Source organism: Nicotiana tabacum, chromosome 19 (assembly GCF_000715075.1).
Source record: "Nicotiana tabacum cultivar K326 chromosome 19, ASM71507v2, whole genome shotgun sequence".
In the NCBI taxonomy this organism is placed as follows: domain Eukaryota; kingdom Viridiplantae; phylum Streptophyta; class Magnoliopsida; order Solanales; family Solanaceae; genus Nicotiana; species Nicotiana tabacum.
Genome location: NC_134098.1, coordinates 118,937,159 through 119,009,247, shown reverse-complemented (window position 1 = coordinate 119,009,247; position 72,089 = coordinate 118,937,159). Strand labels below are relative to the sequence as shown.

At 37.5% G+C, this 72,089-nt stretch overlaps 4 protein-coding genes and 1 long non-coding RNA gene across 6 annotated transcripts; 1 reads left to right on the top strand and 4 right to left on the bottom strand.

Annotated features, from left to right (window-relative positions):
• Positions 1-18,289: 18,289 nt before the first annotated feature.
• LOC107829824 (uncharacterized) lies at positions 18,290-19,956 on the bottom strand. The gene is made up of 2 exons (XR_012702923.1): positions 19,796-19,956; positions 18,290-18,871 (listed from the first exon to the last, which is right to left on the bottom strand). It is a non-coding gene; the product is annotated as an uncharacterized LOC107829824 (long non-coding RNA).
• A 7,399-nt stretch (positions 19,957-27,355) lies between these two features.
• Positions 27,356-29,198, top strand: LOC107829823 (NADPH-dependent aldehyde reductase 1, chloroplastic). The gene is made up of 4 exons (XM_016657287.2): positions 27,356-27,685; positions 28,014-28,390; positions 28,572-28,930; positions 29,029-29,198. The coding sequence occupies exons 1-4, from the start codon at positions 27,563-27,565 to the stop codon at positions 29,049-29,051; spliced, it is 882 nt and encodes a 293-aa protein (XP_016512773.1). The 5' UTR covers positions 27,356-27,562; the 3' UTR covers positions 29,052-29,198.
• Positions 29,199-29,400: 202 nt separating this feature from the next.
• LOC107829822 (mevalonate kinase) lies at positions 29,401-36,225 on the bottom strand. Its single transcript, XM_016657286.2, has 5 exons — positions 35,818-36,225; positions 34,724-34,961; positions 34,377-34,630; positions 30,560-30,973; positions 29,401-29,747 (listed from the first exon to the last, which is right to left on the bottom strand). The coding sequence occupies exons 1-5, from the start codon at positions 35,948-35,950 to the stop codon at positions 29,629-29,631; spliced, it is 1,158 nt and encodes a 385-aa protein (XP_016512772.1). The 5' UTR covers positions 35,951-36,225; the 3' UTR covers positions 29,401-29,628.
• An 876-nt stretch (positions 36,226-37,101) lies between these two features.
• LOC107829821 (uncharacterized) lies at positions 37,102-42,073 on the bottom strand. The gene is made up of 7 exons (XM_016657285.2): positions 41,844-42,073; positions 40,652-40,746; positions 39,562-39,641; positions 39,411-39,466; positions 39,194-39,306; positions 37,726-37,784; positions 37,102-37,505 (listed from the first exon to the last, which is right to left on the bottom strand). The coding sequence occupies exons 1-7, from the start codon at positions 41,950-41,952 to the stop codon at positions 37,208-37,210; spliced, it is 810 nt and encodes a 269-aa protein (XP_016512771.1). The 5' UTR covers positions 41,953-42,073; the 3' UTR covers positions 37,102-37,207.
• A 533-nt stretch (positions 42,074-42,606) lies between these two features.
• Positions 42,607-44,075, bottom strand: LOC107829820 (putative BTB/POZ domain-containing protein At3g08660). Of its 2 annotated transcripts, none has more exons than XM_016657283.2 (3): positions 43,870-44,075; positions 43,190-43,776; positions 42,607-43,087 (listed from the first exon to the last, which is right to left on the bottom strand). In XM_016657283.2, the coding sequence occupies exons 2-3, from the start codon at positions 43,523-43,525 to the stop codon at positions 42,713-42,715; spliced, it is 711 nt and encodes a 236-aa protein (XP_016512769.1). In that variant the 5' UTR covers positions 43,526-43,776; positions 43,870-44,075; the 3' UTR covers positions 42,607-42,712. The 2 variants fall into 2 exon arrangements, with proteins under 2 accessions (XP_016512769.1, XP_016512770.1); XM_016657284.2 differs by having other exon boundaries at positions 43,707-43,776.
• Positions 44,076-72,089: the final 28,014 nt, after the last annotated feature.

Sequence of the window (72,089 nt, the reverse complement as noted above, 5' to 3'; positions counted from 1 at the left end):
ATCCCTAGGCTTTTTAATTATTTGGAAAAACACCAAAAACACTAATTCGCTTCTAGTTTCTTTTCTTAGCTTATAATTGCTAGAGTAAAATTAGAATTAGAAATCAAAACCTTTTGTGAAAGTGAAATTTAGTTTTTTCTTTCGCTTTCGTCAAGTGTATACTCCTAACACCCCTTGTAACTCCTTGTGAAAATCAACCCCGACTCTTGTTGGGTACTATTCTTCCAACGACTGTTTCCACTCACTATTGAGTGTGGATTGGACTAGGTCCCTCTTTCTCAAGTAGAGACTAAGTCAAAAAGGCATGAATCAATGTCTGTAACCATTAATTCTAAAATTGAAGCATAAACTAAGCTAAATAATCAACACCCAATCATAAACACGCATTAAATTAAGTACCCATAAGGTTTACACACTAGGATTGGTTCACAACCCTAGTAAAAATCTAGCTACTCATAGTGGAAATTGAAGAAAATAAAAAAGAAATGCTAATTAAACTTATAATCTAAGATTAAAATGATAAAATATAATATCTAAACACTAAAATAATCAAAAACTTCCTAAAATGGCAAAATGTAACGGCTACAACGTCTCAAACTTCGAAACTTGACCTAAAAATATGAAACTCGTCTATTTATAATGGCCCAAGATTCGCTGACAAAAATGCCCCTTCGGGAGGTTCTGCGGCCGGACAGTTCCATGTGCGGTCTGCAAATTTCTTCAGTTGGCAGGAGCTTGGATTCTACAGCCAAACATTTCTGGATTGTGGTTGCGAAGCATCTTCTGCGACCACACAATTCTTGTGCGGTCCGCGCTTCAGCAAGGCTTCATGACTTGGTCTTTTGCACATTATCTGAGCTTTGAATTATTTGTCAGTTCAAACCTTGTTCTACGGCCGCACATTGGCCAAAGTCCTACTGGGTTCTTTCACTTGTTCAGCGGCCGCAGATGGAATTCTGCGGACCGCACTTCTTTGATTATGTCCCCTTTATTGCCTTGTGATTCAGATCACTCCTTTGTAGTCGGATTTTATCGCGGGAGACCAAACTTTCAACATTAATGCAATTTGCACACTTTCATTAGTTTCGGGAACATAAATCAATACTTTCAGACTAAAACAAATGCGAAAAGGTGCTACTAAGTAGTAAAAATCCCCACTTATTAACTCCCCCAAACTTAAGTCTTTGCTTGTCCTCAAGCAAATAAATTAGTTCCCACCTCCTAGAGTTAAGGGCCATTTAAAAAAGTCAAAGGTGAGTCATTCACATATCAATTGGGACCAATAATTACCCACACTACTCATGCATTTATCAACAAGGTGACAAGTCAAATATTTATGCACACATAGTTCTAATGTGACATTTGAGCTTCAAAAATTGGCCTTACTCATCAAGGACTCTTGTTCTATCATGTAGGTCATGGTGGACTCCAAACTCTTCCTCCTCTACTTTCTATTTGCCAAGCTCACTTAAGAAATTAGCACTCAATCTTCGAATTCATGAAAGGTTCACTCGTCTCTCACGAGAGAATGTCACAAGTACGACTTCAAGTACCATAGGCTTGCCCCTCATGTGGATCGCCACTAATATAAGATCACTCGGCTTGAAATCAAGTAGGACTTCTTTCAGGTTGTAATGAAGGATTTTGGATTAGGGTAGTATACCATATGGGTAAGTGGTTACACCTTTTCTTAAGCACTTCACACTTTCATTTCTCGGCTCACAATTGCCAATTCTTAGAGGCATTTTCTTTTCATTGGGGATTAGAGAGACTTGACATCACTCTTTTTTGTTCATTTCATTCTTTTTGTCCCTTTTTTGATTTCTCATGCTAGGGATCATTACCTCTTTTTGAGACCATCAACCCTTCCATTTATTCACGTTTTGTATTTTTCTTTTTGTTCTTTTTTTTCTTGCCTTCGCTTTTCATAGAAATCATTTCTTTTCTCTTTTTGTGCCTTGATACCTTTTTCAATTTTCTCATATCTCGCCCAAACTTATGTTTTAAGCCACTTGTTTCACAAGAGTGTTAAGGAAAGTCCGGGGTGCCAAGAGAGGTTCACAACAAAACGGGTAAAGGCTTATAAATGGTTATCAAATGAGAAAGGCTAGAGGCTCAAAGGGGTTGACTAGGGATAATAACATTGGTTGGCAATAGAAAGCACAAACGGGCCAAGGAAAGCCTACAATCATTTCTCAAACCAAGCAAAACTTAGGATTTCGCCTTGAAACACATTCGGGGCAAGTTCTAGATCCTTTGCACGGATACTTGGACTAGCAATAATTCTTCTCACCCCTCACGCACTAGATTGGAAAAGAGGATAGAGTCGAGGGCCTACAACGAACACATTCAAGTTTAAAGATCACTATGGTCCAATTAAACCACTCGATGATTGCCAAAGTCAACTCAAGAGTTACAAAGTCACTAACTAGAGCTATTTGTTTTAAAAACCTTGTCTCTAACCATAAGGAAGTAGTTAAATATGTTGGTACCAATTGAAGCATGGTTGACTCTTCGAACATGACTTGATTAGGTCTTTTTATTCATTACTACTACTATTATTACCTAAACACAAAAACGAACTCATTCCCTTAAGAAGGTTGTCACGCCATCCATCGTTGGGACGAGTCACCCGATTCACACAATAACTACCTTTGAAAAGTACCGTGGCTTTAATAAAACCAAAGGCTTATTATCTACTAAAGTATAAAAAGAAGCTACTTAACAAAACAAGAGCTAATATAGAAAAAATAAAGAAGCTAATAAGCAAAACTACTAAAGAGAGATAAATACACATAAGAGAAGAGAGAGAAGCTAGATAAGTACAAATAAAAAGAGAAAGAGAATCATCAAATTATTACAGACCAAATGTATCAAAGTGTACCAATGTGTCAAATCCCCCCGAATTAAAGTAAGCATTGTCCCCAATGCTTAGCAAAATAAGAGTACAAGAGGAGAGGGTGAAGAAAGCTCCCTATGGATCCTTGAACATATCAGTGTCCCCAGTAATATCATCTCTCTCAGGATCAGCCAACTGAATCTCATCATCATCAAATCTAGATGTGGTTGGGTTGGCGAACATCTCACGCACTACCTCAGTAGTGTCGACAGCAAGGTCTGGCTCGTCAGACTGGCCAGCTGGTTCTACCTGTGTAGATGGTGCTGAAGGATCTAGGAAGGACTGGTGTGGGTCAAGCAGCATGTCAAAAGGAAGGTCGCCAATTGTAACAAGTCTAGTCACCTCCCTCCGAAGCTTGTCCACTAATTTCTTGCTCACTTGGGACTTCCTCATCTTCTTTACTTCCTTTCCCAGCTCCTCAATCACTGACCCGTGTTGTACCAAGGTATCCATGATCCTCTTATGGTTCTCCAATATCTTCTTCATTGTCTCATCAATGTCAGAAGGAGCCCGTGGTGCATGAGAAGTGGATTGCGCTGCAACAGTACTAGACAGGTCAGACAACTTAGAAGTAGTTGTCTGCATCCAGTTGTTAAGACTCGCCAATGTCTGAAGACTCATAGAACAGATAGGGGAATTATGGGCACGAGCACTGACTTTAGAGAAACTCTAGGGGATGTGGTATGAGTTGAAGATGATGGTGGAGGTTTAGCAGTGGCACTGATGGAAGGATCAACAGAAGTGGAAGGAGATCAGCTGCTTCAGAAACTACCACTGTTGGCTCATCAGACTGGCCTGTGGTGGTAGAAGGCTGAACTTTCTTCTTTGGGTTGCTCGCATCCATCAGAGAATACCAATCGAAGGCCTTCTTTGCCTTCACCTTGGTGTCAAAATCCCTCGGCTCTACCTTTATATCGGTGAGGTACTCTGTGATAGTGTTGGGATATGGGTAGGTCGAGCTGTCCTGCCGTGCAAACACTAAAATGTTAGCTGACATAACGACACCCACATTGATTGGGTATGGCGCCCATAATGGATGCCAAGATTACTGCCCGAGGGATATGAAGGTAAGTCTCGTTCTAGCTTGGATCCAGTCTGCTGCAGACAAAGATTTTCCACCACTTTACCTCAAAATCAGAGTGTTTCGGTGGATGGGAACCCCTGCAGTGATCCATGGTGGTAGTGGCCCTGGTGGTGTTAGAATCTCAGCCAACCAAGGTCGGACTTCATCCTTCAGTACGTATATATCCAGATATTCTTTCGACTCAACATCCTCAAAGCCCAAATACACATTTAGTGTAAGCTGATCAAACCTCACCTTGAGGTTGCGCACTTTGGTCACCTTCATCCCTTTCTTGATATGAGCAACATTGGCATAAAATTCACGGACGATGTATTCTTTGGCATCCTCTACCCTCTCGTAGAACCACATCTACCCTTTTTATGCCCTGAACTATCTCAATATAGCTGGGTTATATTTCTCCAAGTCCTTCTACAGAAATTGTCACTCAAGAGTTAGCGACCTCACTAGCCACTACATACGGAAACTGTTGAAGGCGGCCAAGCTGACAAAGTGATCCTCTCAAACCTATTTCTCCTTTGATCATTCAAGGCTTGAAGCTGTAGCATCACCCCCTCTGCCATCATCGGGGATTTCATAAATAACAGGAGCCTCAGGGACTGGTGCAACTGATGGCTCAGAAGCTTGGCTAGCACTCTCCAACCCCTCAGAGGTGTTGTGAGATGAAGATGGCTCGTCCCTAAGCTGGTATCTCCCCTGCGGCCTTGACTGTGTGGCCGTCTGCTCCTTCTGAACAGAGGCTGAGTTGCCCTCTGACACTTCCCTAGACGGGATGTAGGAGCTAGACTCGGACAGGTCTGAACCTCTCCCTCTGCTGGTTATTGTCTTCTTTCTTATTGTCTTGGGCTAGCCAAGGGGCAAGGCACTTTTCCCTCTCCCTTTTGAAGTGTTTCCTCGTTCTCTTGATCGAACCATTGTCTGTATCAAGCAGAGGAGATGGTTAGTTGCAATTCGATGTTCATACACATACAAGAGACATGTAAGTAAAGAAGAAACCATAGGATACAGTGAGGGTTGTACAGTTTGTCATGCTTGCAGGATAAGTGGTCTGCGGTCCGCACAATTTAACCTGCGGCCGCAGATGGGGAATCGTGGTCCGCATATTTTTGTTGTGCGACCGCAAAAGGGAAGTGCGGTTCGCACAATTTGACTTGCGGCCGCGCCTCTGAGTCACAAAAATGTTAACACTCTGATGGCAGAGAAATGGGAAATCTGCGGCCCACACAATTTGACTTGCGACCGTAGATTACCACCTCACTGATTTGCCAAAAATCCGAATCTACGGACCATACAATTTCATGTGCGGCCGCATATTTCAAAAAATTACTAGCAGACAATATTTTCAACTTAGATTTTTCAATTTCTTGCACAAATAGACATGGCAAGATACTCTTTATCTCCCGGTTGGAGACTTCCACTTGCCCACTAGCTTGTGGGTGATAGGGAGTCGTGATTTTGTGAGTAATACCATACTTGCTGAGTAAAGTGTCGAAAGCCTTGTTGCAAAAAAATGTGCCCCCCATCGCTTATAAATGCATGTGGAGTACTAGAACTTGTGAAAATATTCTTCTTCAAGAAAGCCACCACACTTCTCGCCTCATTGTTGGGTAAAGCAACGGCCTCAACCCATTTGGACACATAATCCACCGCGACCAAGATGTAGGTGTTTTCACAAAAACTCACAAAAGGCTCCATGAAGTCAATACCCCACACATCAAAAATATCAATCTCCAAAATGGTTGTAAGAGATATTTTATTTTTCTTTGAGAATCCACCGGCCCGTTGACATTCATCACATCTTTTCACTAACTCACTAGCATCTTTGTAAAGAGTAGGCCACTAGAAACCACAACTAAGCACTGTGGTCGCCGTTCTTGCTCCACCATAATGACCACCATATGGCGAAGAATGACAAGCCCCAATGATTTCACCTTGCACTTCTTCCGGTACACATCTTCTAATCACCCCATCTGTACAAATTCGGAAAATGTATTATTCATCCCAATAATAATCTTGACAATTCAGTTTGAGCTTCTTCCTTTGGCTTGAAGAGAATTCATCCGGAATGATTTCACACATAAGAAAATTTGCTGAATCTACGAACCAAGGCACCTCTTTCATTGAAATTGCCAAGAGTTGCTCATCGGGGAGGGAGTCACTGATTTCAAGACCATCTGCAGCCTCCCCTCCTCCTCTAAACGAGACAAGTGGTTCGCCACTTGGTTTTCACTACCTTTCCTATATTGAATGTCAATATCAAATTCTTGTAACAAGAGCACCCATCTCATCAACCGAGCTTTGGAGTCCTTTTTGCTTATAAGGTAATGAAGTGCCGCATGATCTGTGTGGACAATGACTTTTGCACCTATCAAGTACGAGCGTAACTTATCAATTGCAAACACAATAGCAATGAGCTCTTTCTCCATAATAGTATAGTTGACTTGGGCACTATTCATGGTATTACTAGCATAGTATACTGTATGAAATATTTTGTTGAAGCGTTGCCCCAAAACATCCCCAACCGCTACGTCACTTGCATCACACATGAGTTCAAAAGGCGCACTCCAATTTGGAGCAGTTATGATGGGAGTAGTTGTCAACTTGAGCTTCAATAATTCAAAAGCTCTCATCAATCATCATTGAAGTTAAACTTAGCATCCTTCTCAAGAAGCTTGCACAACGGGTTCATCACCTTAGAGAAGTCTTTGATGAAGCGCCGGTAAAAACCCGCGTGGCCTAAGAAACTCCGCATACCCTTCACCGAAGTTGGGAGTGGAATCTTAGAAATCACCTCAATATTTGCCTTGCCAACTTCAATTGCATTCCTTGAGATTTTGTGGCCAAGGACAATGCCCTTGACCATGAAGTGGCATTTCTCCCAATTGAGTACTGAATTTGTTTCTTCACATCTAGCCAACTCTTTGTCCAAATTCGCAAGACAATCATCAAAAAAATCTCCAACCACCGAGAAGTAATCCATGAAAACTTCAAGGTATTCCTCCACCATGTCCGTAAAAATAGCCATCATACACCTTTAAAAAGTCATCGGTACATTACACAAACCAAATGGCATCCACTTGAAAGCAAAAGTACCACAGGGACATGTAAAGGTTGTTTTCTCTTGATTTTCCGGAGCAATGAGAATTTGGTTTTAGACCGAATAACCATCAAGAAAGCAATCGAAAGCACGGTCGGCCAATCTATCGAGCATTTGATCTAAGAAAGGAAGTAGAAAGTGATCCTTCCTTGTTACTTTGTTGAGCTTGTGATAGTCCATACACACCCTCCAATCGGTCACTGTTCTTGTAGGAATCAACTCATTCTTGTCATTGGTGACCACCGTCATGCCCCCCTTCTTTAGGACACATTGAACCAGAGAAGTTCACGAACTATCGGAGATGGGGTAGACAACCCCGGCATCCAACCACTTGATAATCTCCTTCCTGACAACTTCCTGTATAGCCTTATTGAGTCTCATTTGATGTTCACGAGATGGTTTGGTGCCATCCTCCAACTTGATCTTATACATGCAAAAGGCGTGTCTTATCCCCTGAATATTCGCCAAGGTCCACCCAATAGCTTTCTTCCTCTTTTGTAGCACCACCAATATGGATTCTACCTGCATGTTAGTCAAATAAGAGGAAAGAATAATCGGTAAAGTAGAACAAGGACCAAGAAATTCATACCGAAGATGTGGAGGCAATGGTTTCAATTCCAAGGTAGGAGGCTCTTCAATAGAAGGCTTTGTCAGAGGAGTTGTGCAAGGACAATTTTCGGGGTGCATAGTTGTACGAGCCCATTCCTTGCAAAGGATTCACACATTCCAAGAAGCCATACATCACGTCATCATCAAAGTTGAGCAAGACGGCCTCCAATATATCACCAATAATTATTGTAGCACTTGTTTCATCAACAATAACATCGGTCACCAAGTCCACAAAAGAACAAACCTCATTGCTATTTGGTTGCCGCATGGACTTACATATATGGAATACCACTTTTTCATCAACAACCCGAAAAGTGAGTTCTCCGCCTTCAACATCACAAAGATCCTTACTCGTAGAAAGGAAATGTCTCCCAAGAATAATCGGTACTTCATAATAAACCTCACAATCTAGAATGAAAAAATATACCGGAAGAATGAATTTATCAACACGAATCAAAACATCTTCAATCACTCCCAAGGGCCTCTTTATGGTACGGTCGGCTATTTGCAATCTCATAGAGGTGGGTCTTGGTTGCCCAATTTTCAAAGTCTTGAAAACCGAATAGAGCATCAAATTGATACTTGCCCCAAGATCATAAAGAGCTTTAGCAAACTCGGCACTTCCAATCGTACAAGGAATAGTGAAAGTACTGGGATACTCCAACTTAGGAGCCATTGAATGCACAATTGCACTCACTTGATGAGTGACTTTGATGGTCTCAAAGTTCATTGACCGCTTCTTTATCACAAGATCTTTCATAAACTTTGCATAACCGATATTTGTTCCAAAGCTTCAACTAATGGAGATTGATTGAGAGACTCTTCATCATTTGAATGAACTTCTTGAATTGATTCTCACCATTTTTCTTGGCAAGCCTTTGAGTGTATGGAGGTGGAGGCTTAGTCAATGGTGCCTTAACCTTTTGCACTACCGGCTCTGGTATGTCAATAATGTATTCCCTAGAAGGGTTCACCTCCTCTTGAGTCTCTTCCACACTATCATCAATATCAATCCAAACTTCATCATTAGGTTGTACCACATTGTTCGGGATCTCTTCTTCTTGCATCACTTGATCATCATCAACAAGTTGCCTTCTACTTGATGTGGGTGCATTCCTGTCGCGTCCACTTCTTGTGATAACCGCCATGGCATGCCCCATGTTGTTACCACCCTTTGGGTTTACCACATTGTCACTTGGTAGTTCCCCCTTAGGATAAGAATTTAAGGCTTGAGAGATTTTCCTCATTTGAACTTCTAGGTTTCAGATTGATGTGTTGTGCGAGGCAAGTTAAGCATCCGAATCAGAATTCTTTTCCATCATTTGCTTGAACATATTTTCAATACGCCCCATCTCATTGTTTGAAGAACTCGAACCATGGGAAGGATAATGAGATGGGTTGCTTGGATGTTGGTACATTGGGGACCTTTGAAAACCCGACCCACGGGTGCCCTGATTAATGTTCCATCCGCCTTGATTGTTACCTCCCCAATTTACTTGGTTGTTTCCACTCCAATTTCCTTGATTGTTGTTGTTATGCCAATTCCCTTGATCGTTGCCTCCACTCCAATTTCCTTGATTGTTGTTGTTATGCCAATTCCCTTTATCGTTGCCTCCACTCCAATTTCCTTGATTGTTAGAATTCTAATTGCCTTGATTGTTTTTAGGTCGTCATTGTTGTTGGCTTGAGCCTTGAAAATTATTTCTTTGCCCTTGAAAATTATTCACATATTGCACTTCTTCTTCTTGTTCATTATAGGAATCATCTTGCTCAAAACTACCATCTTCTTGCACATAGACATTTGTTTGTTTGCTCCCCCAAAAAGTGTCCACAGACCCCTTCAAATGTTTATAAATATTTTATGTTGGAGCATCAGTGAAGAATCCCCATTGCTCAAGCAAAGTGATTATCACATTGGTGATTTGGAAGTAGCCCGCCCTAATACAGGGATGGACTATTGCACTAGCATAACCTTCGTTGGGCAATATCCGGTGTGGAGCCGATCATGGTGGAGTTGGGGGTGGAACGGGCACATTGTCATGAGGTACCCGGACTCTTCTATTGGCTTGAGGTTCAAGAGGTACCTCCTCAACTTGCTCATCCTTACCGTCTACATCCCCCAAAGGCACATTTCTGAGATCATTGTTTGATGCCATTGTTGTGCCTAAAATTTCTCACACACGTTAGTGACATAGAAGGAAAAGAAGATATTCCAAAAACAAACCCAAATATATAGCTAACACCGTTTTAGCTCCCCGGCAACGATGCCAAAAATTGATCCACGTCCAATTCGCACTCAATAGTGAGTGGAAATGGTCGTTGGAAGAATAGTACCCAACAAGAGTCGGGGTCGATTTCCACATGGAGTTACTAGGGGTGCTAGGAGTATACACTTGACGAAAACGAAAGGAATAACTAAATTGCACTTCCACAAAAGGTTTTGATTTCTAATTCTAATTTACTCTAGCAATTATAAGCTAAGAGAAGAAACTAGAAGCGAATCAGTATTTTTGGTGTTTTTCCAAATAATTAAAAGGCCTAGGGATGTGACCATAACCTAAGTGTTCACTTAATGGGTAAAATACGTTAATACTTATTTTGTTGATTGGGGTGTATTATAGCTCTCAACTCTACGTTACCCACTCAAAACCTCTCGGTCAAAGAGTGATTTTGTCCAATTTGGCTTTCTCAAGTCCAAATGGGTATGGGATTAAGTCGGGTTCTCACTATCTCTAGTTTGAACTCTTTAATTAGGCTAATCAAACCCTCAATTAGCCCAATTCCTTGTTAGCCAAGTTATATTAGACTAGGTCCTTCTTTCTCAAATAGAGAGTAAGTCAAAAAGGCATGAATCAATATTTGCAACAATTAATTCTAAAATTGAAGCATAGACTAAGCTAAATAATCAACACCCAATCATAAATAAATATTAGATTAAGTACCCATAAGGTTTAAGCACTAGGGTTGGGTCACAACCCTAGTAAAAATCTAGATACTCATAGTGGGAATTGAAGAAAATAAAGAAGAAATGCTAATTAAACTCATAATCTAAGATTAAAATGATAAAATATAATATTTAAACACTAAAATAGTCACAAACCTCCTAAAATGGAAAAGTGTAACGGCTACAATAACTCAAACTTCGAAACTTGACCTAAAAATGTGAAACTCGTCTATTTATAGTGGCCAAAAATTCGCTGACAAAAATGCCCCTCGGGAGGTTCTGTGGCCGCACAATTCCATGTGCGGTCCGCAGATTTTTTCAGTTGGCAGGAGCTTGGATTCTGCAGCTGCACATTTCTGGTTTGCGGCTGCGAAGCATCTTCTGCGGCCGCACTTGAGCAAGGCTTCACGACTTGGTATTTTGCACACTCTCTGAACTTTGAATAATTTGTCAGTGCAAACCTTGTTTTGCGGCCGCACAATTCATGTGCGGTCCACACATTAGCCAAAGTCATGCTGGGTTCTTTCACTTGGTCTGCGACCGCGGATGGAATTTTAGCCACACTTTCTTCTGCGGCCGCAGAAATCCTTCTACGGACCGCACTTCTTTGATTATGTCCCCTTTACTGCCTTGTGATTCAGATCACTCATTTTTGAGTCGGATTTCATCGTGGGAGACCAAACTTCCAACATTCTTGCAATTTACACATTTTCATTAGTTTCGGGAACATGAATCAATACTTTTTGAATAAAACAAAAGTAAAAATGTGCTAATAACTAGTCAAAATCCTCACTTATCAAGGGTCCACCGGGGCGAGTGTGAAGGGGTAAGTGTAAACACTTAGATACCCCTCCACGTGAGTGGTGATGTCTTCGTTGGGCCCGGGGACGACCAATTCTTTGCCCTCCCAGTTGCAGTCTGCCCGAACTATGGGGAGTGTATACTTAATAACGTAGAATATGTACCTGCATGCTCCCTCGCCTCGGTCCTGTTGACTGGAGGCCTTCTCGACTTTGAAGTCGTTTTCAATGGAACAACCCCTCGGAATGAAGCTCTTCAAAGGAGGTTCCGTATCTACCTTGGGAACGACCACCGCGGAATCCGTGGCCTGGTTGGAAGTTGAAGGAACGACCTGTAAAGGTACGGATTTGGACATTTTTGCCATCAGATTCTGGAAAATAAAAAGATTCGAAGGTGAGGGTGAAGATTTGAAGGTTAGGATGAAGATTTGAAAATAAGGATAAAGATATGACAGTCATATTTGAATATTTGAGGAAGGAGTATGAAGATTTGAAGATGAAAATATGAAGATCTGGGAAACTAGATGTGAAGGTTGGAAGGAGTTAGGAATATGTAAAGAATTTGAGGGTAAGTCGAAGAGCTCTAGAATCGAAAAGTACAAAAGTGAAAAGGATATCGAAGCTTTTATAGGGAAAAAGTAATCACTGCGTGATGTTTCGCATTCGGGGACGATCACCCGGTGGCTAACACGTGTCCGAAGTCAGAACGACGCGACTGATTGGATGTTTTGTTGACCCATCAACTTGGTCCTAGCGTATGGAAGAAGGAACCGTGGGTAATTTATCATTTCCCGTCGCTTCGATAAATCTACTCTCCAGGAAACGAGGGGACTATCTGTGTACAGGTAAAATCGAGGCACAGTTTTTCCCGATTCCCCGCCGAAGGAATAAAGGGGAGGCACAACTCAAAGTGATTATAATCGAGGCCCAGGAACCCCTCGTATCTAAACCCGGGGGAATGAACGATGAGCATAAAATCGGATACAGTGATATGACAGACCAGGTCTAAGTATAGCTTCTGGACCTCGGAGGGGGGGGGGAGGGGGAGGGAGTAAACGGCTATGCATAACGAGTAGGGGCCGTAATATTCGCCCTCAACTGGATATTGCGGCATGAATCCCGTTCAGTATCAACTGTATATCAACATTTACCGAAAAAAGAAGATTTTGTTACCTTTTTTAGACTTGTACTAGGACTGAAATTCTCCTACTATATAAAGGGGAAAGTTTTCTTTATTCTAACACATTGTAACACACAAATCAAAGCAATAAAAGTTTACTTTTGTCTTTTAGCTATTGTTCAAGGCATTATTCATTTGTTCTTTCCTTCACTCGCGACCGAGGTCTTACCGAGGGTCCAATCGAGGACGAATTCTACTGTTCACTCTAAGATTAGGCTTGGACATTGCATTGCGATTGGTTTGATTATTTATTTTATCTTTAACTTATTTACCTGTTATTATTAATTATGCATATTGAATTAAACCACGTATCTTTAAAACTACGTACAAATTTAATTGTTACTCATTTTTGGGGTAAACACTAATATAAAGATTTGAGTAATTTAATTTAAAATCCTAAAACATTTCTTTTGTTAAAAACTCTAAAACGTGAAATAAAAAATTAAAAACTTGGTAACGAGATTTTACCACATTTAGTGCAACATACAAGAAAATATCTTTTTTATCAATTAAGTCAATCAAATAATATATATAAAAAGTAATGAGTTTTAAAATATTGATTTAACTTTTTAATAAACGTGGTAGTCTTCGATAGTAGAAAATGCATCCCTGGAGAACTAAAATTAATTGTAATTTGAAAATAAAAATTGCAAACTTGTAAACTTGAAAATAAGATTTAATGCTTTCTTATGTCATTATACAATATAAAAGAGTTGTAAAAAGCTATTTTCCAAAGTACTATAGAAAAAGATAATAACTTTTTATTAAATTTTATATTTTTCCTACTGTTATAAAAATTTGACGAGAACTTGAAAAAGACACTTGCTACATTCTTAATATAGCCTTGCACGAAATTATTATTACTTTTTTCTTTCTACAACTTCTATATTATCCAAGTAAAAATAAAATCATAAAAGTAATACTATTAAAATAAATTTGGATCTCAAGATTTTTCTTTTTGGGAGACGCAAAAGCTTTAGATGCATGCTTCCCTTTGAATTGCCCAGCAAGAAATACTCTGTCTCTTAGCCGAATTACTGATGGTTATTACTTATTATATTGCTTGTGTTACTTTGAATATAATATTTATTTTAATTGTTATTCAAATTTTATTATATCATTAAATCATTTATCACGTAAGGACAAAAAATGACACATAATATAACAATCGATTTGACAAATTTTTTTTATTATTAATTAATATTATTTTATCTTTTATATAATAATTCTACTCGTCTCTTACTTTTTACTTAATTTTTCTTTGTAATATTACAAGTTTATTCTTACGACGACAAATAATAAAAAAAAATTATATATATCAAAACGATACAATACAATACCTACAATACCTCATAAAAGGATACATAACAGGAATTGTTGGACAAGAACGATCAATTTCATAACTATCCTTCGTGGAACCATTCAGTATTTCAGGTAATTAGCATTGAAATTCACTATCTAATTCAGTCTAGAAATTACTTAATTACCACACATAAAAAGCACATGAAGCTTGATCTACACAAATTAAACCCCTTGCAATACATACACATACGGGAAGATACAACGAATACAGATATAAGGGACCACTTACCGTCATACTAATAAACATTAACTAGGAGCATACCTAACAACGAAAACAGCAAATTATAAAGACTCCAACCAAACACATGACTAATCAAACTAGTAGCTCCACTAGCAAAGCTTCCTCCGACAGTATTCGTGGTCAAGACTAGGACAGTCCAATCATCCTCAGTGCCAATTCCAGCTCCACTGTACTTAGAATTGTTGAGGAACCTCACATGCTGGGACTGAGTATAGTTGGTCAGCACGAGGGTCGCGACACGATCGTGGACACAAACCGGGAGGATAATGCCGTCCGTTCACGTTGGTGTTTTTCCAAATAATTAAAAGGCCTAGGGATGTGATCATAACCTAAGTGTTCACTTAATGGGTAAAATACGTTAATACTTATTTTGTTGATTGGGGTGTATTATAGCTCTCAACTCTACGTTACCCACTCAAAACCTCTCGGTCAAAGAGTGATTTTTCCCAATTTGGCTTTCTCAAGTCCAAATGGGTATGAGATCAAGTCGGGTTCTCACTATCTCTAGTTTGAACCCTTTAATTAGGCTAATCAAATCCTCAATTAGCCCAATTCCTTGTTAGCCAAGTTATACTAGACTAGGTCCCTCTTTCTCAAATAGAGAGTAAATCAAAAAGGCATGAATCAATGTTTGCAACCATTAATTCTAAAATTGAAGCATAAACTAAGCTAAATAATCAACACTCAATCATAAATAAGCATTATATTAAGTACCCATAAGGTTTACGCACTAGGGTTGGGTCACAACCCTAGTAAAAATCTAGATACTCATAGTGGGAATTGAAGAAAATAAAGAAGAAATGCTAATTAAACTCATAATCTAAGATTAAAATGATAAAATATAATATTTAAACACTAAAATAGTCACAAACTTCCTAAAATGGAAATATGTAACGGCTACAACAGCTCGACTTCGAAACTTGACCTAAAAATGTAAAACTCGTCTATTTATAGTGGCCAAAAATTCGCTGACAAAAATGCCCCGAGGTTCTGCGGCCGCACAATTCCATGTGCGGTCCGCAGATTTCTTCAGTTGGCAGGAGCTTGGATTCTGCAGCTGCACATTTCTAGATTGCGGCTGCGAAGCATCTTCTGCGGCCGCACTTGAGCAAGGCTTCACGACTTGGTATTTTGCACACTCTCTGAACTTCGAATAATTTGTCAATGCAAACCTTGTTTTGCGGCCGCACATTAGCCAAAGTCATGCTGGGTTCTTTCACTTGGTCTGCAACCGCGGATGGAATTTTAGCCACACTTTCTTCTGCAGCCGCAGAAATCCTTCTACGGACCGCACTTCTTTGATTATGTCCCCTTTACTGCCTTGTGATTCAGATCACTCATTTTTGAGTCGGATTTCATCGTAGGAGACCAAACTTCCAACATTCTTGCAATTTGCACATTTTCATTAGTTTCGGGAATATGAATCAATACTTTCTGACTAAAACAAAAGCAAAAAGGTGCTAATAACTAGTCAAAATCCTCACTTATCAAGGGCCCACTGGGGCGAGTGTGAAGGGGTAAGTGTAAACACTTAGATACCCCTCCACGTGAGTGGTGATGTCTTTGTTGGGCCCGGGGACGACCACTTCTTTGCCCTCCCAGTTGCAGTCTGCCCGAACTGTGGGGAGTGTGTACTCAATAACGTAGCATATGTACCTCCATGCTCCCTCGCCTCGGTCCTGTTGACTGGAGGCCTTCTCGACTTTGAAGTCGTTTTCAATAGAACAACCCATCGGAACGAAGCTCTTCAAAGGAGGTTCCGGATCCACCTTGGGAACGGCCACCGTGGCATCCGTAGCCGGGTTGGAAGTTGAAGGAACGACCTGTTGAGGTACGGATTTGGACATTTTTGCCATCAGATTCTGGAAAATAAAAAGATTTGAAGGTGAGGATGAAGATTTGAAGGTTAGGATGAAGATTTGAAAATAAGGATAAAGATATGACAGTCATATTTGAATATTTGAGGAAGGAGTATGAAAATTTGAAGATGAAAATATGAAGATCTAGGAAACTAGATGTGAAGGTTGGAAGGAGTTAGGAATAGGTAAAGAATTTGAGGATAAGTCGAAGAGCTCTAGAATCGGAAAGTAAAAAAGTGAAAAGGATATCGAAGCTTTTATAGGGAAAAAGTAATCACTGCGTGATGTTTCGCATTCGGGGACGATCACCCGGTGGCTAACACGTGTCCGAAGTCAGAACGACGCAACTGATTGGACGTTTTGTTGACCCATCAACTCGGTCCTAGCATATGGAAGAAGGAACCGGGGGTAATTTATTATTTTCCGTCGCTTCAATAAATCTACTCTCCAGGAAACGAGGGGACTATCTATGTACAGGTAAAATCGGGGCAGAGTTTTTTCGATTCCCCACCGAAGGAATAAAGGGAAGGCACAACTCGAAGTGATTATAATCGAGGCCCAGGAACCCCTCGTATCTAAACCCGGGGGAATGAACGATGAACATAAAATCGGATACGGTGATATACGGTGATATGACAGACCAGGTCTAAGTATAGCTTCTGGACCTAGGGGGAGGGGGGAGGGAGTAAACGGCTATGCATGACGAGTAGGGTCGTAATATTCGCCCTCAACCGGATATTGCGGCATGAATCCCGTTCAGTATCAACTGTAGATCAATATTTACCGAAAAAAGAAGATTTTTTTACCTTTTTTAGACTTGTACTAGAACTGAAATTCTAATACTATATAAAGGGGAAAGTTTTCTTTATTCTGACACATTGTAACACACAAATCAAAGCAATAAAAGTTTACTTTTGTCTTCTAGCTATTGTTCAAGGCATTATTCATTTGTTCTTTCCTTCACTCGCGACCGAGCTGTTACCGAGGGTCCAATCGAGGACGAATTCCACTGTTCACTCTAAGATTAGGCTTGGACATTGCATTGCGATTGGTTTGATCATTTATTTTATCTTAAACTTATTTACCTGTTATTATTAATTATGCATATTGAATTAAACCACGTATCTTTAAAACTGCGTACAAATTTAATTGTTACTCATTTTTGGGGCAAACACTAATATAAAGATTTGAGTAATTTAATTTAAAATCCTAAAACATATCTTTTGTTAAAAACTTGAAAACGTGAAATAAAAAATTTAAAACTTGGTAACGAGATTTTACCACATTTAGTGCAACATACAAGAAAATATCTTTTTTATCAATTAAGTCAATTAAATAATATATATATAAAAAGTAATGAGTTTTAAAATATTGATTTAACTTTTTAATAAACGTGGTAGTCTTCGATAGTAGAAAATGCATCCCTGGAGAACTAAAATTAATTGTAATTTGAAAATAAAAATTGCAAACTTGTATACTTGAAAATAAGATTTAATGCTTTCTTATGTCATTATACAATATAGCCTTGCACGAAATTATTATTACTTTTTTTTTACTTTTTTCTTTCTACAACTTCTATATTATCCAAGTAAAAATAAAATCATAAAAGTAATACTATTAAAATAAATTTGGATCTCAAGATTTTTCTTTTTGGGAGACGCAAAAGCTTTAGATGCATGCTTCCCTTTGAATTGCCCAGCAAGAAATACTCTGTCTCTTAGCCGAATTACGGATGGTTATTACTTATACTTTAAATATAATATTTATTTTAATTATTATTCAAATTTTATTAAATCATTAAATCATTTACCATGAGGACAAAAAATACCACATAATATAACAATCGATTTGATATAATTATATTATTACCTTATTTTTTTTCTTTCACAAATTTTTTTTATTATTAATTAATATTATTTTATCTTTTATATAATAATTCTACTCGTCTCTTACTTTTTACTTAATTTTTCTTTGTAATATTACAAGTTTATTCTTACGACGACAAATAATAAAAAAAAATTATATATATCAAAACGATACAACACAATACCTCATGAAAGGATACATAACAGGAATTGTTGGACAAGAACGATCAATTTCATAACTATCCTTAGTGGAACCATTCAGTATTTCAGGTAATTAGCATTGAAATTCACTATCTAATTCAGTCTAGAAATTACTTAATTACCACACATAAAAAGCACATGAAGCTTGATCTACACAAATTAAACCCCTTGCAATACATACACATACGGGAAGATACAACGAATACAGATATAAGGGACCACTTACCGTCATACTAATAAACATTAACTAGGAGCATACCTAACAACGAAAACAGCAAATTATAAAGACTCCAACCAAACACATGACTAATCAAACTAGTAGCTCCACTAGCAAAGCTTCCTCCGACAGTATTCGTGGTCAAGACTAGGACAGTCCAATCATCCTCAGTGCCAATTCCAGCTCCACTGTACTTAGAATTGTTGAGGAACCTCACATGCTGGGACTGAGTATAGTTGGTCAGCACGAGGGTCGCGACACGATCGTGGACACAAACCGGGAGGATAATGCCGTCCGTTGTCGTGTTAATGTCTATGTCGCACTTGTCCAAGAGTTTAGGGTACTGTGTGAATTGAGGTGCTGGACTTGGGGTAATGCCACCCCTGGGGCATGGTTGGTTTTGCATCTCGTCCGCTATTTCGTCGGCTAGGCAATCTGCTTTGTCGTGCTTTGTTAGGGCTGGTAAGTTGTGGGATTGTCGGTAACTGTTGATCCCCGAAAGTACATGGCCTTCATCTGCGTATCAACACAAATTGGAAACAAATTAATTATATCTCTAAACGAAGACAAATATAGATCCAGAATGTTTAATTTGTGATCCTATTATTATTTCAATTTAGATGAGTTAGTTTGACTCGGCGTGTAGTTTAAGAAAAAAAAAAAATTTAAAACTTGTAGCCTTAAAAGCATAAGGGGTAAAAGTTTTGTGGGACCATGACATTTGTGTGGTTATAAAAGCTTCTCATTAAGGGAGTTTAAAGTTGAATTATTTCCAAATTTAGAAATATTTCATTTATTTTGGAACAGACTACCTCATTTAATTTGAAATGGAGGGAGTACCTATTATATATGTATATACCCGTCTCTATATATAATTATATATAGACACATATTCATTTTTAAAATTTTGCATATACGTTTACATAGTTCGAGCGTTCCTCCAGTATCTTGGCGTTGAAATGTTGAATCAGTATTATGTGTATAATAAGAACATAATGAAGGACCAAACGCTAATTAAAGAAGATCTTTTGCTAATATTCACATTACTTAAGAGTAGACATCCATAATATGTGATCATTTTCTGCGTTATTTGACAAGCAACACAATATAGGCACTCCAAATTGTCTACCGTAACTATGTCCATTGCCCATTTACTGCGAACTAAAGAATTAATCAGCCTTTTACAAAAAGCATCTTATTAGTTCAGTTTTTATACATAGTTATATTGTGTAAAACACTATCACCATAGTTATATTCTGTAAAACACTATCACATCGTAATCAAAATAAAAGTGAAATTAGTAATAAAAAAATTAAGACAAGTCAAATTTCATTTCACTGTTAGTGCACATAAATTAAATACAAAGCTTAATACGAAGAGTTAAGAGCCTTAATGAGATTCAAAAAAATGTAAAGAAAGAGAGAGGGAGAGAGTGTGCACCATCGCAGTTCACGGGAGCCCAGATAAGAAGAGGAGCAAACAGAAACAAAAAAGCAGCAGGAGGAACCCTAAGTGACGCCATTGTTTCTGATCAGATATCACTTGATCAATTTAATTATTCTTTTTTTTAAAAGTGGAATATAAGACTACCAGATTTAATTTCTGCTTGAGAATAGAAGAAACAATCGAGAAAACAAGCTATAAAGTAGAGTGGGGAGAGATGCAAATATAAGGTTAGTTCTCTGAAGCCAAAGTCTTATCGTCAAAGCAAAGGGAAAGTGTTAAGTTTGAGCGCCGTATCGAAATTTGCATGGGGAAATTACACGTGGCGGACATGCAAAGCAGCTGACGAAGAAAGTAACCTCTTACAGCTTCTCTAAACATACGTCTTAGTGGCACCTGTTAACTCGAGAAGTATTATATATCATCTCTACATTCACCTATATGTCTTTATCTCTTGAGATTTGAATACTTCTCTTTTATTTTATCAAAAAGGACAAGATCTATGACTTTTGAGGTCATATATTCAGAGTTTTGGTTTTCATGTTATACAATCTTATACCAAAAAGAAAAAGAGCAGAAAAAAAGGTGTGACTAATCGGAATTTGTTACTTCAAATTAATTGCTATTGAAATGTGAAACGTCATTAATTCTCATGTTTTGAAGGCTGATAACAGAAATAAATGTTCAGTCCTCGCTCCAAATGGTGAGTTGAAGACAAACCTACTCGATCGGTTCTAAATCCCGATTTGGATTTCTGTCACGTACACTGACCAATTGGATGTAAAAAGATTCAGATACACGAATATTGTTTGGAAGAAATTAATCTTCAACATCTGTTGACTGTTGTATAGGAGAGTATGTGTTTTGAAAACACTAAACTAAACGCAACTGAAGCAGCTAGATATATATATGCCATACTATATATGATGATCCTCAAGAAGGAAAACGATAATACTTCGCCTAGAATCCAAGACTTGAAAGCAGCAAACGAGGAGGAAATAGTGATTCTTCAAGCAACAATCGCACAAACAAAGGATCATGTATTACTCCGTCAAACGTTAGCCATGGTCAAATAGTATTCTAGTAAAATGCTTAGTTTCTATTCACTAATTATTTATGTCAAGACTTTGTGAGTCAGTGATAAGTATTCTAGCATGCAATCTAGAGTTCTTCCCATTTAACACTTAACCATTATATTGCACCTTTCTTTGATGTGCACGTTAATTTTAATTTTTTTGTCATTCAATCTCTTTATTAATCCTTATTTTCTAATTAAGATGATCGCCTACGTTAATCCTTCTTTTCAGACAAATGAATGGAGTATTATTTTACCATAAGGATGACATTTCATTAATTAATTCTACAAGACTACTTCTAATTAATGAATATCCCCGCAATTCGCAAATGCTTATCATGCTCGCAGCTAAAAAAGTTCAAAAGTAATCAAGAAAAACGTTAATGCAGATTGCTCTTTATTTTTTTCTTTCTTAATTACTTCTAACAACGATAACAAACATGTACAAGAAGTCAACAATAATCGAAGAACAATTATCCAACTGTTATGAATATATTATATTATGGATGTTTATTTAGTACTTCGTTGTAAATAAGCTTCCTGAAGAAATTTATCCATATGAGACTCCGCCGTAAATATGCTTATCTATTTAGTACTCTATTGGAAATAAGCCTCCTGAAGAAGCTTATCCTTTCGGTACTCCGTTATGGATAAATATTACCCATAATAGAAGATTATCTATATCTGGCACAACAACTTAGAGTAGCAGCTTACACAACAGTTTACAAGCAACTTACACAGCAACTTGCAGCAGCAGTTTACAAGCAGCTTACACAGCAATTTGCAGTAGCAGCTTACACAACAGCTTCCTTTCTTCTATAAATAGAGGAGAATTCAGTTCATTATGTACATAAGTTTGAAATTTGAATAATATATCAGTTTCTCTCTATACTTGTCTTTACTTTACTGTCTTTATTTTATAATACGTTATCAGCACGAGACTCTGCCATCTCGAGAAACTTTGAAGTATTAGAGGTACGAACTTTCTTTTTTTAAATAATGTCAAATATTTCTAAACTTGAGTTTGTAGCCCTGGATATATCGGGCAAAAACTACATGTCTTGGGTGCTTGATGCCGAAATTCATCTTGATGCGATGGGTCTGGCAGACACCAACAAAGATAAAAATCAGGCATCAAACCAAGACTGTGCCAAAGCAATGATATTCCTACGCCATCACCTTGATGAGGGCCTGAAAATGGAATATCTTACTGTTAACGATCCAGTCATACTGTGGAATAATTTGAAAGATAGATATGACCACCTAAAGATGGTCGTTCTTCCACAGGCATATTATGATTGGACTTATCTAAGGCTACAAGATTTTAAATCTATCAGTGAGTATAATTCTGCTATGTTCAGTATTATTTCCCAATTGAAACTATGTGGTGACAATATTACTGATCATGATATGTTAGAGAAAACTTTTATCACTTTTCATGCCTCGAATATGCTCCTGCAGCAGCAATATCGAGATATGGGATTCAAAAAGTATTCTGAACTTATCTCATATCTTCTTGTAGCCGAGCAATATAATGGGATATTAATGAAAAATCATGAAAGCCGACCTACTGGTTCTTGTCCATTCCCTAAAGTGAATGAGACGAACTTCTACCAAGCTAAGCGTGGAAGAGGACGTGGCCCCACTCGTGGTCATGGCCGTGGTCGGGAAGGAAACTCTAATCGTGATAATAACAATGCACCAAAGAACCCTCCTCACCACCAGCAGTGGAAAAGGAAGGAACAAAAGCATGAAGCGGTGCAAGCAGCAAAGCCAGAAAATACATGCTATAGATGTGGAGGAAAAGGGCACTGGTCACGTACATGTCGTACGCCAAAGCACCTGGTTGAGCTGTATCAAGCCTCCCTGAAGAAGACAGAGAAAAATGCTGAAGCAAATTTTATTTCTGAAGATAATTTAGACTTCATGCATTTGGATGTAGCTGATTATTTTGCACTCCCAGAAGGAGAAACAAGTCATGTGATCGGTAGTGAATCTGTAGAAATATAAATATTTTAATTTTTGTTGTTTGTAGTAGATAGTATGGTTATGTAATTGTTGTACATAAATAAAAGTTATGCTTTGAAAATAATATTTACTATCATATTTATTTTGTTTATGTCATTTTGAAGAATATGGATAATCCTCAAATTATGTTTGGATCAAAGACCAATCATGAAGATATTTGTGTAATTGATAGTGGAACAACTCATGCCATATTCAAAGATCAGAAATACTTTTCTTATTTGCATAAGGAAAAAGCAAATGTTTCTACAATTTCTGGTAATATAAGTTTGATTGAAGGCTCCGGAAGAGCTACTGTATTTCTGTCTAAGGGAATAAAACTTATAATAGACAATGCATTATTCTCCTTCAAGTCCTGAAAAAACTTGTTGAGTTTTATAGATATCTGCCGAAATGGATATCATGTTGAGACAATAGATGAAATGAACGTGGAATATCTTTGTATTACAAAGAATATTTCTGGCCAGAAATGCATTATAGAAAAGTTACCAACTTTATCTTCTGGCTTATACTATTCAAAGATTAGTACAGTTGAAGCACACTCTATCGTAAGCCGGAAGTTTACTGATTGAAATACTTTTGTGCTTTGGCTTGGCCGTTTGGGCCATCCTGGATCAATAATGATGAGACGAATTACTGAAAATTCGAGTGGGCATCCATTAAAGAACCTTAAGATTCTTACAAATGATGAATTTTCTTGTGATGCTTGTTATCAAGGCAAAATGATCACTAGACCATCACCAATGAAGGTTGGCATTGAGTCCCCTGCCTTTTTAAAACGTATACATGGGGATATATGTGGACCTATTCACCCACCAAGTGTGTTGTTTAGATATTTTATGGTCCTAATAGATGCATCTTCAAGATGGTCTCATGTGTGCCTACTATTATCTCGCAACCTGGCGTTTGCAAAGTTATTAGCCCAAATAATTCGATTAAGGGCACAGTTCCCAGATTATCCTATAAAGGCTATTCGCCTTAATAATGCTGGAGAATTCTCATCTTAAGCTTTTGATAATTACTGTATATCAGTTGGGATAAAAGTTGAACATCCTGTAGCTTATGTTCATACTCAAAATGGCCTTGCAGAATCATTTATTAAACGACTACAATTGATAGCAAGACCACTACTTATGAAAATAAAATTGCCCATTATTGCTTGGGGCCGTGCTATCTTGCACGCAGCATCACTTATCAGTCTCAGACCGACACATTATAATAAATATTCTCCGTCAAAATTAGTTTTTGGTCATGAATCAAATATTACCCATCTACAAATTTTTGGATGTGCTAGTAGCACCACCACAACGTAATAAGATAGGACCCCAAAGAAGGTTAGGAATGTATATTGGGTTTGAATCACCCTCTATTATTCTCTACCTTGAACCATTGACGGGAAATTTATTTACTGCTCGATTTGTAGATTGTCGATTTGATGAAACAAAATTTTCACAATTAGGGGAAAGAAAAAGGAAATCAAAAGAGAAATTGTATGAAAAGTTTCATCATTATCTCACTTTGATCCACGTACCCCTATATGTAATCAGAAGGTCCAGAAGATCATCCATTTACAGAATATAGCAAATCAAATGCCAGACGCATTTACTGATTTGAAAAGGATAACTAAGTCGCATATCCCTGCAGAGAATGTGCCTATCCGAATTGATGTCCTAGCAGGACCATCTACTAGCATGAGAGCTAGTGAACCTAAAGCACGCCTGAAGCGTGGTAGACCTTTGGGTTCTAAGGATCGAAATCCTAGAAAAAGAAAATTGACAAATGATCAAAATAATATTATGAAGGGATCTCCTGAAGAGACCCAAGATCTGATTAGTTCTGAGATTCCTGAAGAAATCAATGAACCCGAGATTCAAATGAGTGAGGAACTTTAAATAAGTTCTATTGGTGATGGGATTAATTTAAATCGATCTGAAATAGTGGTGGATAATATTTTTGCATATAATGTTGCACTTAACATTATGCAAGATAGTGAGAATCTTGAACCCCAATCGGTCGAAGAATATCGACAAAGATCTGATTGGCCAAAATGGCCAAAATGGCAAGAGTCAATTCAATCGGAATTGAAGTCACTTGCTAAAAGAGAGGTCTTTGGACCAGTAGTCCAAACACCTGCTGTATAAAGCCAGTTGGTCATAAATGGGTTTTTGTGCGAAAAAAGAATGATAAAAATGAAGTTGAAAGATACAAGGCTCGCCTTGTTGCACAAGGATTCTAACAACGACCTGAAGTCGATTATGAAGAAACGTATTCACAAGTTGTGGATGCCATAACATTTCGATATCTCATCAGTTTAGCCTTACGTGAAAGGCTTGAAATACATCTAATGAATGTGGTTACAGCTTATCTGTACAGGTCACTTGATAATGAGATTTACATGAAAATCCCTGAAGGATTTAAAATGCCTGAAGCATATTCAAAATCTCGGGAAACGTACTCAATCAGATTACAAAGATCTTTGTAAGGTTTAAAACAATCTGGGCGCATGTGGTATAATCGCCTCAGTGAATATTTGCTGAAAGAGGGTTACATAAATGATGTTATTTGTCCATATATTTTTATAAAGAAAATGGCTTCAGAATTTGTTATACTTGCTGTTTATGTTGATGACATAAATCTTATTGGAACTCTAGAAGAGCTCCAAAAGGCAATTGAATATCTTAAAAAAAAATTTGAGATGAAAGATCTTGGAAAGATAAAACTTTGTCTTGGTCTGCAAATTGAACATTTAGCAGACGGGATCTTTATCCATCAATCTGCCTATACAGAAAGGGTATTAAAACGCTTTTACATGGACAAAGCGCACCCATTGAGTACACCAATGGTTGTTCGATCACTTGAAGTGAAAAAAGATTTGTTCCGACCTCCAGAAGAGGATGAGGAACTCCTTGGTCCCGAAGTACCCTATCTCAGTGTAATTGGTGCACTAATGTATCTTGCTAATGCTACAATGCCTGACATAGCATTTTCTGTTAATTTACTTGCAAGATATAGTTCTTCTCCTATACGGAGACATTGGAACGGGATTAATCATATATTGCGATATTTAAAGGGAACTCTTGATATGGATTTGTTTTATGCTAACAAAGATAGTGCAGATCTTGTTGGTTATGCAGATGCAGGTTATTTATCTGATCCCCATAAAGCTAGATCTCAAACCGGGTACGTGTTTACATGTGGATGTACTATCATATCATGGCGCTCCACAAAGCAATCTATTGTTGTTACTTCTTCAAATCATGCTGAAATAATAGCTATTCATGAAGCAAGTATGGAATGTGTATGGTTGAGATCAATAATTCATTTTATTCGAGAAAAATGTGGTTTGGAATGTGAGAAAAGACCCACAATTTTATACCAAGACAATGCTGCATGTATAGCGCAATTGAAGGGAGAATTTATAAAGGAAGATAGAACAAAGCACATTTCACCAAAATTGTTCTACACACACGATCTTCAGAAAAATAGTGACATTGATGTGTAACAAATCCGTTCAAGTGACAATCCGGCAGATTTATTCACCAAATCTTTACCAACTTCAACTTTTGAGAAGATGTTATACAAGATTGGAATGCAGAGATTTAAATATTTGAAACAAGGTTTTCATCTGGAGGAGTAAAATAAGCGATGTACTCTTTTTTCTTTATTAAGGTTTTTTCCCACAGGATTTTCCTTATAAGGTTTTTAATGAGGCACCTAGCAATGCGTATTACTAAATATGTGCTCTTTTTCCTTCACTAGGATTTTTTCCCACAGGGTTTTTCCTAGTGAGGTTTTAACGAGGCACATTATCTTTTAATGAACATCCAAGGGAGAGTGTTATGAATATATTATATTATGGATGTTTATTTAGTACTCCATTGTAAATAAACTTCCTGAAGAAGTTTATCCATATGAGACTCCGCCGTAAATATATTTATCTATTTAGTACTCTATTGAAAATAAGTCTCCTGAAGAAACTTATCCTTTCGGTATTCCGTTATGGATAAATATTACCCATGATAGAAGATTATCTATATCTGGCACAACAGCTTAGAGTAGCAGCTTACAAGCAGCTTACACAGCAGCTTGCAGTAACAGCTTACACATCAGCTTGCAGTAGCAGCTTACACAGCAACTTCCTTTCTTTTATAAATAAAGGAGAATTCAATTCATTATGTACATAAGTTTAAAATTTAAATAATATATCAGTTTATCTTTATACTTGTCTTTTCTTTACTGTCTTTATTTTATAACACCAACAAATTAAACACAATTTCAGCGAAAAAGACAATAGTATAAGAGGATCAAGCTCTTTGTCCTCCAAATTAAGCCCATATGACGTCCGTTTCTACCGACGTGTCCGCTGCATGCGGCTGAACAAGACACGTACTACTCTTCCACCGTTTTCCTCCGTACATATATAATAAATAGCTTTAATTTCCCAAATAATTATTCTTCCTCACTCACTACTTTGATTTACTTTACCACGTATATGTATGTACTCTCTCGTTTTCTAATTCCTTATTCGACTAGAGCTTTATCTTCCACTTTCACCACTCACCTTATAGACAGTAGCCCTCATCAGTTTTCTCCCTGCAGTTTCCTTTTCGCTACTCGAAATAACACCACAAAGAGAAGAATTTCCGACGGTGATAGTGAGATCAATGGCGTCTGGTGGCCAAACATTCCCACCCCAGAAACAGGAAACTCAGCCTGGCAAAGAACATGCCATGGACCCCACTCCTCACCATTCTAGCCAGGATTATAAGCCTGCCAACAAGCTTCGAGTAATTCATTTACTTCATTTTCTTTCCTCCAAGTGTAACTACGTACTACTATGGCCTTTAGTTTCAAAATTAGCAGGATTTAACATATTACAAATAACTAGTCTTATTTTATTTAGGTTATTAATCTCACATACTTTCTAATTATGGAAGATCATCTTGTATAAACGAACAAAATATGAAGAAGGCACAATATCATACCATAATTTTGGAGGTGTTGATAGAGCATGTGCATGTAGGAGAATGTTCCTCTATAGGCTAGTTTAGTGAATACGTAGTGCTCTTACTTTATTTTGTTAATATGAAAAATAATCTATGATCATTTATGAAGGACAAGGTAGCGCTGGTGACAGGAGGCGATTCTGGCATAGGACGAGCAGTCTGCCATTGCTTTGCCCTAGAGGGCGCAACCGTGGCCTTCACTTACGTTAAGTCTCAAGAAGAGAAAGATGCGCAAGACACACTTGAATTGCTAAGACAAGCCAAAGCTGCTGATGCAAAGGATCCAATGGCGGTGCCGATTGATTTAGGATTTGATGACAACTGCAAGAAGGTGGTTGATGAGGTTGTGAATTCCTATGGGCGAATTGATATTCTGGTGAACAATGCTGCAGAGCAGTACGAGGCTACCTCTGTTGAGGAGATCAATGAGGAGAGGCTTGAGAGAGTCTTTAGAACTAACATCTTTTCTTACTTCTTTGTCACTAGGTTGGTATTATTCTAAAACAGTCTTTAGAACCAATGCTGCAACTAACCCTCTCTAAAATAGTCTCGGTGACTGCTATAGTAAAGTCCTGTTAGGACATATATTATAACATAACATAAAAATTCTGATATTAAATGGGATTAATAACGTTTTGACAGAATTCAAATGATGTTTTGGATGAAGGCATGCTTTGAAACACATGAAGGAAGGTAGCAGCATAATAAACACAACATCAGTGACTGCATACAAGGGGAATGCCAAGCTTCTTGATTACACAGCTACAAAGGGTGCAATAGTTGCATTTACTAGAGGACTTGCTCTTCAGCTTGTTGAGAGGGGAATACGTGTTAATGGCGTTGCCCCTGGTCCAATTTGGACACCACTGATTCCTGCTTCGTTTACTGAAGAGGAAAGTGCGAATTTTGGGAAACAAGTGCCAATGAAAAGGGCTGGTCAGCCTATAGAGGTGGCCCCTTCGTATGTTTTCCTAGCTTCTAGCCCTGAATCCTCCTATATAACTGGCCAAGTCATCCACCCTAATGGTAACTTGGAACCTTTACATAGCCAAGCTCTGCATTGTTATGTTTAATACGTTGCATTAGATTATTAGGGTCTAAAATTTGTTTTGTTGGCTTTGCAGGTGGGACCATTGTCAATGGTTAAAGCCTCTTTGCGAGTCTTATCGTCGGTTTCATGCAAAGCTGGGATCCGTTTTGTGATAGTTTTAAATGTACGAAGTATGTGTTTGTATGTTTTGTACCATGGTTCTTGAGTGGCGTCAATAAAATAATACTCCACTTCTCTCTTCAAGATACTGATCTCTTTTGCCTCTTATCTGTGTCTGCGTTGCGCTTAAAACAAAGTTCCGCTACTGTTAAATATGGTCTGGACGAAACTGATAGCAACCATAAGGATCTAAGAACTAGGAAGATTCAACAACTATATAAATATAAAATAGGAGGAACGTCCAAGAACTAAGAAATTCGGAATTAAAATTAGTGTAACCGTGTCCTTCGAACCATCAAAACTAGGAATCTTCTTATTGCAATTGATGTTTTAGAAGAGAAATGAGAAGTATAAAAAACTTTTCTACAATGCTCCAAGTTCAAAGACCAGTACGTGGATGGCAGGGTTTTGATGTTCCTTAGATTGCGAATGGTCACAAGCTGGCACCTCCATATCTATATTCAAGAATGCAGAGAAAGATCTTATGACAAACTGCTGCCTATGGGTATTACAATCAGGAAGTGCCACTAAATAAAATCTCCACGCCATTTCCACCAATTCCAGCAAGCAAGCACTGGAATCCGCACGTTTCTAACTCAGCTATCACTTTATCAACAACTGTTCCTGACAGAACTGGAAATTGTCGTCAAGGAAAGTTAAAAGAGACTAAAAGATCAAATGTGGGGAACTCGGCAGCAAGTCTCATATAAAGCAGCACATGATATATACAATCTATAGGGAAGACTATTATGTGTCGAGTTGGTTTTCAAGAGAGGTCAAAGACCAAGTATATATATCAGCAAAGGAGAGATGGATATAAAACACTCTAAAAAAGCTGCAGAAAATGAAAAATTTGACAAATAGTTGGGACAAAAAGGATGTGAGAACGGTGAGTAGGTGTAGAAGCAAATATCATATATTCCTGACCTTCCTTAGGTCAAGCAAGGATTGCAATTCTACCTTCAGATAAGATATTGGTTCCACAAGCTTTTGCTTATGCCACCATGTGTAAAGCAATGGCGCTAGTGATAAAGAATCAAATTCAGACACACTTAAACACAGGTCAAATTTTCTAGGTATATAGAGATCTGTCCTAGTGAATAACTGTTTTACCCTTCCAGAGATGTTCAGGGACCTAAACTTTATGTGTGCATGAACTTCATCAGTTATTACAGAAACCCGTGTATATCAATGAAAAACAGTATGGCGAAGCAGACACATTAATCAATGTATCGGATATCCAGTACCCCATCAGCCAATGCAGCGCATTTATGCAGCCAGATAAAGCAGATGGAGTGTAAAGGTAAAATGAAAAATGATGAAAAGTCACATCCTGGAGCAATTAAGTCTAACGCCAAAAATATCAATAATGAATGGAGATACCATATAAAAAGCACATTCTGAATAGAAGGCATTTATCAGAAGGAAGATAAATGAAAGGATACGGGTTGGTAATAATGTCAAAACACAGCCTCCACCACCAGCTCCAGTTAACTTGGAAGATAGTTTGTACTTTAGAGTTGTTCGAAAAACAGTTTCTATAGAAGCATGGCTAACACCCATGCACTGAAGCAATCCTTGGTTCATCTCCATCAACTCTTCCAGTTTCTCTTCTTTCTCAGTTATGGCTAGATCATCCGGGACAGGTGATTGAATAATTGCAGCCACTTCACTACTGATAGAATCCACTGCAGTAAAAACAGAAGCCATAGCAGTCGGATGCCTCAAGGTCCTTTCTGAGACGCTAGCTACCAATGCCTTCGTATTTCTCCCGACCTTTGTGTTAGTGATCAGCATTTTAAGTGGCATGTTTGTTTTGAGGCGTGTCAAAGCGCCTGACTTAAACTTGATCATGTTTCCTGTAAGTAACATTTATAGGTTGTGAAGTTATTAGAATCCTGACATATCCTTCCATAGAGTTCTGAAAATTAGAAGTATTCTATATTTCTTAACAATAGAAGAAAAATCTACCATGGAAAATAATTTAGGAACATTAATTTACAGATACCTTGGTGTTAGAAGGAGGAACATGAAGAGCAAGTGACTATCCAAACCACGTCTCCCAAAGAAAAAACACATAAAAGGAGAAGAATGTCAAAAAACTGCCAATGATGAGAGAGATTAACATTGTGACTCAGGAGCTTCCCTAAGAATAGATCTTCCATTGCCATGCAGGAGTCAATTCTACAATAGCTCGTCTGTTCTAATTAGATTTCATTTATCTTCATGAATAGCAAATTCAGATTCTCTAATGGATCTAAGACGTCATTGTAAGTTTTGTAACACTGAATATAAAAAGGACATATATGTAAAGTTTAATTGGTAGAATTGCAAAAGAAGAAGAGAGAACGATTCTCGTCTCCCTGAAAACAAAAAGTTTTAATAATTGAGCAATATAGAATATGCAAGGTGAATAAAAAAAGAAATGTAAGTAATTATATGTTAATATTCGCTATTAGCATCTCAAAAAATATCTGCATATGTTTTATATTGTGACTGCTAGGATCTTTTCCATGCTGACTGTGCCCACTTCTCCTGAAAATGAAAATTTTCTGCCTCGACCACCTCCATCATGTCTAAATAGCTGAAGACTCAAACAAGTGGAAAACTAACATAACCTAACTGGTAAGACAAGGTTTCTTTTATATATATTGCGCCATGCAATATGAGTCCAAATCAAAAGTTAATTCACTGTCAACAGTAGTAAGACCTATTTTCGGTGGACATCAGTCTTGCTTCAAGTTCCTTTCTCTGTTAATACGGGAGGGAGCTTAGTGTTTACATAGTCTCCTGTTCTTGTTTGATTCTGGTGTGATGAGGACAAACTTCTCTCATTTCTGGCACTATAACATATATAGCTTTCAAGCGAACACTGAAGATGACTTTTATCATACGACAAATAACTGAGACACCTAGAGAAATTTAGAGTTGCTTATATAGAAGATAATATAAGTGTTGCTAACATAGTTAAAATCCATAATTAATCTCACTAATTCCTCATAGATCACTAATGATACTTCTTTATGTTGCTCGGGCTCTCCGGAAATTTCGCCGGATGCGTGCAAGATCCTCCAAACGTAGTGCATTTTTGGAAGATACGACACGGGTACGGCATTATTTTGGAGAGGTGCGCAACACATTCATATCATGGTTCCAAAAGCATAATTAGTTTCACAGTGCAACTGTTTGAAGTAGATGTTCTAGATGAATATAGCAAGCAAATTTTACAAAAAGGTAGGAGAACACAGAAAACTATCTGCTGGTCTAACATAGGGAAGGAAAGCCTAATGAATTCTTTATGTGAAATTTCTGAAAAAGGCAATTCCCCTTAGATTAAGCTGTTATTCTGGAGTCATTTTAAGGTGACTAAACAGATATAAACTGAAAAGTCTTATAGTAACACAGAAAACTATCTGCTGGTCTAACATAGGGAAGGAAAGCCTAATGAATTCTTTATGTGAAATTTCTGAAAAAGGCAATTCCCCTTAGATTAAGCTGTTATTCTGGAGTCATTTTAAGGTGACTAAACAGATATAAACTGAAAAGTCTTATAGTGGACTATGGTTCTACTATTTATAATCTGAAGTATCTATACTATATTAAAAGCACGAAGCCCCTATCGAAATGTCGTTCGCCTTTTTTACCCTTCGTATAAACATTCCGTGTTGGATAAAATTGTAAATAGATATTTAGTGTTTGTTTTCTTATTAAAAAATCAAAATTTTCGTAAGATTTAAAAGGAAATGGAGGAAGAGAATGAGTAGGTTTCAAACTCATTAAGGTCGGTTCATATTCCAGCAATGTCACTTTAGGAGTTTTTTTTCCTTTAAGTATAAAAAAGGAATAAAAATTACAATTAATATTTTTATTTTTTTACTTTTTACTAATATTTAGGATTTTGAGATCTACTATGAATTTTTCACTGTGACTTTTTGTTACTCCTATTTCTTTTCAATGCAATTAGATATTACAATCTCCCACGTAAGGAAGGCACTAAAACAAACTCCTAATAGAGTTCTAATTTCAGAAAAGATTCATATTCATATGAAGCTATATGAATGGCGAATAAAAAAAATTTGGAACAAGTTTTTCATTGAAAATAACCAAGATGAACTACTTCACATGACACTGTATGCAGTTGTATCCAGATGAACTAAGCATTCCGTCTTGCTTTAATTGTATGAGTTAGCCGCTTTATCAATATTTCCTCAAGTACGAATATCAGTCTTTCCTGAGGCCAATGATCTCTATCATCACTATCATTGTATGTGATTGTATTTATGTAGTGTTAATTTTGAATTAATCATCTGGGTATGTTTGTATTTTCAGTCCCGACCTTTCTTCTTTTATGTATCTATTCTTCTATTGTTTCTCTTCCTCTAAATTATCTATATTATGAGTTTTCATTCACAAGATTTTTTCGAATAAATTTGAGTTGGAAATTTTTATTGCATTGTACTGCCAATATGTATGATGAGTATGGATTAAATTAACTCTTATTTCTTTTATTTTATTCTTTTTTATTGATTAAGGAGCGCAGTTGATTAAATTTGAGTTAGAAATTTTTATTCTTTTACTTTTCAAGGGTAATGACAGGACCAAGCACCTTGATTAATATGTTAGAATATTTTTGTCAATTGTCAGACAATTCTTATAGTATGAGAGCATTTGAATTATAAAAGCTCAACGGTGTCTATAAGTGAAATGAAATTTAGGAAGCTCCAACTGTTTTTTTTATAAATTCCAATTTTAGTTTAAATGAGGATCAATTTGTTCTGGCACAACATTTAATATTTAGCTCATAATTGTACTTTGTCTTTGCTTTTTTATTAAATTCTACATCATTTACTGCTTTAATTCTATAAATAGTTATTTATATAGCGAAGAATATAAGTTTTTAATAATTTTTTTTATTATTGACGCAATATTCACGTGCAACGCATGTACTCTAAAACTAGTAATGTTTAAAATTGGGAAGCTTTCAAGTTAATCACGTGCCTTTTCTTCTTACTGGCATCCACAGATTCTTTAAGATATCTTCTTTATTTTGCTAATTGCTTATTAACTCTAAATTCATACCTATTTCTCACTTCTCAATCACAAATTAGCATATATGCATTTCACCCGATTACGCAAAAAGTTGAGATATTTCCCTGCATTAATGCCCCTTTTCAGCTTGACTTGGTGTTTTCTTTGTTCTGTGATTGCTTGACATATCATAAAAGGAAAGAAGACATAGTAACTATGGCTATCGTCACATACCATACGTGCTCACTGTGTTGTCAATACCAGATGGCTTCCCATGAATTATTTTCTCTCCCTCGAAAGCCCATTTATTCACCAATTCCAGCTCATTCTCTCCAAATACTTGCCAACCTTGGTGGCTGAAATCCATAGTTACTGAATCTGACAACGCAAGAATGGCCGCAGAGAGTGCAACACAGAAAGCTGCAGACGAACCCAAGCCTGATCCCAGTGGAAGCTCAGAAGAGAGCACTGCTTTTGCTGGTTTGCATCTAATTAGGCAATTAAATCGAAAGACAATGTGATAATATGAAGTCTGTTTTAAGAATATTAAGAGGTCAAGTAAAGGGAATTGAAGTTAATACCCATGGATTGAGGTGAACAGCCAAAGAAAAGCTGTGACACCAGCAGCGAGCCCTATCTTTGCCTCAGGAATGTTGTGCTCATCAACTAGAGAAGCAATTAATTTAAGAGTCTCTAGTGAGCACGAGGAAGGTGGAATCTGAGTTTCCGAGTTTGGAAAAGCCTCTTTAATTCTTGCAACTGGCCAGGAAAATTCTAATGACACATCCTTAAGCTGGAGGGTTAATGTTTCGTCATTATCTATTCCCCAAAGAGATTAAGAAGAAAAGAAACGCATTAGTGAAAACTAACTGAAGAAACCATTAAACATATTAGGATTATCATGAAAAGGAAACAACAGTTTGGGTAAAAGCAATTTTTTCTTTTTGGTCTTACAAAGAAAAATAATCTGCTTAGACTAGTAAAATTTGAATTTTAACAATTATCATATTTCTCAGACTGCTATCTTAGTTCATCCATTGTAAAGATAGATCCAGCATATGCCACATATCCTAGAGGTCAGTTTAAACTCCAGATAGATCTCATCTCAATATCAAAGCAGGGCAGGGAACAATGAGCATAGGCAATACATTAACCAATCAGCCGGTCCCATTTAGTAACAAAAAGCCTATAATTCAATGATCATTATACATACACAGACACTTTATTATATAATTATACATTTTTACGAAACTCAATGTCTCTTTCGAAAAATCATTTTCCAATATTTGATCAGATATAAAGTTGGCAAATGGAGTATAAGATACCCATACAAGATGTAGGATAAAGTAGGAGGATAGTGTTGTAAGGTTATTTCTTATCATATAGGACGATAACAATGTCTAAGTATTAATTGAAGTAAGGGTTGGATATTTTAAAAAGGAAATAGAAGAGAACTGGAAAGGGTAAAATTGAAGAGCGTTACTATCAAATGTCAATTAGCAGGCCCAAATACTAGATCTACCAGCACACTGAGCTCAATAAAAGCCTCAAACACATTATTTATGAAATTGAGCAACCTCAGTACGGAATTATAGGCAGGAAATTAGATTGAGAAATCATAATTACAGTTGATAATAAATAAAATTGAAATTGAGGAATGGAATAGAATGTATACCAGCAGGAGTAGGGAAGCGAAGGGAGACGTAAGTATAGAGATCGATGGAGGCGGCAACGGCAGCTGATCCGTGAACCACAGCATGTTCTCCAGCCAATATTATTTTCCCAGGGGCTCTTGCTCTCACCTCCATTTTCTCTCTCCCTTTTTCTGTTAGTCCAGATACGAAACTGTGCCTATATATAGGTGATGGTCTTGAGTCAGAAGGAGACTGCGCTTGGTCGAGAATGGCTGCTGCAGCTGAATCCTGACTGCTGGACTGCTCGAGTGTTGCCTACCTTGTTGGTTAGTTATGGCGGAGAATTTTATTAGAAAGGTCACAAATTTCCTTCTGATTCCTCCTTTTGGTGTTAAAAAAAAATATTCCTCCTTTTGTTTGTTTCTGACCCCCCGTACCAAATCACTCTCATCATGGACGGGAGGTTGGTGTCACTAAATTATATTTATCGTATGGAAAATATTAATAATAATAATAATCATAAGTTAAATATTTAGTAAATTTTTAATATATTTATAAAATCTAATTAAAAGTTATTGCGTAGATTTGCCCTAATGCACGAGACCGTTTTTTTCTTAAAAAATCCTGATCAATTAATCCTGTTACAAATCATGGTGCTCTCTGATTATTATTTTTGTTGCTAAATTAGGACAGAAGAGGAGCTTTAGCGTAACTGTTAAAGTTGATGCCATGTGACCTGAAGGTCACGGGTACAATCCGTTGAAATAGCCTTTTATAGAAATGCAGGGTAAGGATGCGTACAATAGACCCTTATGGTCTGACTTTTTCCCGAACCCCGCACATAGCGAGAGCTTAGTGCACCGGACTATTTATTTATTTTTTTGTTAAACTAGGGCAATTGGCCGACTAAGTGGAATATTGATTGATTCTTCGCAAAACGCCATCTATTTGGACTGTTGCCGCCTGACATATAGGGCTATCAAAGTCATGTTACATGTAGCATATTGACGCCTGCCAATCATGCCCGTTTAACCTTTTATATATCTCTTGCTTTAACACATAAAAACTATGTGAATGTTTAGTAACATGAAAATGTATTCAGAATCAATTGAAAAATTGTAGTGGAACTTAAACAAATCAAAGAACAACTACATATGAGCTATACATGCCTTGCACTAATTTAAATTGATTTCTGTAGTTGTATGATAGAGGCAAAATTTTGAACTAAACAATTTAAGCAAGCTAATTTCAGAAGTAAATCTGGAGCTGTTGTAATTTGAAAACATGGATGATCAAGCATGTGTGCGAGAGTTCAAAACCATGGATTTGAGAAATAACAAAACACGTTATCCAGGGTTGACAAACCGCGCACCAGCTAAAATCTGGCAAGTGAGGTGAACTTATTATCCTTTAACATTTAAGGACAGTATTCTATTCATTTCCATCAGAATCCTCATCAAAGAAGTATAAATAGGGAACTAAAGGGCCTTGTTCAACTGGTTCTCCTACCTCACCCTCCTCGATCTTTTCAGGAATTTTCCAACCCAAATGTTGGATATAAACACTATCAAAAGCATCAATAGTCAAAGATGAAGCTAGAAACAGTTCTAACTCGTTCAGAAATCGATCAGTTCGACCAGTTAGGAAAGGTCTTGCTGCTTCAGACACCATGATCTTGAACTCTTCTTGCTTTGCTTGTGGAGTATCTTTTATTTGCTTTGGATCGTTTCTGCATCATTAACAGTTGTCTAAGCATTCATGTTACACTGAAAATGTATAATGAAGATCAATTAAGTGAACATGAGAACAGTAACACAATAATACTAGGTAACTGATTTTTAAGAACATGTCATTTAGTTTTCCCAAAGAGGTGAAAGCAAACAAAGAGGTTACCTTGATGTTGGCGAGTTCAATGCATGCAGATTATAACAATTTACTTTATACATTACCTTCTAAATGAATCAATCACACCAAGTATATGATGTACAATAATATCTACATCTTCTTCCTGCATGGCGCGGAAAAGAATTACTTAGCAGAAATGTTATAAAATAACGTTTGTGATGTTACAAGGATGAGCGAATTATTGAATTATCAATTTAATATTAGTATGTACCTAGTCATACTTTGATGTATTGTTGCAATGAGAATGACATAATCAAGTAATCAGCAAAGTTCTCCATGGTTCCCGTTTTACAATTTTTATTCACAATCCCGTTTTACAACATCCTATTTTAACCAATTCGTAATGTTTACATATCATTTTATGAGAAATTGGGACCAAAATGGCATCAATTTATGTTGAATTATTTTTAATATATGCTCTTTATGGTTGCAACTTTTACTATTTGTGGAGGAAAATAGGCATATAGGAAGTCACTCGCCTAAGATGAGAAACAGGTTGTTGGTGACAACTAGTCACAAGAAGCTTTTCCATGGATCAGACTAGGGATTGTAGGCAGATGTACCCCTACATTGCAGAGATTATTAAATCCCAGTGACTTCAACCTCTGACTCTGAGTGGAAACATTGTCCAGTTACACCAAGATTCACTTCAACTTAGGCAGAAACATTGTAGAGATTATTAAATCCCAGTGACTTCAACCTCTGACTCTTAGTGGAAAAGTTGTCCAGTTACACCAACATTCACTTTAACTTAAGATTAACTAAAGATTGACTAAGAAATACCCACGGACATGCCGGTTCTGTAAACAGTTTCCTATTGGTTGCAAATTGGTACTCTTTCGACCTTACACAGAACCCAAAAAACTAGTTCATTCTGGAAATGAAAGAGTTTTCACCTCCATACTTCAACTCAGTGTTGTCAAAGGCGCGCTTAAGCCCTAAAGCTAGGCTCAAAACATGTTGAGCGTTTCCCCTCGCTTTGCGGGCGCTTCGGTGTCGCATCAAGGCTCTAAGGCATACTTTCCTTGCCAATGAGTGTAATCCTAAAAATGCGACACTGAACAATTGATATTTCACTTTATCGTTATTTTTTCTTCAACTTTTTTTGTCCATGTATTTGTTATTCATGCTTATAATTATTGGTCTTGGACTACATATACATATTTTTACTTTTTCTTCCAGTTGCGCCTTTTTCATTAAAGCTCACGCTTTATTTGCGCTTTGTGCTTAAAGCCCCAACGGGCCTTAGAGCTTTTTTGCGCTTTTCGCCTTTGATAACACTGACTTCACTATAAACACGGACAAAGAATGTAAGAAACAAGTTAGCACACAATAATAATCAGCAAGTTGTTTTCTCTCGGAATCATTAAATATGCTTTTCATTTTTGTTATCCAAAGGATCATTGTCTTTATTGACCATCATAATCAAAAGCTATTAAGAGATTGAGTTAGAAGTGCATCTATACCGAAGATTACAACATTTAAACAATGAAAATGATAAGTTTGAAGGACCTGAGTCACAGCCTGAATTTCTCTTCTCAACCAACTTATAAGCCAAGGACTAGGCTGCAGATACTTGTGCAACTTCCAATAACGTGGCACGTTGAATTTGTCAAATAAGCCCCCTGCAGAACTACCAATTTTATGTTCTTGGAAGCAAGGTGATATCTCATGAAAGATATCCACTAGAAATGGAGAATATGTAAATCAGTGATAGAAAGCACTCTACCTTCATTAGTATAGTAGCACTGCAATCTATACTTGTGAGCTTTTGTGAAGAACACACTGGAATACAAATTTCAAACAATTAAGTTAATTTAGAATAGTAAAAAACAAAGGGAGAACATACAAAGCAGAAGAAGTATAGAGGACTTTGCTACCTATTGTCCAAGTTTTCATTCACATAATGTTGTTGAAAAAACCTTCCACCGTAGCTCTTTATAATAGAAAAATTCTCTGTCTGCATAAAGAAGAGCATTGATTTGAAAGAAACAAAATCCAGCATAATTTTAAATTAATAATAGAAGAATGAGAAATTTTTCTAAGTTATTAGAAGAGTCAGAAATATAGAGTGATTTCAATTTACATCAAAAGCACAAGTAAAATAAATATAGAATCCTCCAGAAAAGCAAGATGAAAATGTATCACTTTGCTAACGATATCTAATGTATAGTGCTTGCCTCTTAATGAGAAAGTTACTGGTTGACGAGACGCATGCCTAGCAACTTGGCTCAGAGAAAGGCAAGGCACGTAACTTGAGCTTTTATCGAGCTTTTAACATCATTACTGCTTGTAATGGTCAATTTCGTGTCTTTTTGTGCCTCCTTTTTGTTTTGGACAAAATGTTGATACAGTACATCAAAGATCAGATAAAAGAAAAAAGAATCCATGTATATTTCATTTCAATACCCAGATACATACAAATTTCCCCACCAAATAAAATTTACACAAGCTACTCCAAAACATTCAATAGGCAAACAAAAGTCAACACAGAGCTCTAAAGAGACCAATATCTGATTAAGTTCAGAAAAACATTTACAAACAAAATATATTCACACATCTATGATCTATCCACTTTGGTATATCCACACTGTGTTCAAGGCTCCATGACAACTCTTCAGATCAAGCAAAAAGTTTGTAAGACCAAATATGTAGTCCCATGATCTTGACCTCACAAGTGTGACACACTATTAAAGTACTGGAATCCTCTCAAATCCTTCTTAGCAGAAAATGTTTCATTTTTCTAGAAGTAACTGCAAAGTTAAAGCGCTCTCTCTCGTGAAAGGCGTGGCATCTAGGGGGAATCATATCATTGCTAATAGTAGTTCATCAATCAATGCCCCAAAAAATTAGTTCTACCAATTACAATTAACTGCTACCCATTCTTGAGAGGATCTATACTAATGCTCATGAAATAAGAACACTTAGAAGAAATAGGAAACCAACAAGGATGATAGAACAAGTTCGGACCTTACATAAAGGACACTTTACTGAAGCAGGTGCACGAGACTGCTTGCTTGTAACCACTTTGGTCCAACGCAGAATGCAATTGTAGCAAAATTTGTCTGCAGAAATAAAATGATGGTTTAAGCACTTGATAACTGATTTATTCAGAAACAATCCGTACATAGCTTTCTTCCACAGCTTATACACTTTACAATTACTTGGCAAAATGCCACTTATTAATAATTATGCAAAAAGAGCCAAAGTATATGAAAGGTACTCCCTAACACTCTGTTTGGATTATTGTTACCCATCGTTTTATAATGTATCGTATTGTACTTTATTGTATAGGATCGTATCGTTTTATGAATACAATGTTTGGATAGACTGTATTGTTTATTGTTGTTAAATAACATTTTGCTGTTTGGTTTGACTGTATCGTACTGTACAGTAACTGATAAGTTTACTAAAATACCCTCAATTGTTTTAAATATTCTAATTTATCAAGAATTACACATAAAAATTATTTAAGAAAACTACTTTCTACTAATTTATCACCAATTATGTCTTATATATAAGTTAAGCAATTAAATTCATGCAAATCCTATCGAAATTAGTGGAACAAGTTAATAATATTAAAAATAATAATAAGTACACTATGTTCATAATTAGATCATAATAATAAATAAAATAAAAAAATGTTAAGTAGACTCCATTTAGAATTTAGATCATAAGTAATATTTCCTAACAACCAATATCATAAATCTAATTGGAGATAAAGTAATTAGAATTGGAATTACAAATTAAAGTAGAAGAAAGAATAAAACAAAAGTTATGGAAAACCTATACCTGAAGAGTTTGGAAGCGGCAGAAGGAACGAGATTTTCACGTTATTAGACTTCACGTATATAGCTTATATTTGGGATGCTGTCTTTGAGAATTTATATAGGTTATTAGACTTCACGTAGAAAGGAGCATAGGATACAATACAACCAATTTTAAAACAATGGATTTAAAAATACAATACAACCAATTTTAACTAAACAATCAAAACAAATATTATTTTGAGAAAATAATACAATACGATACAATGGGTAACAACGATCCAAACAAGCTGTAAATTGGAGCTTAAAACTTATGAAACTGCATCTTAACAATGACTGCTTGCTTATAAACTACAGGAGGATATGTGTAAAACTAAAAAAGAAAGGAGGCGTACGGAAACATTGATCCAAGTAGGACTCTTCAGTAACTGGGGCAAGACAAATAGGGCACGGGTTTGGGTCGGAGGCCGGTTGCTCCGCCGCGTTTCGTCCGTCTTCAGACATGGACAACTGCCAAAATAAAAGAACTCCTCTAATTTATTCCTTTTTTATTATTTTCCTTTGTTTCTAACTAACCCAAACCCCCACCGCGCCCCCAAAAAGTTTTGTTGAATGTTCCCATTTTAAGTTGCATGTGTTCCAACAAATATCGCATCACTTGTTAGAAAGAAAAATAGAATTTAAGATCCATTTCATTTTTTTTGAGGTCATCAATTTTTTTTATAAAAAAAATAACTTTGAAGCTAGTGATTTCAAATATGATAGTGGTTTAATAATAATTTAACTCTAAAATCATGTCAGGAAAAAGTTTACGAATTAAATTATTTTAAATAAAGAAATATGTTATTCTTTTGAGAACAAATAAACAAAAAAAAAATGGCACATAAAATGAAACCAACGGAGTACTTTGTACATTTTAGTTGGTAATTCTGTAGTGTCCCACTAACTTACAAAAAGATGACATCGTTAGCTCCCAATTAAAATTAAATTTCAAGGGAATATTTTGATGAGCGTGAAGGTTGGCCTATATTAACAGTTTCTTTGGTAGAATATGGTAACATTGTCGATCTGTTGACCTATTACAAGTATTTTTACGATATAACTAAATATTGCATATTTGATTTTAAAATTGTAAAAAAAATTATTACTAATCCAAAGTTTGAAAATAACTCCGCATCTTAAGGTTGATTAACCAAAAACACTTCGAAATTACAATGGTCAAAATCAAGGAACCAAATCCGTAGCAGACATGAAACATAAGGAACTAACAACAAACAGATTTCTTGGTTTGCCTTTGAAGTTCCCTCCTACATTGCTTCAGTTCACCAACTTGAGCCTTTAACATCTCAACCTCTTGTTTCATCACTTCCATTTCATTTTGGGAGGAATTCATCCAACTCTTGCCTACACCTTTGCTGACTTTCATTATGGTCTGTGACTTAGTCCTTTGGTAACTTGAACCAGCTGAAGTTAGTAACCTTGTCATATTGATCTGTTCAACAAGTATAAATTGTGTCCTGATATTATCCGGCAGCCTATCATTCTTCATGGCATGTGTTCGCGCTTCCTGTGATAGCTTGTGGTACTCCATTTTTCTGCATATGCTGCTTCTTTCTTCTTCTGTTAGGTCAGGATGTTCCTGCAACAAACCATTTCATTTCATTTCCATTATACTTGAATCAAACTCTGAATCAACTTTTTGAGATTGGAGGAAATGAGGGAATACATTATATATGCATACCTTGAGGTACATGTCTATCGACCTATATAGGTTGTCATCACAAGATCGTGCTTCTTTTGGCAATGCATTTACAAGAGAGTAAAAGCTTCTCACTACAAGGTTCTCGTCCCTTGATACGAGGGCAAGGTAATCGTCTACTAGTCTCCCGACAACAGACATTTTTGAGTTGGGATTATTTGATGCAAGCGAGACATAAGCTTCTACTACTTGAATAACAATATCTACGTCGAAAAGAGTTGTGCTGTTCCTTACTAGAAGGTCTTTAGCACTACAGCTTTCCAACAAGAAAGCTACTCTTGTTTTGAGCTGATCTTGTAATCTTTGATCAATATTCATAATAAGCCCAATCTTGAAAAGATGAAGCAGAAAATTGCAGGGAACTGAGTTTTCTTCAACAGGAAGTACCCTTATCAAACATTCAGTTGTCACCTTATGCAAGTTGAAATTTATCTAATGTGCAGTTCGGACGTTGGGATTTTTCCTCTCAAATTGAAGAACTGGACAGTGTAGCTGTTACCTTATGCAAGTGGAAGCTTTTGTCTTTAATTTGTACTATCAAATCACTTGCAATTCTTGTCTGGACAAACCTGCACTAGTATAGTTACATTCATTAACCACTGAAGAGGATTAAAATTTAAATAAGTATCAATTGAGACAAACAAAGAGAATATGTACTTTACCAGTTCTTGTTTCTTCTTTCCACAGACTTTGCTACCATACTGCCATTGGCTGGATAAATGACACAGTGATTTCTCTTCTCCACAAATATTGATCCGCCAGTTAGTAGATTTTCTTTCACCATATTTTCAGCACCTACACGTACTACTTACTAGCCCTTTTAATTTCCTGTATTCTGAACTATACACTTTATTCTTCTTTGCAATATTATATAGTTCCATCACCAAGACTAAGGCATAGTTTTTTAGTCTAAAAAGACAGCATGTCCCTTTCGCGCGGTGAATTAAATTAAGTATAAAATAGGTTTTGGAACTACACTTACTTTTAGTCCTATAGAAACCAATTAATCATGTCATTTCTTCTCCAAAGCTTGATTAATACGACTGACTCGAAACAAAATTTTACATATTAAATGTAGTGTTAACACTGATACAAGATCAACAGTACTTGTGGATGTCGTTTCCTCTAGTTTTGTTATGACCTTTTTCCATTACATCTATTGTTGTCTGATTTACCGTCCGTAAGTTGTTAATTTTGTTATGACACCTGATTATTTCAATACTATGAATTTCGTCAAAATATCAATTTGGTAGGATGGATGAGACACAAAGTTCAAGTTGTTAGGTTTGAAGGTCCATGGACAGTATATTCAACAACACTTTGTCCCAACACTTATGAGTGGCAGTGATGTAGAAAGGTGGTGAAGTGTCCAAACTCAAGTGGATGAGCTCGAATTGAAGCATTCATGTGCCTTAAAGTGACTATAGATAGCAAAACACAACTACTCTTTTTAATTGCCCCAACTACTCTTACTCTCATAATACTGACCAACCACAAAAGGTGCAGGGCATAGCAGTTATGACTACATATCTCGCACCGTACGAAAGAAACTGAATTGTGGCATTTTTTTTCTTGTCTTGTCGGTTTATGGAATTTATCGTAGTTTAACCTTTCTTGTTTCAAAATTTAAGTCCAAAAATCTAGCTTCTCACATGAGTTAGGGTATATTATATCTATACTGCCACCTTAAAAGAGATTAGCTAGATCATAGGTAATCTGAAGTAACCATATTTAGCCGTAAGACCACGAAATTCTTTAGTTTAATGCACTTATGCCCATTAATTTGATTAGTAAATTATTCTTTAGATTAATATCGGATCAGATGGCCTTATCCAAAGGCAATTGTATAAGGCTAAGTCTAACTTGGTGTTTATTTCACTTAAAGTTGCTCAACAGGGGCAAGTCCTGTAGCTAGAGCTTCGGTTGCGGGTTCGACCGAACCCAGTAGCTTTGAATTCCATATTTGTCTTTAAAAATTTATTGAATTTGTACAAATTATTAAATTAAAAACTAGTAACTTAGAAGGAATAAAATTTTGAACCCATTAGTTTCAAATCCTGGTTCCGCAAAAAGGTCTCTTCTGCCACAATATAAGTTGCTTACGTGAATACTCCAGTATAGGATCTTACATGCATACATGACATTAGAATTAGTAGAAAATATAATTGCACTTTTGAGTAGGTTTGCTCATTTTTAATAGTTTGTCATCTTATTATACATAGTTGAGGAATGAGACTCGATTTGTGTGGAAGATATTTACCCGAAAAATTGGATAAAGTTAAATTTGTGTATGGTTCTAAGAAAATGTGATATAATTTGATACAAATCGTATAGAGAAATAGAAATACGTGTATTCTTGCCTATGAGAAAGAGAATAGTGATATGGAGAACGAACAAGATAAAGGGAAGTAAACACAAGGGGATATCTTTCACCATGAGAAGAAAATATTTTGTTACAGTGTCTCTGCCTCCTCGTGCTTACAATGATTCCCCCCTTTATAGTAGAGGGATCTTACTTTGGTTTATAATAAAAAATATATAGTGAAGAATCCCTGATGAATTGTCTCTTCCTCGGTTCCTACCAAGATTCTCTCCCTTAGTGCGGTTGCAACAGCTCCTGTCTGCGAGCTCGATACCGGCTCAAGCTCGATATTAGGTTGAGCCCTCGGCCTTGAGTTTGAGTTCGACATTCGGGGTGAGTGACAATCGGTCTATGCATCTATAACAACCTTCTCGTTGCCTTGCGGTTCGATTTGGTCATGGGCTCGATAATGATACCGAGTCGATTCCTCGACCGGTCTTGGAGGTTGAGGCTTGTTTGTACTATCCTCGAAATTTGTATCGAGCTTTCACTTCGATCGCTTACTATTCGAACTCGATCAAATGTACGGAGGCCGAAATCTATTTCGATCGTATACAGATAGTCCCCTCGTTTCTCAGAAAAAGGATGCGGCGAGAAACGATATGATTTCTCAACAGCTCGATCAGATATATGATGACGTATACATCGATCTCGACCATGACGTATGTGATGGTTGTCCCATCGGTTCGGTTTTACCAAGGCATTTAATGTGTCAGACGGTGGTCTGCCACCTCTGATATTGAACCGCCATTGCTCCAATCTATAAATAGCCTCTCCTTCCATTATTCATACTTTACGTCTTCAATCTTCCAATTTTACTAAGTTCCTTTTCGTCTCTTCGGAGTTTTCTGCCTGTAAATCTGTGAGTTTTACTGCAAATTCTTTCTTAAAACACCAAATACTTCTGTTCTTTGCTCACAAAAATTTAAATGGCAAAAACGTCTAAAACTGTTCCGCAAAAAGAGACCGCCTCTTCATCTCGATCTGCTGGTGGTGAGGATGTGGAAGAGCCCCGCCCTGAGGAATTCGTTCCGGTAGGGTGTTCGACTGTAGGCGATTTTCAAATTGAAAAGCCTTCTCCGATACCGGGTCGGTGTGAGCCGATGTCGAGGTATCAATGTTCAATTACCGAAAAAGTTCTCGATAAAGTCATACAAGAATGCAACTGGGATAATAAACTCGTAGTAATCCCATCGCCTGATGAATCAATTACTACCCACGTCGAAGGGTTCTTAAGTGTTTACACTTATCCTTTCACGTTGGGACCTTTAGACCCTGTCATCGTTGTCTTTTGTAAGAGATATGATATGACCCTCTGCCAAATTCACCCTTCCTTTTGGAGGATAGTGACTCTTCTTCGATTTTTCTCGAGCAAGGTCGAGGGGAGTATCTTCACCCTCGATCATCTTATGCGCCTTTATAGTCCCCAACTTTATTGAGGAGGGTTGATCAAGATTGCTCACCGATCAACCAAAGCGCCATTCTCGAGCATAGACGAGACCCGGGATCGGGGTTGGATGGGCCGTTTTGTTCGAATCAAAACCTCGGACCTAATCCCTGCCGATGACTTGCTATTTCCCGAAAAATAGAATATGAGCCGTGAGTGAACGTTTCTTTTTGCCCATTTTGATTTTGTGATTGCCTTTTATTTTGTTGATCCATTTTTCTTTCCTTATCACACCCGTAGCTCGAATGCCGGAACCGATCCCGGATCTTAGACAATGGGTCGAAAGTCTGGTGTTGCAGAGATCATACTCCGAGCGTGCTTGGGTCGAATTATCAAAGGGTTGATGGGAGGCCCGCAGTCATGGTAAATCTTTTATCGATTTGTCTCTTCATCGGTTTGTACGGTAAATCTCCCTTTTCCCTTTTGTAGGGCTCGGGAAAGATGTAGTCATGAGGCCCCCATCTGGTGGCGAAGAAGTTCCTGTCCTGAAGCAGGTAAAAGAAAGGAAGAGAAAAGACGTATCGGGCTCCCCGAACTCGGAGAAGAAGAAACCGACTAAGAGATCTCGAAAGCCGAAGGGGGGCTCTGGTGTTATGACTTCGGAAGTGGCCCGCCGTTTAAGGGACAATCCCGAAGAAGGAGAGGAGAATTTAGCCTGTGTACGGGGTAATGTTGTGATTCAACAGGCTTCCAATTTGGTGGAAGCAAATCAGGGAACCTTGGCCATAATCCCATAACAAGAAGAAGCTGAGATTATCCCTTCTCGAACTAAGATAATCGAAAGGGACACCGAGGGTGGATCTTCTCGGGCAGTAGAAGATATTTCAAGGGATGAGTTTGGGATAGTTGACCTTGGCGGATCCCCTTAGATTTCAGATGCCATGATTCGAGAGGCTGTCATGTTGGAGGATCGGTCCTATGAGGGTATTCAGGAGTCGGCCGATATCCATGGTTTTCTGGAGGGGCTCGAGTCAGGTGTCTCGGAGGAGGTTACTAGTTTTGGTGGAATGCCGGACCCAAAAAAGCATCGTGTTCGGGTTCTACCGAGCCCTCATCGATTCATAAACCCGTGGACCAATTTCCGGCCGCGAGCATCGATCCCGACCGAAGGCGGAAGATAGTGCTCTTCGTACCTGCAGATACCCGAATTTTTTCTTCCCCTGTGGGGATTGCCAGCTACCTACGGTCTTTGGTGACCGAAGAAGATCAATCAGTGATGAATGCGGTGGAGCCCTCTTATCTCTTCAACGAGGCCCAACATGCTTTGAATCGGGTAACTCCGATGGCATTTTCGTTGCTTCTTTTACACATAGAGTTGTAGGTAATTCTAATGTTTCTTCTTTTGTTTGCAGGCTTTGGTGTTGCATCACGAAGCCTTTCTTCGAATCCGGGAGGAGCATGATGCCGAGGTTCGGAGCCTCACTGAGAAGAGTGACTCGTACAAGGTCATTAGTGAAAAACTTCGAGCAGATTTGACAGCGGCTCGGGAAGAGCATGAGGAGATGGCTGGGCAGGTATTTCGAATGTTCCGTGATAATGAAGATGAAAAAAAGAGATAGCTACTAATGACCTGATTCTGCAGGTTCGGTAGAGGATCGAGCAGATTGGACGGCTTAACTCACAGGTAGATGTGCTACTTGCCGAGGCAGAAGAATTTAAAAAGTGTATGGATATCCTTGCCTCGAAAAAGGAATCCGTCGAAGATCAGTTGGAGCTGCCTGATGCCAACTTCGATCTGCGAAAGAAAATGCTTCGGGGCTGATCGAAAAGATGAAAGAGCTTCAGCATCAGCTGGATTTGGCCACTTCAGATAAAGAAGATTTGACCAAAGAACTTGAAGTGGCCAGATCTGAGTTGATCGAGGCCAATAAAAGAGTTGATGCCAAAGTGGCTCAGTTCAAGATCGATGTCGAGGTTAACCAGGCCAAAGCTGAGAGCATGGTTGAACATGCAAAATGGAAAGCTCGGAGAGAGGCTCTCGAGGAGGTCAGAGCTCAGGGCTTCGATGTTGGGGCCGAGATTGAAGTCGCCAGGGCGGAGGAGAACAAAGCTCGGAGGTTGGCCTTTCCTGGGGAGGACTCCGATGACTCGGGGGAGTCTGAAGATGAGGACGATACCGAGAATACGGCCTCCGATGAAGATTGAGTCATTTAGGGCCTTAGGTCGTTTGCTGCGTTCTTTTGATGCCGCTTTTGGTTTTTGTATAGAGAACTTTCTTTTGGCAGAGTAGCCACCTCTGTAAAAAAAATTGTAAATATAAATCTTTCTTCCTTTTGAAGTAAAATAGCCTTTCAAACTAAATAGATAGTTTAAATTTTAATCCTTGTTGCCTTCCGGCCTTGTGGGTAGTCCCCTTTGCTTTATCGAGCTCGAACATCCTTCAGCTTAAATAGTCAAGTGTTCGTTTGGATTCGAAGAAACGAGTAATTTTGCTCGAAATAATGTAGCACGTAGGCTTAGTAGTTAAAGTAGCCCGTAGGCTTAATGGTCGAGTGAGTGATTGCTCGAACTCAAACTAAATGTAGCCCATAGGCTTAATGGTCGAGTGAGTGATTGCTCGAACTCGAAATAAATGTAGCACGTAGGCTTAATGGTCGAGTGAGTGATTGCTCGAACTCGAAATAAATAGCCCGTAGGCTTAGTACTCAAAGTAGCCCGTAAGCTTAATGGTCAAAGTAGCGCATAGGCTTAATGGTCGAGTAAGTGATTGCTCGAACTCGAAATAAATAGCCCATAGGCTTAGTAGTCGAGTGAATGATTCGAACTCGAAATAATATAGCCCGTAGGCGTAATGGTCGAGTGAGCGCTTGCTCGAACTCGATCCTGTTTGCATAATAAATCTTGAACATAGAATATCGATAAAGAAGGGGGCTTTCTTTGAAAGTCATTATACATGTGTTCATGTTTTGCGTTATGGCTCGGGCCAACTACATAAGCATGGTTCGTTTTGACCATTTGGTTCTTACAATGTTTCCTGTTGAGACACTGTTTGTCATGAAATAACGAAGTAACTTCCTTTGCACCAAACTTGACAATCATCACAGATGTGTTCAACGATAAAGCCCCCCAGTATACGAGGTTGATTCTAAAGAGGCCTCGGATACTCAGCGGTAGTATCATTTCCGCTATATGGCTGGTATCGTTCTCTGGTCGACTTTTGCTTGGTAGTTCTTTTCGTAACGGACCTAGAAATCAACTGGTCATCTTCGACTCTTATTTTGGATTGATATCGATTGTGCACATCGGCCCAAGTAATATCTGGGTACTCGATTAGATTTTGCTTCAGCCGCCGTGAAGCCATCGAGCTCCGCTCGTTTAGACCTTGAGTGAAAGCTTGAACAGCCCAATCGTCTGTGACTGGTGGAAGATTCATTCGTTCTATTTGAAAATGAGATACAAACACCCTTAGCATCTCGTTATCCTTTTGTATTACCTTGAACAGGTCCAACTTTCTGGTTTCGACCTTTATGGCTCCAGCATGTGCTTTTACGATGCAATCTACAAGCATAACAAAAGAATCAATAGAGTTAGATGGTAAATTATGATACTATACCATTACCCCCTTTGATAGAGTTTCACCGAATTTTTTTAATAATACAGATTCGATCTCATCATCTTCCAAATCATTGCCCTTGACGGCACACGTGTAAGAAGTGACGTGTTCGTTGGGGTCAGTCGTTCCGTTATATTTGGGTATTTCGGGCATACGAAAATTTTTGGGAATTGGTTTTGGGGCTGCACTCGAGGGAAAAGGCTTTTGAATGAATTTTTTCGAATCTAGCCCTTTTATCGTTGGTGGAGCTCCCGGGATCTGATCGACCCTGGAATTATATGTTTCTACTTTTTTATCGTTGGTTTCAACTCGTTTTGTGAGTTCCTCGAGCAATTTAGCAATTTCGGGAGTAGTCCCCGATTCTTGCTCATTTGACTTTACTATGGCTGGTTCCGTTCTGTGGGTGATTTCTCGAAGAAGATTAGATTCCGGCTTGCTTTGTACCTGAGTTTGGCTCTACAACTGAGCTATCTCTATTTGCTGGGCTTGTAATATCTCGAAGATCATCCGTAAGCTGACTCCGATCTCATCCACGTTGTGGGTGTCTCGAGCTACGGATCGAGTACCGCCCTGAATTCTTTTTTCGGTTCGGAACGTTGGTTCGCCTCAAGAGCCACTTGTGAATTGACATCTAGCGGTACTTTGACCCGAGATTCGGTGACATCGTTAATTCATCTTCCGGCCCTGGGTGTCAGTTGTTGGTTTCATCTTGAAGGCCGGCTTCGTGGTCGATAGGTAAAGCCATCAATCGATGGTTTGCCATTGTTGATTGGAAGTTGTAAACTGGTGTGTATTGCAGCTTTGTATCAAACAACCAATGTTACCCTTAGCCCCATGATGGGCGCCAAACTGTTTACCCGAAAAATTAGATAGAGTTAAATTTGTGTATGGTTCTAAAGATATGTGATATAATTTGATACAAATCGTATAGAGAAATAGAAATACGTGTATTCTTGCCTATGAGAATGAGAATAGTGATAAGGAGAACGAACAAGATAAAGGGAAGTAAACACAAGGGGATATCTTTCAACATGAGAAGAAAATATTTTGTTACAGTGTCTCTGCCCCCTCATGCTTACAATGATTCCCCCCTTTATAGTAGAGGGATCTTACTTTGGTTTATAATAAAAAATATATAGTGGAGAACCATGACGAAGTGTCTCTTCCTCGGTTCCTGCCAAGATTCTCTCCCCTAGTGCGGTTGCAATGGCTCCTGTCTATGAGCTCGATACCGGCTTGAGCTCGGTATTGGGTCGAGTCCTCGGCCTTGAGTTCGAGTTCGACATTCGGGGTGAGTGACAATCGGTCTATGCATCTATAACAACTTTCTCGTTGCCTTGCAGTTCGATTTGGTCATGGACTCGATAATGATACCGAGCCGATTCCTCGACCGGTCTTGGAGCTCGAGGCTTGTTTGTACTATCCTCAGAATTTGTATCGAGCTCTCCCTTCGATCACTTACCATTCGAACTCGATCAAATGTACTGAGGCCGAAATTTATTTCGACTGTATACAGAATAATCGAAGAACCTTCTCGATGTGTGTAGAAGAACCTATAGAAGTTCGAGGCCATAGTCATGATTTAGGAATTGACCTCGCCATTTGCCAAAGTATCAATTTGTGTCTTTCAGTCTTCAGAATGCTCTACAATATGAATATGTCTTTCAACGGTATGCATTGTTGATGCTTTTGTGCAATTATTATATATTAATGATGTAGCATTTATATTTATTAGGATGTAGACCTTGAATCGACATTACTATTTGTAAATGAATTAAAGAATTACGAAAAATACTGCTCTTATAAAGAATCAGAATATCACATTGAAATGCCTTGATTACTTTCTTAAGACAACGAATGATTCTATGACCTTGAGAAATAAAAAATCCATGTCGCTATGAGAATATGAGATGTCAATAGTTAAAGAGGTGGTAAAGAGTACTCCACGCATTCAGTCTTAAGTTCTTTGTTTCCCTTCATTAATGAGGTTTGATATTTTCCAAGTAAAAAGAAGTTGATGTTTCATATTTATGCTGACGAATATTACGTGTCAAATTCATGCTCAAAGTAGTTTTATCTATTTATTCTATATTAACGGCACGAATGTCTTTAGCGAAATATTCGTTCGTCTTTTTTACTTTTTGAAAATAAAATTTAAACGAGACAAAATAATCATTTAATTATTTTTCTAATATTTAAGAATAGTTAATTAATTATTTCCATAAATTATTCCCCTAATATTACAATCTAGAAATAAAATTCGTACACAACATACTAGAAACGTTTTTCGTTCAAATCCATCGCACACTAGGAAAGGTTTTCGTTCAACTCCATTTATATTTAGTCTCCTTTAGGTTTCTGTCAAAACAATTCTTGTTCGAGCCACGAGACTAGGGATTCAGGATCTCTTTCTTTGAAAAATAAATTTGTATTAATAATTGAATTTTGCATTCACGTATTTGTAACCTTTATATTAGTAGTTGAATTTCGTATTCACGTACTTTATTAGAACTTTGAATATAATACCAAAGCAATTTATATTATACATCATCTTTAATTTGTACGTGGTATTTATAGGCATTTGTTACAAGATTAGTGTGTTGTAACCCATCATCTGGAAGCTTTCCTTTGGATAATGATTTTGCTTTAAAATATAAGGTAATTAAATTTATGTGCTCTTTATCTTATAATTCTTGTGCTTAGGGTCTATCGGAAACAACCTCTCAAACTCATAGTAGGGGTAAGGTCTGCGCACACGCTACCCTCACCATATCCCACTTGTGAGATTATATTGGGTTGTTGTTGTAGTAGACTTTATCTTATAAACTTCTGTTAATTTTTAAATAATTCTTTGTTTCATAATTTGGATTTGGCTGGGTTGATTTTATATTTGACATCTTGCAAACTTCTATTAATTTTTATATAGTTTTTGTTTCATATTATGGATTAACTAATTTCATATTTGACTTAATTTATAAATTTTATAAAGGTTGGTTGGACAATTACAATTCATAACAGAGAATTAGTTAGACATCCGATCTAAGTTTTATTAATTAATTATTATTTTTTCTTATGTTGTATAATTGATAAATACCACCCCAATTGCATATTTTAAACAAATTATAAATTAGATTGTCTCATGTAATATCGATTTCACACTAGACAAAATAGTCTTTTAATTATTTTTCTAGTATTTAGGAATAAATATTTAGGTATATTTTAATATTTTAGACTTTAAAATCAACTAAACTGTGTGTATTAAATTTGTTTCTTATGTGAACTATATAATATAAATATTTTGGTAATAAAAAAAAATAGCACATGAAAATCACATTAGAAATTTGTGATGACCCAAAATGTCATCTTTAAATTTAATAATTAATTTTGTATTCTAAGACCTCAAAAAGCACTATTTATCATTCCTCGACTTGCGTGCGCAGTCCGTAAAATTTTCAGGTGAAAAATGAATTAAAATGTGAATTAGAGCTTTAAAACTCAACTGAGTTGACTTTGGTCAACATTTTGAGCAAACGGACTCGGATCAATATTTTGATAGTTTTGGTAGGTCCGTATCGTGATTTGGGATTTAGGCGTATGCCCAGAATCAAATTCCGAGGTCCCTAACCCGAGATATGGAATTTTGATGAAAAATTTAAAGTTTAAGTTCAAATAGTGACCGGATGTCGAATTATGTGCAAATGACCCCGGAATAGAATTTTGATAATTCCAACAGCTCCGTATGGTAATTTTGGACTTAGGAGCGTGATCAAAATTTTATTTGGAAGTCCGTAGTGGAATTAAGCTTGAAATGCCGAAAGTTGAATTTTTTGGAAGTTTGACCGAGGGGTTGACTTTTTGATATCGGGGTCGAAATCCGATTCTGAAAATTTTTATAGCTCCGTTATATCATTTATGACTTGTGTGCAAAATTTGAGGTCAATTGGACTGGATTTGATAGGTTCCGGTGTTGTTTGTAGAAATTGAAAGTTCAAAATTTCTAGATTTTGATTTGAGGTGCGATTAGTCGTTTTGATATTGTTTGATGTGGTTTGAAGCCTCGACTAAGTTCGTATTATATTTTGGGACATGTTGGAATAATTGGTTAAGGTCCCGAAGGTCTCGGGTGGAATTCGGAAGGTAAACGGAATGGATTTCGGACAAAGAAGGTTGCTGGAAATTTGCAGAAATTTCTGGTGTGTGGAGCCAATTTTGAAAGCTTATATCTCGTAATTCATAAGGAATCGGAAAATTTTCAAAACATGAAAGTTGTAGTCGTTTATTTCTAGTTTCCATAAGGTTAAACCATTTATTATTTGGACATTTATACAGAAAGTTAGGATGGATTGAATTAAGGCTGGTAGAGCAGTTTCGCCAGAAATTGTGATGCATGGAGCCGACTTTGGAAGCTTATATCTCGCAATGTATAAGGAATCAGAAAAGTTGCGAAATATGAAAGTTGTAGTCGGTTGATTCTAGTTTCCAGAAAGTTAAACCATTTATCATTTAGACATTTGTACATAAAGTTATGATCAATTGAAGGAAGGCTGGTAGAGCAGTTTCTGGTGGACTTTTAGTGATGAAAAATGGACTTAGTGACGGAAAATGGACTTTTAGTGACGGATTGGCAGAAGCTGGACCAAAAATGGTCATTTCATTCATTTCGTTTTGAATTTTTGGAGCACGGTTCTTGAGCGATTTTTGGGCAATTTTCACGGAAAAACATTGGGGTAAGTGTTCCTTATCCTATATTGATTATATTTCATGATTCCATACTCATTTACATCATGAATCCGTGAATTTATGGAAAAAAAATCAAGATTTTTGCAAAATCTTCCAAAAACGAAAATTTAAAATTTGGAGGTCGAGTTGTTATCGGATTTTGGTAAAATTGGTATCGGTGGATTCGTAATTGAATGGGTTGTCGGATTTTGTAAGTTTCGCCAAATTTCGAGATGTGGGCCCCACGGGCAAATTTTGAGCTAATTTCGAATTTTAATAAAAATATAATATTTTCTTATTAAATTGATTACTATAATTTTTGTTGACAGTATCGAATTAATTATGACTAGATATGAGTCGATTGGAGCCGGAAAATCGAGGAAAAAGTATAATACTTGGTTAAATTGGAGCAAGTCGAGGTAAGTGACTTGTCTAACCTTGTGTGGGAAAAATTTTCCCTACGATTGGTATTGATGTGATATTGAAATGTGTTGAAAGTCATGTGCATGAGGTGACAAGTGTGTACACGGGCTAAATTATGAAAGATTATATTTTTAAATTGTGTAGATCATTATTGCCCATTTATTAAATTATTTTATCTTGTTATATTCTTCATCATTGATCTGAGATATATACTTTAAGTTTGTTTGATCTTTTCTTACTAATTGTTTTACCTGTTTAATTAAAACTTGATTTTTTTTATTCTCTATATTATTTGAAGGTTGATTTTCTTTAAATTAAATATTATTAATATGAAGTATTGGACATTTTAAAACTTGATATTGAAGCAACGTATTAAAGATTTTAAAATAATATTTTCCTAAATTATTTACTCCTGAATATTTTTATACTCATTGTGATGGAGCCGTGAGCTCTTTATTGTGGAAAAATATTATTGTTGAATTATTTTGTGATGAGCCGTGAGCTCTTTAATGTGGAAAAATATTGTTGTTGAATTATTTTGGCAAGTTAAATTATTTGAGCACCTGAGGTGCAAATTGTGATATATTGTGATATTGATACGTATGCGGTGGTATAAGGTCTGGGTGTTGAAACGCATGCGGTGAGATAAGGGTGGCTTGATACGCGTGGCTAGTAGGGGAACTACTAGAAGTCATGCGGTGTGATAAGGGTGGCTAAAACGTGGGATGCTATTTCGGAAAAAAATATTTTCTTTCAAATAAATTGTGAAGGCTCCCGCGGTGAGATAAGGAAATGAGATATTGTGAAATTATTTATAATTTGGGACTACGAGGCGGTACCTCGGTAGTGACCTTGTTAATCTTGATTTATGGCCATAGTTGCCTTCGATTAATTGTTGTGATTTTTATAAAGTTGAAGGAAATTCTGTTTTGATTCCACGAGATATTATTTACAATTATTTGGTGTCATTAAATGTGACATACTATTTGATTCATTTCCAGTGTTATTTTATTTTACTATATTGTTAAACATTTTACCATTCCATTATTAGATTCCAGTAGGGCCTCAACTGACCTCGTCACTACTCTACCGAGGTTAGGCTTGGTACTTACTGGGTACCGCTGTGGTGTACTCATACTACGCTTCTGCACATCTTTTTGTGCAGATCCAGGTATATCTTATCAGACCATGCATCAGTAAACTAGCTGTACGAGGAGACTTCGAGGTATATCTGCCAGCGTCCGCAGACTCCGGAGTCCCCTTCTATCTTACTATGTTGTCTTCCTTATTTGCTTTAGACTCTGATGTATAGAGACATAGAGAATAAATTCTTAGAAGCTTGTGACTTATTTCTACCGGGTTTTGGGAGTTGAAATTGTTTGAATTGTAGTTTATTTATTTCAGATATTTATTATTATTCCGCATTGATAGGCTTACCTAGTCTTAGAGACTAGGTGCCATCACGACATCCTACGGAGGGAATTTGGGGTCGTGACAAGTTGGTATCAGAGCTCTAGGTTCATAGGTGTCATGAGTCACAAGCAGATTTAGTAGAGTCTTGCGGATCGGTACAGAGACGTCTGTACTTATCTTCGAGAGGCTATGGAACTGTTAGGAAATATTCACTTATTTGACTCCTTATCGTACGACATTGATTTAGCTTGAAACATATATCTTATATTCCTTATTGCGCACTCAGTATCAGTTGTGCGTCGATGGTTCGTGATGCCATAGATGGACTATGTGGGAGCCAGAGATGCTCAAACATTGCCTCAACGTGTGGTTCCGACTGAAGATGCGGGCGTACTGAGAGATCACCTAGTGAATCATGCGGGGGTGCAACAGACGTTGGCGTCTGGTTGATTTATATGAGTTGTGAAGGTTATTATTGTGGATCATCGGACGTTGTGACCTATGACTTCACGCCGTCCACTATCAATGGGTGGATTGCTGGGTCATGCGTTATATCAGTTTTGGCCTGAAATGTATATATGTGGTACTGAAAGGTTCCCTAAAATTTACACATGTTTAAGACCTGAGATTTTGTAGAGGATAAGGTTGGGATTTGTGGTATGTCTGCCTCCTTAATAATCATGTACTTCAGTACCAAAGGAGTTATAGAAACAACTCTAAATTTGCAGAAGGTCTACTCAGCGTGGACGCCACGGTTGCAGATTTTGGGGTGCTTTAGAGGAAGTACAGTTGTTGACGAGATTCTGGACTATGTGGTTCGTGATAAGATTTGTCTGTATTGAGCTCTACTTTTGTGATCGTTGTGTATAAATAGGGGTAAGGGTTACCCCAAAGAAGAATCGAAGAGTATGTTAAGAAATTGGTCAGCTCAACAGTGTTGAGTCAGCATAACAAAAGAAGAAATTTGCCTTGGGAGAGATAATTCTCCACCAGTGTTCGTGGCAAGCCTATGAAGAGGGCAGACCAGCCAATGCAACACCGCCCACTTGGCTCAATTCTCAGAAATGCTTTTGAAGGAGTTTGTTTCCCGGACTCTCCGTAATGCACGCATAGGGTTTGAACAGTTGCGTCAGGTCACCATTGACGGTGTCAGAATATTCCATCAAGTTCAATAAGTTAGCCCGTCTTTGCTTTCTACAGCCAGAGGGCGAGTCCATAAACTCAATTATGATCGTAAAATTTTGTACGACTCGGGAGCTACAAGCTGATACTTCATTTCTGCTAGTTATACAAATTACCAAGATATTAGAATGTGTTCGGGGTAAGGAAAAAGGAAACTAAGGAGACCAAGACGTCTCGAGGTTCTGGGGGATTAAGTGGATCTACTCTGCAAGTATAAATCATTATGGCGGGGGCTCGGGCAGTCGGCTAGCCCAGTCTGCACATCGGATTACTCGGGGTGCTCCAGTAAGTTCTTTTAATGCACCACCGACATGAGTTCCTACAATGGTTATTCCAGTTATCTGACACAGACTCAATATGAGCATCCTAACCCGCAAAGGGGTTGTTATGAATACGGTGATACTAGGCACATCATGAAAAAATTGTCCCAAACTTGGGAGAGACTTATTTTATCAAAGCACTCAGTCTACATGCCCCATTGTAGTTACTACACCACCCACACGACCAGTTAGGGGTGGAGGATAGACGGGTAGAAGGCGTCCTAGAGGTGGAGACCCAGCCGTTGATATATTTGTTTTACGGTATGGTAGAGGTCGCTACATCAGATGGTGTCGTTACAGGTATGACCTCGATTTAATATAAAGGAATAATTTTCTTAACTTGATTCGGTTCTCAATATCAAAACGAGTCCTCCTATTGTGCTCCACTTATGAGTGAGCTTCATAATTCTATAATTTACTTATGTGTTTACCCCTGTTGGGAGATTTTATGGAGATAACTACGCCTATCATTTCGTGTTGATCACTAATAAGAGTTGCGAGGCTAAATGTGGCTTTCTGTTACTCATTTCGGTAAATTTTGATGTAAACTCCGAATAATTAATTGCAAATTGTAAATTATATGCCCTACCGGTGTGGGGTTCATTATGTGTTGTGATTTTGTTTAACGGAAATTATTTAGAAGGAGCAAATGGAAAGTTTCAATTGGCACGGTGTGCATATTACTTGTGATTCAGAACTGAGGACGAGATCCTCGCATTTTAAAAATAAACTGATATGTTTAAACCGGGCTACGAGCTGCGGTGGAAGTTATATAAGGACGAGATCCTTGTGAGGAAAATTCTTGTGTTTAAGTTCTCCCTTGTGAATTTTAATTTGTACTATAGTACTAATAAGGAGTCATGCCTATTAGGCTTATTTGAAAATACTTTTATGAAATCCTCTGTGCATACTTGCCAAATTTGTGTTGTAATTATTGAGTTTTAACCTACGAGATAAGTTCCCGCCCAGGTGACGTTAAATGTGACTCATTAATTCGGGTAAATAATTTTGAGGTCTTCATGCCTCGTGTCTCGTTATCAGTATTATGAAAGTTTGAAATGAGATTTTTGTTAACATGAAGTTAATTGATGATTCTGTAATTGATTATGAACAACTATTAAGACCAGATTGACCGAGAAGGGTGCTCCATTCAGATGGACCGGGGAATGTGAGGAGAGCTTCCAAAAGCTCAAGACAGCTTTGACTACAGCCCCAATGTTGGTATTACCTACAGGTTCAGGTTCTTATACTGTGTATTATGATGTGTCGCGTATTGGTCTTGGCGCAGTGTTGATGTAAGACGGTAGGGTGATTGCCTACGCGTCCCGACAGTTAAAGGTACATGAAAAGAATTATTCGGTCCATGGCCTTGAGTTAGCAGCTATTGTTCATGCCTTGATGATTTGGCAACATTATTAGTACGGTGTCCATTGTGAGGTCTACACCGATCACTGAAGTCTATAGTATCTATTTAAACAGAATGATCTTAATTTGCGGCAGCAGAGGTGGTTGGAGTTGCTTAAGGATTATGATATCACCATTCTCTATCATCCTGGGAAGGCCAATGTAGTGGTCGATGCCTTGAGTCGTAAGGCAGAAAGTTTGGGCAGCTTAACATATTTACCGGTAGCAGAGAGGCCTTTGACCTTGGATGTTCAGGCCTTGGCCAACCAGTTTGTCAGATTGGATGTTTTTGAGCCGAGCCGAGTTTTGGCTTGCGTGGTTTCTCAGTCTTCTCTTTATGATCGTATCAGAGAACGTCAGTATGATGACCCCCATCTGCTTGTCCTTAAGGATACACTTCAGCACGGTGATGCCAATGAAGTTACTATTGGAGATGACGATGTATTACGGATGCAGGGCAAGCTATATGTGCCTAATATGGACGGTTTACGTGAGTTGATTCTCCAGGAGGCTCACTGTTTGCGGTGCTCCATTCATACGGGTACTGCAAAGATGTATCAAGACTTGAGACATCATTATTGTTGGAGGCGGATGAAGAACGACATAGTGGGGTATGTATCTCGGTGCCTAAATTGTCAGCAGGTGAAATATGAGCATCAACGACCGGGTGGATTACTTCAGAAGTTGGAAATTCCAGAATGGAAATGGGAGCGGATCACTATGGATTTCGTTGTTGGGCTCCCACGGACTCGAAGGAAGTTCGATGCAGTTTGGGTGATTGTGGATAGATTGACCAAATCAGCTCATTTCATTCCTATGATTACTACTTACTCTTCAGAGCAGCTGGCTCAGGTATATATTCGCGAGATTGTCAGACTTCACGGTGTACCAGTATCTATCATCTCTGACCGAGGTACACAGTTTACCTCACGATTTTGGAGGGCAGTACAACGTGAGTTGGGTACTCGGGTAGAGTTGAGTACAATATTTCACCCTCAGACGGACGGGCAGTCCGAACGCACTATTCAGATACTGGAGGATATGCTTCGTGCGTGTGTGATAGATTTCGGGGGTGCTTGGGATCAGTTCTTACCACTTGTGTAGTTTGCTTACAACAACAGTTGCCAGTCAAGCATTCAGATGGCTCCGTATGAGGCCTTGTATGGTAGGCGGTGCCGGTCCCTAGTGGGTTGGTTCAAACCGAGCGAGGCTAGGCTATTGGGTACAGACTTGGTTCAGGATGCCTTGGAAAAGGTTAAGTTGATTCAGGATTGACTTCGTACAGCCCAATCTAGACAGAAGAGTTATGCGAATCGGAAGGTTCGTGATGTTGCATTCATGGTTGGTGAGCGGGTATTGCTCCGGGTTTCGCCTATGAAGGGTGTGATGAGGTTCAGGAAGATGGGCAAGTTGAGCCCTAGGTATATTGGGCCTTTTGAGATTCTTGAAAGAGTTGGAGATGTGGCTTACAGACTTGCACTACCACCTAGTCTCTCTGCAGTTCATCCGGTATTCCATGTTTCCATGCTTCGAAAATATCACGGCGATCCATCTCATGTGTTAGACTTCAGTTCGGTTCAGTTGAACAAGGATCTATCTTATGTTGAGGAACCAATGGTTATTTTGGATAGGCATGTTCGAAAGCTGAGGTCAAAGAACATTGCTTCCGTGAAGGTTCAGTGGAGGGGTCATCCGGTCGAGGAGGCGACTTGGGAGACCGAGCATGATATGCGTAGCTGTTATCCACACTTATTCACCAGCTTAGGTACTTTTTCTAACTCTGTTCGAGGACGAACGTTTGTTTTAGAGGTGGAGAATGTGATGACCCAAAATGTTATCTTTAAATTTAATAATTAATTTTGTATTCTAAGACCTCAAAAAGCACTATTTATCATTCCTCAACTTGCGTGCGCAGTCCGTAAAATTTTCAGGTGAAAAATGAATTAAAATGTGAATTAGAGCTTTAAAACTCAATTGAGTTGACTTTGGTCAACATTTTGAGCAAACAGACTCGGATCAGTATTTTGACAGTTTTGGTAGGTCCGTATCATGATTTGGGACTTAGGCGTATGCTCGGAATCAAATTCCGAGGTCCCTATCCCGAAATATGGAATTTTGATGAAACATTTAAAGTTTAAGTTCAAATAGTGACCGGATGTCGAATTATATGCAAATGACCCCGGAATAGAATTTTGATGATTCCAACAGCTCCGTATGGTGATTTTGGACTTAGGAGCGTGATCAAAATTTTATTTGGAAGTCCGTAGTGGAATTAGGCTTGAAATGCCGAAAGTTAAATTTTTGGGAAGTTTGACCGAGAGGTTGACTTTTTTATATCTGGGTCGAAATCCGATTCTGAAAATTTTCATAGCTCTGTTATGTCATTTATGACTTGTGTGCAAAATTTGAGGTCAATTGGACTGGATTTGATAGATTCTGGTGTTGTTTGTAGAAATTAAAAGTTCAAAGTTCATAGATTTTGATTTGAGGTGCGATTAGTCATTTTGATGTTGTTTGATGTGGTTTGAAGCCTCTACTAAGTTCGTATTGTATTTTGGAACATGTTAGAATAATTGGTTAAGGTCCCGAAGGTCTCGGGTGGAATTCGGAAGGTAAACGGAATGGATTTCGGGCGAAGAAGGTTGCAGGAAATTTGCAGAAATTTCGCCAGAAATTTCTGGTGTGTGGAGTCAACTTTAGAAGCTTATATCTCGTAATTCATAAGGAATCATAAAATTGTCAAAACATAAAAGTTGTAGTCGTTTGTTTCTCGTTTCCAGAACGTCATACCATTTATTATTTGGACATCTGTACAAAAAGTTATGATGGATTATATGAAGGCTAGTAGAGCAGTTTCGCCAGAAATTTTGATGCATGGAGCTGACTTTGGAAGCTTATATCTCGCAATTCATAAATAATCAGAAAAGTTGTAAAACATGAAAGTTGTAGTAGGTTGATTCTAGTTTCCATAAAGATAAACCATTTATCATTTAGACATTTGTATATAAAGTTATGATCAATTGAAGGAAGGCTGGTAGAGCAGTTTCTAGTGGACTTTTAGTGACGAAAAATAGACTTTTAGTGACGGAAAATGAACATTTAGTGATAGATTGGCAGAAACTTAAGGACCAAAAATGGTCATTTCATTCATTTCATTTTGGATTTTTGGAGCACGGTTCTTGGGCGATTTTCACGGAAAAACATTGGGGTAAGTGTTCCTTATCCTATATTGATTATATTTCATGATTCCATACTCATTTATATCATTAATTCCTGAATTTATGGAAGAAAAATCAAGATTTTTGCAAAATCTTCCAAAAACAAAAATTTAAGATTTGGAGGTCGAGTTGTTATCGGATTTTGGTAAAATTGGTATGGATGGATTCGTAATTTAATGGGTTGTCGAATTTTATAAGTTTCGCCGGATTTCGAGATGTGGGCCCCACGAGCAAATTTTGAGCTAATTTTGAATTTTAATGAAAATGTAATATTTTCTTATTAAATTGATTACTATAATTTTTGTTGACAGTATCGAATTAATTATGACTAGATACGAGTCGATCGGAGTCGGAAAATCGAGAAAAAAATATAATACTTGGTTAAATTGGAGCAAGTCGAGGTAAGTGACTTGTCTAACCTTGTGTGGGGGAAATTTTTCCTAGGATTGGTATTGATGTGATTATTGAAATGTGTTGAAAGTCGTGTGCACGAGGTGACGAGTGTGTACACGGGCTAAATTATGAAAGATTATATTTTTAAATTGTGTAGATCACTATTGCGCATTTATTAAATTATTTTATCTTGTTATATTCTTCATCATTGATCTGAGATATATACTTCAAGTTTGTTTGATCTTTTCTTACTAATTATTTTACCTGTTTAGTTGAAACTTGATTTCTTTTATTCTCTGCATTATTTGAAGGTTGATTTTCTTTAAATTAAATATTATTAATATGAAGTATTGGACATTTTAAAACTTGATATTGAAGCAACGTATTAAAGATTTTGAAATAATATTTTCCTAAATTATTTACTCCTGAATATTTTTTTTACTCATTGTGATGGAGCCGTGAGCTCTTTATTGTGGAAAAATATTATTGTTGAATTATTTTGTGATGGAGCCGTGAGCTCTTTATTGTGGAAAAATATTATTGTTGAATTATTTTGACATGAGCCGTGAGCTCTTTATTGTGAAAAAATATTGTTGTTGAATTATTTTGGCAAGTTAAATTATTTGAGCACCTGAGGTGCAAATTGTGATATATTGTGATATTGATACGTATGCGGTGGTATAAGGTCTGGGTGTTGAAACACATGCGTAAGGGTGGCTTGATACGCGTAGCTAGTTGGGGGGACTACTAGAAGTCATGCGGTGTAATAAGGGTGGCTAAAACGTGGGATGCTATTTCGGGAAAAAATATTTTCTTTCAAATAAATTGTGAAGGCTCCCGCGGTGAGATAAGGAAATGAGATATTGTGAAATTATTTATAATTTGGGACTACGAGGCGGTACCTCGGTAGTGCCCTTGTTAATCTTGATTTATGGCCATAGTTGCCTTCGATTAATTGTTGTGATTTTTATAAAGTTGAAGAAAATTCTGTTTTGATTCCACGAGATATTATTTGTAATTATTTGGTGTCATTAAATGTGACATACTATTTGATTCATTTCCAGTGTCATTTTATTTTACTATATTGTTAAATATTTTATCATTCCATTATTATATTTCAGTAGGGTCTCACCTGACCTCGTCACTACTCTACCGAGGTTAGGCTTGGCACTTACTGGGTACCGCTGTGGTGTACTCATACTACGCTTTTGCATATCTGTTTGTGCAGATCCAGGTACATCTTATCAGACCACGTATCAGTAAACTAGTTGTACGAGGAGACTTCGAGGAGACAAAATTGTAATTATAATTAATATAAATATTTTAATTTCTTCTTGAAAAGTCATTTTAATTCTAGCTAATATCTACGGCTTTAAAGTTAGCTAAAAATTGCTACTCTAAGTTTTGGTATATTAGCAAAATGTTGGTATCCCTTGAATATTGGTAAATTAACAACTTCTTAAGAAATTTTTATCGTATGGGAACCTTAAGTTGGTGAGAATTACTAATCAACTACTTCCTATGTCCGTTTCATATTATGTGTCGTGTTTCTCTTTTACATGCCCCTTAAGAAATATTTATTAGAAAAAGGATTGGACTATTCTACCCTTATTTATTTCTTAAGATATAATCTCTCTTCATTGAATATTTATTCTATTTATGTGTTATCTCCATCTTCAAGAACAATTATTACTAAGGGTAAAAAAGAAAAAAATAATCAATTTTATCTTAAACTTTTAAAATGACAAATAATTTGAGACAACTATTTTTAGTATTTATGACTGTTAATATAAGACGGAGGAAGTAGCATTTTATTCCCCAATAAAATAAATTACAACATATATAATTAAGTAACTACTCAATGATTATCTATTAAGATTTTAAAGTGGTATTTCATTTTGTTTTTAGAAATCAAACTCAATTGAATAGGCCGCATATAAAAATGAGTATATTCACAAAAATTGAAAACTATTGATGGGGAATTTTGAGAGAAAATTTTCATAATTATTTTTTTAGATTTAAAAAATCAAAAATATATATATGAATTATCATCCCCTCTCCCCTCAACACACCCAATATAAAATTATTTCGAATAAATATCTCTCTTTTTGATAAATAATATTTTTATTTCGTTAAACCTGTTCATTATTTGTATATTGCCTGATATTTTTCACTTCTATGTGGCAATTTCTTCCCTTATAAGTGTGATGATCCAAAATGTCATCTTTAAATTTAATAATTAATTATATATTCTAAGACCTTAAAAAGCAATATTTATTATTTTTCGACTTGCGTGCACAGTCCATATAATTTCCGAAAAAGTGTTTTGTGTGAAAAATGGATTAAAATATGAAATAGAGCTTTAAAACTCAACTGAGTTGACTTTGGTCAATATTTTTAGCAAACAGACTCGGATCAATATTTTGACAGTTTCGGTAGACCCGTATTATAATTTGTGACTTGGGCGTATGCCCGAAATCGAATTCCGAGGTCCCTAACTCGAGATATGGAATTTTGATTTAAAAAAATTAAAAGTTTGAAAGCTTAATGATTTTTAATAATTTACTGATGTTGGATTTATTGATATCGGGTTCGTATTTTGGTTCCGAATCCCGGTATAGGTCCACTATAATATTTATGACTTGTCTGCCGAATTTGGTGAGAGTCGGAGTTGATTTGACGTGATTCGGACGTCCGGTTGTAAAAATATAAGTTTTAAAGTTTTCTTGAAAACTTTCTTTGATTTGGTGTCTGATTCGTAGTTCTAGGTGTTATTTTGGCGATTTGATCGCGCAAGCAAGTTCGTATGATATTTTAGGACTTGGGTGCATGTTTGGTTTGGATCCCCGAGGGCTCGAGTTGGTTTCGGGTGGTAAACAGATCATTTTTGGACTTGAGGAAACTGGAGAAACCTTCTTCTAGTTTCCTTCTTCGCGTTCGCAAAGTGGAAACTGGGGCTGGCACATTTTGTGTTTCGCGTTCGCGACAGAGTGAACGCGTTCGCGAAGGCTTGAGGTGCGAAGCTTCGCTTTCGCGAAGGGAAAGAGGATGGCCAGGAAAATTGCCTTCGCGTTCGTGATGGGCATCTCGCGTTCGCGAAGTAGCCCTCGCATTCGCAAAGAGTAAAATTGGTCTACAGAAATTTGTGCTTCGCGAACGCGAGGCACTGACCGTATTCGCGAAGGGTAAAAGTTCCAGAAACAGAACTTAAGTTCTAGGAAATGGGATTCATCCCATTTTAAAACCCTTTTCCATTTTTGAGCTCGGGTAATTAGAATTTTGGGCGATTTTCACGGGAAAATATTAGGATAAATATTTCTTATCCTATATTGATTATATTTCATGATTCCATACTCATTTACATCATGAATCCGAGAATTTATGTAAGAAAAAACAGATTTTTATAAAATCTTCCAAAAAAATGAAAATTTAAGATTTGAAGGTCCATTTGACATCGGAATTGGATAATTTTTGTGTGGTTGAACTCGTAGCGGAACGAGTGTTCGGATTTCGCGAGTTTTTCCGGGATTTAAAATGTGAGTCCCACTGTCGAATATTAAATTGAATTTTGGATTTTTTTCTGGAAAATTAGTAAATTCATATGGAATTAATTCCTATGATTCGTATTGAGTATATTGAATTGTTTGTGAATAGATTTGACGCTTTTGGAGAAAATTTCAAAAGGAAAGTTTGTGGTCGAATAATATATTGGAATTTGCAAAGCGAGGTAAGTGTCGTGGTTAACCTTGACTTGAGGAAATAGAACCCTTAAATTATTTGTTATGTGAAAAGTATGTGAACGACGTATAGGCGAGGTGACGAGTGTCTATACGTCGTCAAATTAATTATTTGCATAATTATTTGAAAATCCTAAATGGTTTTAATATACGAATTAATTATTATAAAAATTATTACTCTCCTATTCTTTGTCAAATATTTGTTCTTGAATTCCTGCAATAATTACTACATGCTTATTTTATTTATGTGCATTAATTACTACTTGACATTCAACATATTAAATATTAAACTGCTTATTTCCTCCCTGATTTTCATAATAAATTGTTATTTGTCATTGTTTGTTTCATAATTAAATCATAATTATTATATGCGTGTTGTATTAAACACTTTATATTAATAGTTGCATTTATTGGGGCAATTTCTTCTATAAGAATTGGTAAATGAATATATTGGAGGAGCGGGTTGCACGCCGCAACAGAATTGATTGAAATGAATATATTGGGGGATCGGGTTGCACGTCGCATCAGACTTATTAAAAGTCTATATTGGGGGATCGGGTTGCACGCCGCAATAGACTTGATTAAAAGTCCATATTGGTGAATCGGGTTGCACGCCGCAACATACTTGCTTAAAAGTCATTGGTGGATCGGGTTGCACGCCGCAACAGACTTGATTAAAATAAATATATTAGAGGAGCGGGTTGTACGCCGCAACAGAAATTGATTGAAATAATAATTGGATATGATTGTTGAGTTGACTTCAACTATAAGAATGAGTTACCGGATTTATTTCTATTATTGTGGTTATTACTATTATTGCGTATAGGTTAATGTAAGTGACTTGCCTTAGCCTCGTCACTACTTCGTCTAGGTTAGGCTCGGCACTTACCAGTACATGGGGTCGGTTGTACTAATACTACACTCCGTACTTCTTGTGCAGATTTCGAAGTCGGTCCTAGCGGCGTACCATAGACTTGCTTGGATTTCAGCTACCAGAGTAGACTTGAGGTATAACTGCCCGGCGTCCGCAGTTCTGAAGTCCCCGTCTACTTTACTTTAGTTGTGTGTTTGTTTCCAGACAACTTTACTTTATTCAGACTCTTATTTGTATTATTCTAGAAGCTCATGCACTTGTGACACCAAATTCTGCGATGGTATTTAGACACCGTTATTTTATGGATTATTCACGGCATTTCAGACTTTACTTTCGCATTTAATTCTTTGTTACTAATTAATTTAAAATTGTTTTAAAATGGTTAATATTATTCTAACATTCGCTTGCCTAGCAAGTGAAATGTTAGGCGCCATCACGGTCCCAAAGGTGGGAATTTCGGGTCATGACAATTGGTATCAGAGCACTAGGTTACATAGGTCTGACGAGTCATGAGCAAGCTTAGTAGAGCCTGAAGGATTGGTACAGAGTCGTTTGTACTTTTCTCTCAGAGGCTATGAAGTTTAGGAACAATATCACTTCTTTCATTCCTTATCGTGCGGCATTGATTTAGCTTGAAACATATATCTCGTATTCCTTTGTATCCACTCGTGTATGGCATTGCGCACTCGATATCAGTTGTGTCTCAACGGTTCGTGATGCCGCAAATGGACTACGAGAAAGCCATAGATGCTCAAACATTGCCTCAACGTGTGGTTTCCACTGAAGATGCGGGCGCATTGAGAGACCACCCAGTGAATCACGTGGGGGTGCGATGGACCTTGGCATCTGGTTGATTTATACGAGCTGTGAAGGTTAATATTATGGATCATCGGGCATGGTGAACTATGACTTCGCGTCGAGTGGGGGAGTCCACTATCAATGGATGGATTGCGGGGTCATGTGTTATATCAGTTTTGGCCTGAAATGTATATATGTGGTACTGAAAGGTTTCCCAAAATTTACACATGTTTAAGGCCTGAGATTTTGTAGAGGATAAGGTTGGGACTTGCGGTATGTCCTCCTACTTAATAATCATATACTTTAGTACCAAAGGAGTTAGAGAAACAACTTTAAATTTACAGAAGGTCTACTCAGCGTGGACGTCATGGTTACGGATTTTGGGGCGCTTCGAAGGAAGTACAGTGGTTGATGAGATTCTGGACTATGTGGTTCGTGCCAGATTTGTCTGTATGGAGCTCTACTTTTGTGATCGTTGTGTATAAATAGGGTTAAGGGTTACCTCTGAGAAGAATCGAAGAGTATGCTAAGAAATGGGTCAGTTCAACAGTGTTGAATCAGCATAACAAAAGAAGAAATTGGCCTTGGGAGAGATAATTCTTCACAGGTGTCCGTGGCAAGCCTATGAAGAGGGCAGACCAGCCAATGCAACACCGCCCACTTGGCTCAATTCTCATAAACGCTTTTGAAAGAGTGTGTTCCCGGACTCTCTGTAATGCATGGCGCATAGTGTTTGAACGGTTGCGTCAGGTCACCATTATGGTGTCATAATATGCCATCAGGTTCAATAAGTTAACCCGTCATATTCCTACTTTGCTTCCTACAGCTAGAGAGCGAGTCCACAGACTCATTGAAGAATCCAATTATAATTGTAAAATTTTGTATGTCTCGGGAGCTACAGGCTAATACTTCATTTTCGCTAGTGGTAGAAATTGCCAAGATATTAGAACGTGTTCGGGGTCAGGAAAAAAAAGGAAACTAAGGAGACCAAGATGTCTCGAGGTTCTGGGGGATTCAGTGGATTCTACTCTGCATGTATAAATCATTATGGCGGGGGCTCGGGCAGTCGGCCAGCCCAGTCCGCACATCGAATTAACTTGGGTGCTCCAGTTAGTTCTTTTAATGCACCACCGATATGAGTTCCTACAAATGGTTATTCCAGTTATCTGGCACAGACTCAATATGAGCAGCCAACACCGCAAAGGGGTTGTTATGAATACAGTGATATCGGGCACATCATGAAAAAATTGTCCCAAACTTGGGAGAGATATATTTCATCAAAGCACTCAGGCTACGTGCCCCATTGCAGTTACTACACCACACACACGATTAGTTAAGGGTGGAGGACAAACAGGTAGAAGGCGTCTTAGAGGTGGAGATCCAACCGTTGTTATATTTGTTTTATGGTATGGCTGAGGTCACTACATCATATGGTGTCATTACAGGTACGACTTTGATTTAATATAAAGGAATAATTTCCTTAACTTGATTCGGTCTGAGTATCGAAATGAGTCCTCCTATTGTGCTCCACTTATGAGTGAGCTTCGTGATTCTATAATCTACTTATGTGTTTACTCCTGTTGGAAGATTCTATGGAGATAACTACGCCTATTATTCCATGTTGGTCACTAATAAGAGTTGTGAGGCTAAATGTGGCTTTCTGTTACCCATTTCGGTAAGTTTTGATGTAATTTTCGGATAATTAATTACAAATTGTGAATTATATGCCCTACCGGTGTAGGGTTCATTATGTGTTGTGATTTGGTGTAACCAAAATTATTTAAAAGAAGAAAATGGAAAATTTTGATTGGCACGATGTGCATATTATTTGTGATTCGGAACTGAGGACGAGATCCTCACACTTTAATATAAATTGATATGTTTAAACCGGGCTACGAGCTGTGGTGGAAGTTATATAAGGACGAGATCCTTGTGAGGAAAATTCTTGTGTTTAAGTTCTCCCTTGTGAAATTAAAGTTCTACTATAGCAATAATAGGGAGTCATGCCTGTTAGGCCTAATTGAAAATTCTTGTATGAAATTCTATGTGCATACTTGCCAAATTTGTGTTGTAATTATTGAGTTTTAACCTACTAGATAGGTGCCCGCCCAGGCGGCGTTAAACATGACTCGTTAATTCGGGTAAATAATTATGAGGTCTGGTTACCATCAGTTGAAGATTAGGGCATCTGATGCCCCTAAGAAAACTTTTCGGACTCGGTATGGGCATTACGAATTCCTAGTGATGTCATTTGGGTTGACAAATGCCCCAGCAACATTTATGAATTTGATGAATTGGGTGTTCAAGCCCTATTTGTATTCTTTTGTAGTTGTATTCATTGATGATATCTTGATTTGCTCCAGCAGTCGAGAGGAGCATGAGCAACATCTTCGGAGTGTGCTTCATACTTTGAAGAATAATTTGTTATATGCCAAATTTTCAAAATGTGAGTTTTGGTTAGACTCGGTTGCCTTTTTGGGCATGTTGTATCGGCAGAAGACATAAAGGTGGATCCTAAGAAGATAGAGGTTGTTCAGAATTGGCCTAGACCTACTTCAGTTACAGAGATCCGGAGTTTCTTGGGTTTAGCAGGTTACTATCGTCTGTTCGTGGAAGGGTTTTCATCTATAGCAAGCCCATTGACCAGACTGACCCAAAAAGGTGTCCCATTCAGATGGTCAGATGAGTGTGAGTTGAGCTTTCAGAAGCTCAAGACTGCTTTGACTACGGCGCCAGTGTTGGTATTACCCATAGGTTCAGGAGCGTATACGGTATATTGTGACGCATCTCACATTGGGCTTGGTGCAGTATTAATACAAGATGGCAGGGTGATTGCATATGCATCACGGCAGTTGAAAGTTCACGAGAAGAATTATCATGTTCATGACTTAGAATTGGCAGCCATTGTTCATGCGCTGAAAATTTGGAGGCATTACCTCTATGGTGTTTCGTGTGAGTTATTTACTGACCATCGTAGCCTTCAGTATCTATTCAAACAAAAAGATCTTAATTTGAGGCAGAGAAGATGGTTGGAATTGT

Coding starts and splice junctions, on each gene's coding strand:
- LOC107829823 (XM_016657287.2), top strand. CDS start 27,563: ATGGCGTCTGGTGGCCAAACATTCCCACCCCAGAAACAGGAAACTCAG. Junction 27,686..28,013: donor AGCCTGCCAACAAGCTTCGA/GTAATTCATTTA, acceptor TCATTTATGAAG/GACAAGGTAGCGCTGGTGAC. Junction 28,931..29,028: donor CCAAGTCATCCACCCTAATG/GTAACTTGGAAC, acceptor TTGGCTTTGCAG/GTGGGACCATTGTCAATGGT.
- LOC107829822 (XM_016657286.2), bottom strand. CDS start 35,950: ATGGAGGTGAGAGCAAGAGCCCCTGGGAAAATAATATTGGCTGGAGAA. Junction 34,962..35,817: donor TCGCTTCCCTACTCCTGCTG/GTATACATTCTA, acceptor TTTGGGGAATAG/ATAATGACGAAACATTAACC. Junction 34,631..34,723: donor CTGTTCACCTCAATCCATGG/GTATTAACTTCA, acceptor TTGCCTAATTAG/ATGCAAACCAGCAAAAGCAG.
- LOC107829821 (XM_016657285.2), bottom strand. CDS start 41,952: ATGTCTGAAGACGGACGAAACGCGGCGGAGCAACCGGCCTCCGACCCA. Junction 39,642..40,651: donor TAAAGTGTCCTTTATGTAAG/GTCCGAACTTGT, acceptor TTCTTTATGCAG/ACAGAGAATTTTTCTATTAT. Junction 37,506..37,725: donor GTGATTGATTCATTTAGAAG/GTAATGTATAAA, acceptor TTAATGATGCAG/AAACGATCCAAAGCAAATAA.
- LOC107829820 (XM_016657283.2), bottom strand. CDS start 43,525: ATGAATATTGATCAAAGATTACAAGATCAGCTCAAAACAAGAGTAGCT. Junction 43,088..43,189: donor CGATAGACATGTACCTCAAG/GTATGCATATAT, acceptor GGTTTGTTGCAG/GAACATCCTGACCTAACAGA.